The sequence below is a fragment of the Podarcis cretensis genome (genome assembly GCF_951804945.1).
Source record: "Podarcis cretensis genome assembly, chromosome: 3".
In the NCBI taxonomy this organism is placed as follows: Eukaryota; Metazoa; Chordata; class Lepidosauria; order Squamata; family Lacertidae; genus Podarcis; species Podarcis cretensis.
The window spans coordinates 24,879,619-24,951,707 of NC_137172.1; the positions used below are offsets into that span (position 1 = coordinate 24,879,619).

The 72,089-nt window shown below is 45.3% G+C and overlaps 1 protein-coding gene across 1 annotated transcript; it reads right to left on the reverse strand.

Annotated features, from left to right (window-relative positions):
* Positions 1 to 6,635: 6,635 nt before the first annotated feature.
* Positions 6,636 to 48,219, reverse strand: PKDCC (protein kinase domain containing, cytoplasmic). The gene is made up of 7 exons (XM_079968768.1): positions 47,120 to 48,219; positions 29,393 to 29,515; positions 27,746 to 28,017; positions 24,819 to 24,898; positions 23,479 to 23,586; positions 10,734 to 10,907; positions 6,636 to 9,221 (listed from the first exon to the last, which is right to left on the reverse strand). Exons 1-7 carry the CDS (start codon positions 47,867 to 47,869, stop codon positions 9,136 to 9,138), a joined length of 1,593 nt encoding a protein of 530 aa, XP_079824894.1. The 5' UTR covers positions 47,870 to 48,219; the 3' UTR covers positions 6,636 to 9,135.
* Between the last annotated feature and the right edge of the window lie 23,870 nt (positions 48,220 to 72,089).

Genomic DNA, 72,089 nt, shown 5'->3' on the forward strand with positions numbered 1-72,089 from the left:
TGTGGCTTAGAGATACATCACAGCAGTTTACAACAATATAAAGCCATACAGTAACTAGTTAAAAACAACTTAAAAGCAAAAGATTTAGAAACAAACCATCAGCAGATGATTGTAGTACCTTGAGCTCCTTGGAGTGAAAGATGGGATAGAAATGCAACAAATAAACAAATAATTAACACTGTTTTAAATTTATCTACCCATATGAAACACTTTTTATTTTATTTTATTATTTTATTTTAAGGATAAGCAAGGTGAGGAAAGGGCTTCTGCAGTTTGAGAACCCGTTTAACAAAATAAAAACTGGCTGGGAGCAGATGGAGGGTTTCTGGGTAGCCAAGTTAAAAATGATGTCTGAGCAAGGTGTTATTTGCATGCAGGGAGCATAAAGTATCCAGCGATTGGAGCCGAGAGGAGCAGCAGGATTCAGGAACCAAAAGGAGTGTAAACACAGACAGCCCTGGACTGCAAAAAGGAATGAAGGAAATTCTTAAGGAGCTGGGAACTGAAACAGCATGAGCTGTGCTGTATCCTGATTTGGCTTTGGGGAATTAAAAATTAATCCTTCCTTGAGTCTCTGAGTGGAATTTCTGGTACTGTTTCTGTCATGCAGCCACAACCAGTTTAGCACATGGAGCGAGCATCTACCATGTCTTTGTTCAGGCCTGACTGATATATTTCTTATTTTGACACTTTCTATTCCCCTTTTCCCTTTACACATCACCTGCAGGATTAGATCTGTTTGCCAGCTTGTGCCAGAAGCATGCTTTTCAAGCACTCATATCCTCCTCGGAGGTAGTGCGTGCACATGAATACAAAGATGCTAGTCTTCTGCTGTTATGGGCAAATCCTGTGTAGCTTCCAGCACCGCTAAAGCTGCCAATGGCGGTACATCGCTTGGCCTGACTCCCCGCAGCAAACTGTTCAATATCAGCAGAGGAAGGCTGCAAAAATCGCCACAGGGATGCTGTGGGCAGTGCCTCCCTGCTGAGCACACCATGCACTATGGGAAGCAAGATTTCACAACCACTTGGAAATAAGGAGGCGAGAAGGGGGGGGAAGATCAGTTCAAAAGAGCTAGTGTGACATGGTGGGTAGAGAGTCAGGCGAGGACCTTGCAGACCAGAACTCAAATCCCCACTCAGCCATTTACTCTCTCTCAGCCTCACCTACCAAATAGGATCATTGTGAGGGTAAAATGAATGGGATGTCAGGGTTGGAGTCAGAAAGAGTCTGTTGTCAGTGAAGTCTCTTTATTCAAGGAAACAGCATGCAACTCTGCAACACTTCCCCTATAGAGCAGTTGCCAGGACTGAAGGTCCCTGCCTTCCACTCTCTCTAAGGCTCCTCCTCTCCTGGGTGTTTCTCAAGCAGTCTCAAACTGCCCCTGTGCACCTCTTGTCCTTTTTCTGCCTTCCTCATTATCTTGGTGTTCTTGGAGACCAGGGGGGAGCTTGTTGCAACAAGAGAAGGAGACTCCTTGGATTCTGCAGCAGCCTCTTGACACACACAACCCTCCTCTGCTTCAGCCTCAGAGTCTGAGCGGCTCTCTGTCACAGGCTCTCCCTGCTCACTAAACCCTGTTGCCCCTTCAGCATCCATCCCTTCCTTCTAATCTTCTCCCTCAGAGCTCTCCTCCACCACCACCAATCCCATAGCTCTGAGCCTTCCTCCTCTGGGGTTTCTCTTGAGGGTTCCCCAGCTGGTGCCTCCCACCACTCCTCTGCTTCCAGCCAGTCCTTGATATAGGAGGAAAATCGTGTACTCCACCTTGAGCTCCTGGGTCCTGCTTGTGACACCCCCCTAGGGATGCTGTTGGCCAACGTGAGACCAGGAAGCTGGACTAGATGGGCCTGATCCCACAGAATTCTTCTTACATCTCTCAACTTCCATAGTGCTGAGCAAGACATATCCCTGGTCAGTTGTTCCATTACGTCACTTAGTTTATTAACGTCACTTTTTGAGAAGTAATACGCCTCTGAGCATCAGTTGCTGTGAAATGAGACCAAGGGAGGGCTAAGGCTAGAAGAAGAGGAAGAGGAAGAGGAAGAGGAAGAGGAAGAGGAGGAGGAGGAGGAGGAGGAGGAGGAAGAAGAAGAAGAAGAAGAAGAAGAAGAAGAAGAAGAAGAAGAAGAAGAAGAAGGTGGTTTTTGTATGCTGCCCATCTGACTGGGTTGCCCAAACCACTCTGGGCAGCTTCCAACATAATATACAAAACAACACCACCACAGAATATCACACATTAAAAGTGTCCTGATACAGGGCTGCCTTCAGATGTTTATAGAAGGTCATATAATTATTTATCTCTTTGACATCTGACAGGAGGGTGTTCCAGGATCCGGCCCTCTTTCAGTGCATGTATGACCCCTGTCCCACCCCCTCAACAGAGTCTTGGGGCAAACCTATGAATGCATAGGTCTAGTTCACCACCAATTGGATAGTAGAGAAACAACAAACAAGAAGCCCAAAGTCTGTGACATGCTGAATGCTCTTTGAACTTACAAGCTTATTTTCAAAAGATACTGGTTTTGAAAATAGACTTCTGTTAAACATTAACCTATAGCATGTGGTTTTGTGACCACAGAAAGAGAAGCAGGATGAATGGAGTGGCTCAGGAGTGGTGATTGCAGCTGAAACAGATACCAGAGGAGAACGTTGAAACTAATGAATGCAATCCATTTGGGCGCTGCAATTTTGAATGGCGCTCCAGCCCTCTTCAGTCTTCTGTGTTAAATCAGCCGCATGAACAGAGAAACGGGGGATGAGCACACTAGCTCCCTCCCCCTCGCAGGAGTGCCTCTATTCGTCTCCTCAAGCTGGAAGGTGACTGTCTGCAGTCTGGAATATCAGGGCTGTACATCCTGCAGGACTCTCCATGGGTGCAGCAGGGTCCCCACCTCAGATGAATGCTCTCCAGCTCATGGAAGTGTAGGGTGCAGAGCTAGCATACTCATTCTTGCTCTTTGTGTGTTGATTGAACACAGAAGATGAATCCATGAGTAGGGCTTCCCTAACTGAAGCACTACAGGCACTTCGGGGGGCAAGGAGAACTGGAACTGCTACAGGTGCCGCAATAATATCCATTCCACACCTGTAAGAAATCAATATTTTAATGTGGTGGCCCCCACACTCTGGAATTCCCGGCCTATTGACATCAGGCATGTGCCTTCACCGTACCATTTTTGGTGCTTGCTAAAAAAAATTTAAGACAAGCCTATACAGACGTTAAAAAGTTGGCATATGTTTTAATCTGATTTGTAGCTTATTTTTCCATCTTTTTGGGGAAGTTTTAGATAGCTACTAATTTTTACTTATAATTTCGTTGTTTTATTCTTTTTGTAATGTACTCCAAAGATTTGAGTGTAATACAGATTTTATGAAATAAACAAAAATTAACAAATTTATCCAAATGCCCCCTTCCACAACCATCTGAATATCCCAGTCTTCTTATAATGGAATTTGCAGTTAAACTCCTTCAAATCAGAGCACGGCTGACATTTCTGAAGAACGCTGCCTCTTAGAGACAAAACTTTACCTTCCCCTCCACTCCCCCTGTCCCATTCGATAAGTTGCCCGCCAGATTGTTCATTTCATAAGTTGACAGTTCCTTTTGCTCTCTGTAAATAATATCTCTGTGTTCCGATCTCAGGAATTTTCTCTCCCCTTTATCCCGAGGATCAATTGTTTAGAGCAGAGTTGGTGTCTTCTTTCATTTTCCTACCTTGAAGCTGCAGGAAGTTGTTTAAAAGAAGCCAAGGAAATGTATAAACCAGCTAGAACTTTAAACAGATGATTTTTTCTATATATGTAAAAAAACCCACTTTTAACCACAAATAAATCCTGTACATATAGTGCTCTGTAGTGAGAGTATGTGACGTTAACATATGAGAGTGCTGGAGGTGAAATAGTTAAACAGGTTACCCAATCAGAACCCAGCTGGGTGGAGTCAGAGGGACTATAAAACCAGCTCTGGGAGGGGTGAAGGGGAGAGTTTGTTGGGAGTTGGTTGGAGTGGGAGTGAATTGGGATAGAGTCTGTGGGGAGGTTGAGCTAGTGTAGCGAAATCAGCTGAGTCAGGAACAGTTAGGAGCTAGGAAGACAAGTCAATATCTGCGAGGTGGTTTAGCGAGTGAGAGCAGGTAGCAGAAGTTATAGGTCTGGATAGGCACCCCATGATTGTAATTGACCGATACCGTTTATGAAACCACAGACTTGTTAAACTGCAATAAATAAACAGAAGTTTTTGTTCCAATTTAACCCTGACTGGACTCAGTATTGTACCAGGTAAGGCCTGGGTGGTGGCAGCGAGAAATAAAGTGGTGGCACAGGGATCAATAGACGGTGAAACGTCTGGGGACCCTGTGTGATCGCCACAGAGGGCACCAACTGAACTGATCCTTCTCAAAACATAAGGGCTTGCTGCATCAGGCCAATGGCCTAGCTAGTCCAGCATCTCTGAGTAGCTGACCAGATGCCTGTGGGGAGCCCACAAGCAGGAAGTGAGTGTAATTACACTCTCCCCTCATTTAGTTTCCAGTTACTGGTGTTCAGGCACTGATAGCCTTATCCTCCATGTGTCTAATCCTCTTTCAAAGTCATCGAAGTTGGCATCTATCGCCGCCTCTGGTGGGAGGGAGTTCCACTGTTTAACTACCCACGGTGTGAATAATTATTTTCTGTTCTCTGCCCTGAACCATCCAGCACTCTGTTGAATAGGGTGTCCTTGAGTTCTAGTGGAGGAGGACAAAAATGACTATCCATTTATTTTAATTTAATTTGTTATAGACACCTTTTTCGCCCGAGGCAACTCAAAGCAACAGCTAAATGAACAATAACAACCCTCCACATAAGTACATTAAAACCAAAGGTGGCAGGGAATCTTTCACCATTCCATGCATTAGCTTATAGGCTTCTACATGCCTTTTCTATAAACTAAAAAGCCCCAAAGGCTGCAAATTTTCTTCATAATGGATTAGCTTCTGACAATCTGGGGTATCTACAGCACATCTCCTATGGGCATCATTGATATTTTGATGTCCCTAGGAACCACAGTAGGCCGGAATAAGAAACAGCTTGAGTCCATCAAATACGTGTTTGCACCTGATCTCTATCCACAATTCTAAGATACTGATTTTTTCCCCATAGGTTTCAAAGCTAAAACATGTTTCCATAGGTTTCTCCCCAATCCTGGCCCCAGCTCTCTAACCACTACACTGCACCACACCATACCAAAGTTTGACTACCGTTTAATCCTGCCATCTCTTACATTATGCCACAGTGGGCAAGGGGTTTGATACAGTGTTGCAGAGAGCCTATGCGTTATGTCCAATGCCAGGCCTACTCAGAGTAGACCCACTGGAATCCATTAATATGACTAATTTAGGTTCAGATCAGAAGAATCTTTACTTCCATCAGCCACTAGTCATAGCAATAAAACTTAAACTATACCATAATACATTTTGGAGGTTTACGTCAATTATCAAATAATAGATCTTATCCTAATAGCTACTATTTACTGTCACCTGATTATCTTGATCTGCTAGAAGAAAGGACACAGTAGCAATGGTTGAGCGACCAGGCATGGACAATAATAGAGGGGTAAAAAAAGAACCCTCCTCAAATCTTTATAGAGTGCAAGCCAGAAGCACATGAGCCACTGACTCAATACCACCATCTCCACATGGACATAACCGTTTTCCCTGCAGAATCTTTTGAAATTGACCCTGAAGTACAGCCGAAGGCAGAAAATTCAATCTTGCGTAAGTGAAAGCGCGTCTGTATTTTGGAATTGTTAAATTTTGCAAATAGGGTGCCAGCGTGTCAAAATGACTAGGTGGAAAATAATCATACCACGAATAACTTTTGTGGTGAAAGCATTTGGTTGGCAATTTTAGTCCAAGCGCTAAGTATGTAACTTAGGTCCATTAGTATACTTCATTGCAGAACTTCATTGACTACAAGCCCCACTATACATTTCCAGAGTTCCCTGGGCAGAGGGATCAATTCTTAAATCTTTCTGTGAATTGTAGCTCTGTGAATTGGAACGCTCTGTCACAAGAGACCAGGGCCCTGCAGGACTTGACATCTTTCCGCAGGGCCTGCAAAACAGAGCTGTTCCACCAGGCCTTTGGTCAGGGCGCAGCCTGACACCCCTCCTCTGGCAATCTGCACAGAATTTTGCTTATTGGTTGCCATAAATTTGATTTTAATTAATTTTTATAATGAAATGTTTTTAGAATCGTTGGATTATTTTGATTGTTGTTAGCCGCCCTGAGCCCAGCTTCGGCTGGGGAGGGCGGGATATAAATAAAATTTATTATTATTATTATTATTATTATTGGAATAGAAGTGTCCCATTAAAGACAGCAAAGACAATTTTATTGATTTCCTGCCTGTATTCCATCATGGAACCCCAGGCAGCATGCATGTGGTTCCAGCTGGTCACCCATCCAGGCACTGACCTGGCCCAAACCTGCTTAGCTTCAGCATGAGGCAGCCTAAGGTACCTTCAGACCAAATCTACAGCTCTGGAGCAAATCAGTTATAAGGATCAAAGATCCAAAAACAAAAGAGAGCGGGGGCGGGGGGGAGAAAGGGATTGAGATTAAATCACAGCAGTGGCGGAAAAAACAAGTCCATCCATTTCATTTCTTTTTATTACAAAAATAAACAATTTAAGAACCAAAGTACAAAAGATTCTGAATGTACAAACTAGAAAACAGTATGACATTTGTCACTTTTAAACATTTTCTCGCTTGCTTTCACTGAAAGCATATTTTTAGACACACTTTGCCTTTATAAAAAAAAAAGATTTTGCTATTTCTATTGCATTTATTAAGGCTCGGGTTCATTTGCTGTCAAAGGTTATTTGTTCTTAAAAACAGGAAAGCAGCACCTTCAGAATGCAAAAGATCCAGTAGCAGAAATGCATCTTTTGTAGCAACTACTGAAAAATTGTGCTTTTTGAATAGCGGCTCTGCTGATGTGTCAGGGATACACTTCTCTGTGGCAGTCCCAATGCGACATACAGAAATCAGATGCAACGTTTTCCTTCAGGTGTTCTTCTGAACACGTACATTTGCAGAACTTTGGTCAGCATGAGTTATCTACATGGCTTCCTAGAGGGCTAGGATAGGGAGCCTGTGGACCTCCAGCTATGATTGGACTCCAACTCCCATCCACAGACTACCTTGGAAGCTGAACTCTCGCATCTGGAGGAGTACAGGTTTTCCATCCCTATGATAGAGCGATCCTATCATATCCATTGGAGATACCAGCAATCCAGAACATCTTCCAGAGTCAGAGCTGGCCTGGGGAATTTTGCTGCCTATCACAGAGTACAAGGTGGCATTCTACATACAGAAGCAAACATGGCAGGCAGCTGACTCTTGCTTCAACTGGGTTTTGCAGTAGTGCCTTCGCCGCACCTGAGGTAGCAGGTCTGATGAGGAACAGGCTGTGTGGCGGCAAAGTGGAATGGCTGGGGAGGCTCAGGAGGAATAGCCAGGGGCTGCAGATACTGTGCCACCTGAGGCATCTGTCTCACTGGGTCAAACAGTAGAGCTGGCCCTGATTGAGTCCCCAAGAAAGCCCATTATTTCAGCCGAAGTATCCAAGCCTTTTAAATTCACCCAGCACAAACGATCTGCATTAGCCCAATGTAATGAAATATCACACGAACCTAGATGATGCTACTCATTGGTTTTGAGATAAGCAAACAAAACAAGGACAGGCTTTCAAATTAAGACAGCTGCTGATCAGCTTACCCAAAAACCAGTTCCTGGGTTTTGCCTCTTTGTACTCCACTATCCTGTTCTATTGGGATGAAGCCAAGATAAGGACAGGTTTGATTGTCAATGGCTCCCATTAAGTGATATGGGATAATGCAAGCAGGATGCTTTTGTCAAAAACTGATTGAGGCTGGGACAATATCTCCCTCCTTTTATACAGCAATAACGGTAGGGTTGGCTCCTAACCTCAATGCTGCCTTACACCCTTCTACTTTATCCAAGAGCATGGCTCCCATTCACTTGTATGGGAAAAGTAAATAGCCACAGTTAGGACTGGGGCACCATTTGGTGCACTGATAGAGACAGATGCAGTGTGTCTGTTTGATTAATTACAGGCACACACATTGGGTCTCTGTAGCAAGCGGCTCTTTTTTCCTCCCTCCATCACAATGATGGGCATCTTGTTAGTTTATTTTAAACTGGAAAATAGCTATGTTTTTGACTTTGTAGATAGTCTGGCTGCAACATTTAGTCAACTAACTAATTAGATTTCCATTCTCTCCTACATAAGAGAGGAGGATTGTTTTCCCTAAAACAATGCCTGCTGCAACATGCACATGTATCATCTTTTTAAAAAGTTGTCCTCTTTTTGAACTATTGCATTTTCCCCCTCTTAGGCAAATAATGCAGATTTATATCCGTTTAAGCTGACTTAATGCAAGCTTTTTGTATGTGGGGGGAAATGTGTGACAACTTTAACAGATGCTATAGCGTTCCATCGCACAAGGACAACCATAATTTTTGGTCCTGCATATTTGGTTCAATGAACAGAAGTACTGATTGTCTCCCAGGAGATTTCATCATAAGCTTTGAAACTCAAAGAGGCTTTTAACAACGCTGCAGTGATTGTACTTGCCTGTATAAATATCTGAACTGGAGGTTCCAAACTCCCTGTGAAAATGAACAAGAATTTCCAACCAAAGCCTATGCAAACCCTATACATAGTGAGAAAAGCACACTAAAGGTGGCTGCTCCTTTTTAGCAACCTATAGATAACCACACAGTGTATCACATTTTGGACTTCATTCTGCTTCTTCCAAGTCACATCTTAAAAATGTCATCCTATTGCACATTCGTCCTGGTCATGTTGGTCTCTTCTTTTTAAGGTTTGATTTCATGCTCTGCAGATTAGAAGGAGTGATATAGTGCAATTCCCTCCCCATCCTCAGTTTCTTTGCGTACAACAGCAGTCTCTACATTGGCGTGCTGACCGCAGTCATATTTTACTAGCTTGCAACTAGGGCTGCAATCCTATGCATGCCGCCTGGAGAGTAAACCTTGCTGAACTTCATAGGAGATACTTCTGAGTAAATTTGCACAGAATTGGACTTGTAGGTCAGGCTAGCTTTCAGTTGACCACTTTCATGTAGGTCGTCTTGTCATGATCAGATGCAATGGAAGTGGATCCCATCTTGAAGTAGACCAGCTGACGACCTAGGCAGAAAACAAAGAACGGTGATTAAAAAAAAAAAAAACACTGGAGCTTTTTCAGATTAGGAAGTGATGGGAGTCAAGGAGGCTGCAGAGAACATGTTCGTCACCCATGGCCACTTTGCAACAGTAAGATGAGCTCAAAACGCTGCACCCAGTGGAAGTGCCCTGAGAATGAGGCAGAAAAATGGAAGCACATTTTGCAGAGGGTGAAAACTTACAAAGAATTGGATGAGAGATTTCAGAACAGCATTCCAAATAATACTAAATGTTGAAATTTCAGGTTTCATGTTCAAATAGGAATAAATATCACGCTATGCAGGTTTCCAGCACTGTGCATAATTTAGGGTGCAATCTTGAAAACCTCTTACTTAGATATAAGCATCATCGAGTTCAATGATAGTTACTTCCAAGTAGCAATGCATAGGAGCTCCCTATGAACCTCAACAGTGCAAACCTGCATGTTTTTAATTGGGTTTAGTTCCTTGAAAGTTCCTTTCCTAGGCAGGAAAGAGGTTTTTTTAAATGTTAATATTAAATAAGACTACCAGAAATATGCATGACCTCTAACGTATATCCCCACAAAAATCCCAGAGTTCATTTGAGGCTTCCCTTTGAGTAAAGTAGCATTTGTTCGCATCTGCCAATGTCTAGATGGGAGGGCAGAATGCTCTGCTTGTCAAAGGAAGATCCTGCTCACATTTCATCCAGCTGGAAGCGGTCATCCAGCACACACACTAATCTCTATGGCACTCGTGACGACCGATAAAGGCAAGGTGCTGGAATGCATTTTGCAGGATTGCTTCTGCAGCTGCTCAGCTGTTTTCTACCTTCTGCCTAAACTTAATACAATTTCTACCCGCCTCTCAAGTGCTTCCATCAGTAACATAATGTTGTGCTCTGGACACTGCCAAGAGAGATTTTGTTATGCTCAACAGCTATATGGAACTCCTGGGAACCGAAATGTGATCGAAAGCCAGGAACATAGGTGGCCGTGCAAATGGGCCCCCATGAAGATGGTTAGAAACATTCCATAAACTTTTGGAATGCTGAAGAGTTCAGGGAAAATAAAAAGTTGCTCAGTGAAACTGGTGCCCTCTAGGTCATGGGTCCCCGTGCTGCACTGCGCTGGTTTAGTGCAGCGCAGGGGGGACTCGCTGAGCGGGCGGCTCGGTCCGGGGGCTTGGGGGCCAGTAAAACAGTCTTCATGGGCCAGATGCGGCCCATGGGCCGCACGTTGCCGACCCCTGCTCTAGGTGGACGAGACCCCACCCCCCCTTGCTTTCGCCATTTTTCTAGGGAAAATAAAAGAAGGAAAGGCACTCTCCATGCAGCAGTGTTAGAGGCTGCTGTGACATCAGCAGCAAACAGACCAATCACTTTCCTCTTATTTTGCATGTTTGAGTTCTGAAAGGAGAACAAGGCCCTGATGGCCATTTCAAGCCAATCTTATTGCTTAGTGGCCATCTTGCTAGGAGGGAATGATAGTAACTCCAGTCTGCCGGCATTTATTACCTGTCCACGTTGTCTGATTGGTGAGTACAAAAGCTTTGCACTGGGAATGACTCTCGCAAACCTCCATGGCCTCACTAACGTCAAACACAGACAGGAGACATTCCTTGTGATGGTAAGAGGGCCAGCACCTGTAACTCTCATTGATGATAGTGGCTTCAGGCACCTTTCTGTAATCTGTAGGGGAAAAGAAACACAAATATTCCACATGTGCTTTATTTAAGGAAAGTGGGTCCTCTCCAACACAGTCTTAGAAAATGTTACTGACCCTCTTCTCCATTTCTGAAATATATTGCTGGTGTGTGTGTGTGTGTGTGTGTGTGTGTGTGTGTGTGTGTTAAGGAATATTTTGCTATGCTCGTTTTGGTGGAGAATAAAAAATAAAAAAGTTTGCCCAGAAATTCCATCTGCCCCTAAAATTCTGTCCCTCGTCTCCTTCCTGCCTACTGCAAGCCTTTCATTTCATCGAGCTCTTTATAGAGAGAATGTTCTACTGAGCAAACAACATCCACTTGAATGAACAGGCGACTCAGCCATCATTTGCTCTGAACAGGGGGCTGAATTGTCAGGGCAAGACCTGATCAGGCGTCTCGGCCCTCCTTCTGAGTCAGGAGAGCGTGGCTGTTTTTCTCTGCTTTTGTGAAGAAAAGACAGGTTTTTAATTAAGCAAACTTTTTTATTTCTTCCTAGGAGGAATACAAAAGGTCAGTTTGATTGATGGGCCCCCTGAGATAAAGGCATGGGGCGGGTTGGGGGGAGAAGGAATGACATGGGGTTGTTCAGGGCTTGCCCAGCACTGCGGCATTGCCTGTGGATTAGCTGCCCCAATTGGCTGCCGTTCAGTCTCCCTTCTCTGAGCGCCTTTCTCTGTCTTGTTCCCTGTTCAAGGCTCTAGGCCGTTTCCCAGCTGCCTGCAGTCTCCGGTTTATGAATGCACCAGGCAAATCAAACTAATCATTTATAAACATTTCTACTTAGCCAATGGACTCGCAAATCACCCTTCCATTTTTTTAAAAAAAACAAAACCACGCGCTTCTAATTGTACCCATTAAACAAACTGTAAGCTGAATTTCTAGTTTCACAGCCTTGTGTTTTGTTGGAGTCATTTCAGTTCAAGAAGAGGGGGTTGTTTTGTTTTTTTGCCTGCAGCTATGAAATTTCAGCCTGTTGATATTTTGGAACGGGCTTTGTTAAGGATGCTTCCAACTCAACAGTCACAGAGTTAACTTTTGGCTGCGATTATATACGGGCTTACCTGAGAGGAGGCCTCACATCCTGGGAACTGCGCACAATCTAACAGACAACAGATTGGTTTATATGAAAATTGCTCCCCACGCCATTAAGCATGCATTCCACACACCATCTCCTTGGAAAGTATGTGAAATATTTAGTAAACACACGTTGGTTTCACACAGCCCTTGGCTTCTCCTCCTCTGACAACGAGGAAGCAAAATGCAAAACCACATTCAGGAAGTAGACTCCTGCATTCTCGACAGAGCTTGGGTTCTGAAACAGAATTAAAATTCTGCACAGACAGATCTTACGGCCTGTATTAGGTTGCAACCCTATACCCACGTACCTGAGAGTAAGCCTCAATGAAAATCAGAGGGACTTGCTTCTGAGTAGACCTACGCAGGATTGTGCTGCAGGCTGTCCATATTAAGGACAGTCACAAATTTTGCATGCCACTTGTGGGAGAGACATGAAGCTATGCAGGCCGCTAAAACTCTATGCCATCCCCCCCCCCCAATCCATAGAAATCTTACTCAAGCAGCATACACAGACACCAGGTACTGCCCACTAAACTTATTATCTGAATCCTAAAGGATGGGAATTTGCTTTTGAAGCCCCCCCCCAAAAAAAAAAAATGGTGGAGAAAGCCAAGAGTCTCATGCTGCCAGCAACCACTTTTAAAAGCAAAATCCAGACAAAAATGGGTACCACAGAGCTTCACCACAGAGGTTCTCAAAATAACTTGCCTTCTTAATTCTGGACCTACATCCTGATATCTGACACCTTTCCTGGGTGCTGACCAGAAGGATAAAATCCCAAACCTTGGGATCAACTCCCAAGACCCACAAAACCCAACTAATTCTCTGTATTAGTTGCATTGCAGGGGGTTGGACTAAATGACCCTGGGGTCCCTTCTATGTATGCCGGAAAGACGACAAGAGACCCTTACGGGGACTTAGCCTGAATGGCAAGAGCACTGAATCTGCAATTCAGAATGAGAACGATTGGTAACCTGAGTCTGGGGTTAAACTAGTGCACTGACATCTCACTGTTCCTTCCCCCAAGCCTCCTGGTCCTTTTTAAGCAGCTCTGGCTCAAGGCCTCAAGAGTGTAAGCTGAGCGCTGTTTTCCAGCTCATCTGACATGCAGCCCCACCTCACTCCTCACCCACTGAAACTCCAGGTTGCAGCTCAAAGCCAAAAGGAGAAAGCTGTCATGCTAAAGCAACTCCTGTTGAACCCCAAGGAGATGCTTGGGGGCCAGCCTTCATAGAATCATAGCACTGTAAGTTCGGAAGGTGCCACAAGGACATAGCTGCCAACGTTTCCCTTTTTTTAAGGGAAATTCCCTTATTCCAAATAGGATTCCTCTCAAGAAAAGGGAAAAGATGACAGCTATGCACAAGGATCATCTAGTTCAACCTGCTGCATCTTCTGGCCCGGTATTCTGGTGCGAGTCAGGCTGGTCACACCGGAGTACTGGACCAAAAACGGGTCAGAAGCCAGGATTGGCTTCTGTAATTCCTGCTTAAAATGGGGCAGTTGAATGGTATGGCATTGCTGTGGGTTGGACGAGATTACCCCTTGGGGGCTGGGACGCAGGTGGTGCTGTGGTCTAAACCACTGAGCCTAGAGCTTGCCGATCAGATCAGCGGTTCGAATCCCCGCAACGGGGTGAGCTCCCGTTGCTCGGTCCCTGCTCCTGCCAACCTAGCAGTTCAAAAGCACAAAGTGCAAGTAGATAAATAGGTACCACTCCAGTGTGAAGGTAAACAGCGTTTCCGTGCACCGCTCTGGTTTGCCAGGAGCGCCTTAGTCATGCTGGCCACATGACCCCGAAGCTGTACGCTGGCTCCCTCGGCCAATAAAGCAAGATGAGTGCCACAACCCCAGAGTTGGCCACAACTGGACCTAATGGTCAGGGGTCCCTTTACCCCTAGGGAGACGTTCTGACCCTACCATTCTCTTATTCTGTACAGTATCTGATCAATTCGTTATTATCAAATAAGCAACGTCTGCATATCTTGTTCTTTTTGCTGCCATTAATTCTGGCTTTCGCCCTACTGCTCTGCCTACTGCCCTACTGCTCTGCCTGCTCGGAAATGTCATTACCAGAGATAGACTAACGGTCACTCTTCTCCCCCCCCCCAGCCCCTGTGAGTTCCGTGGTCTAAATAAAGCTCTTGTAATATTACCTAACGTGTTCTGTTCCTGCGAAAAGGTTCAGGCAAATAAAGTAAATCTTTCCACTCCTGGCAGCTTGCAGAGGTATGCGGCACAGACCCATCTGTCAAATTCCTAGAGCCCGGAAGCCACAGAGGTCTCCAAAGGTCTCCGGGCTCTGGACTAATATAAATACTATGTCATAACATATTTAGTAAATGGCAACGCAGGCTGCACACAAATGTGAAGAGAGGAGGGGGACTAGTTGGGTCCCGAAATGAGTCGAAAAATAATTTCTGGTCTCGTTCTAATGAGAACCACCCAACTCATTCCCACTTCCCGAAAACTATACGTGGACTGATAAATGCAACTACCCCTTGAAATTCACGCTTCTCCTGAATTTTGCATTGCAGCTCCCCAAACGAAAAATGAGTCCAGAAATGTGTATATTAGGATTAATGTGCACGAAAATGCTATGATATTTTTTGCAGACTTCTTTTTTTTTAATAACAGCAATGCATGTGGAAAATTACAACTGGAAAAATGAGAAATGGGGGTGGGGGGGTGAGGACTGAATCTGACAGATTCATCTATCCCTACCGAGATGAGGAAGTTGCTGAGCAGGAGGGGAAAAGTAGAAAGCTGCCATCTGAGAAAGAGAAAGGTTTGAGAAGCACCACAGGAGGACAACTGGAAGGGGGCCCTCTATGAGGACACAGGGCCTCTGTTTGGAGCAGTTTTTGGCAGATTCTCAAGACTGGCACGGAACTTAGAATAGCCACTGATTTTCAACAGTTGTTATTTTTCTTCCGTCTGCATGCTAGTTTAAAAGCAAGGCCAGTGAGGGAACGGAATGTGGTGCTCCTCCTCCAGGAAGGAGACAGTGCCCCACACAGAGCGAGATGAGTATCAGCTGACCTTGTGAACACAGAGAACATCACCCGTAAACTGGAAGAGGCAAATGCTGTCAATGTCCAAAAACTATTTGCAGCAGGAGTGAGGAAGCCCAAATGTGGCCCTCAAGATCTTTCTATCTGGCCCTCAGGACTCTCATAGGCCATGGCCTTTCTCTGCAGGCTGCACCCTACACTCATCCTGCTCTGCACGCTCTTTGGCTGCTTTGACGTGGCTGAAGGGTGCCTTAAACTTATGAGGTCTGTCTTTCAACTCTGATAATGTCCATTGCTAGGCCTTGATGGAGGATGGCTGGGATTTAGTTCACTGCACAAAGGTAAAAAAGTCCCATCTATTGTTCTGACACCTTTTGCCTCTGGCCAGGATGCAATATGGCTCCACGGCTGGAAGAGGTTCTCCAACCCTATAGTCACACAGGAAGTTGTCTCACACCAAACCAGACCATTGGTTCCAGGGGATGATCTAAAGTCCCATGAGGCCACCACTTTGCTGAAGCTAAACAGGGCTAGGTCTGGACTGATTCAGAACCATAGGTGCATCACCTTGGGCTCCAGGATAGAACGAGAGCCCAGATAAATGAAATGAAATATGTAAAATAGATCAGTATTATCTACAAGGAGTCGTGGTAGGTCTCCAAGGTTTCAGCCTCACCAGATCCCAGGGGAAATTTTGTACACAAAGCATGTGCCATCACTGAACTGTGACCCTTCCCCTTTAAATCATTGGTATTCACCAGTGATTTTTTGGACTTTTACCTATATAGTTGTACCTTGGATCTCAAATGCCTCGGCTCCCAAACAAATCGGCTCCCAAACGTGAGTGTTCCGGTTTTTTAATGATTTTCAGAAGTTGAATGTCTTGCACGGCTTCTGGTTGACTTCAGGATGCTTCTGCAGCCAATCGGAAGCTGTGCCTTGGTTTTTGACCGGTTCCGAGAGTCGAACGGACTCACAGAACGCATTCTGTTTGAGAACCAACTGTACCTATTCGATTCAAAATCCTAAATTTGCAGTTTGAACTGAAGAGCAATTACTAATTTTTAAAATTAGCTTTGTGAATAGCAACATCCCTAGTTGCTTAAGGCAAAAAGCAGGTACATCCAAGGGAGTACGTAACACTCTAGTTTATTAATCAACAAGTTAAAAAGCACAGGTCTCAATAGCAATCCTTAGGGGACTTCACTTTCTATTTCCCTGTTGTGATATGACAGGAACTATCTGCACTTTCTGGAAAACAACTGATGACATTTTTGTTCCAGAACTTTTTCTCAATGGGATGAATGGGTCTCTCGAGCATGGGTGCCTATTTTGAATCTTGCACTGTTTTATTCTAAATATATTTGCAGTTTTTTTTTATTGTACTGTCCATCTTTCCCTGCTCTCTGTTCCTGTTTCTTAATCAGTTCCCGGTCCTAACAAGACCTCTCCTCTTATTCCACGACTGCTAAGCTGACTCGCGGGACTTTCTCAAAAGCTTTTTGAAAAGCTACTTTCAAATATTGCAGAGGTGACATAAGTCTCCATCACAGTCTCATCCAACGAAATCAAGCTCGGTAGCACTGCTCTGGAACATCCTGTCCCTCACTGAAGTGGGGAACCACAACAGCCTTAAGAATCTGTGAGGTACCTGCTCATTGTTGCTTCAGCAACTTTCTAAGGTGGGCCTGCATCATTCCCCACTAAAATGATGTGCCAAAGCCCACCCACTGAGTTCATGGCTGAACGAAGGTCTGAAGTCAGGTTAAAGTCCAGTACTCTGTCAAATGGACCACACCGGCTGACAATTGGCAGAACACCCGGTGGAGGAAAAGAACGCAACATTATTTGTCCTCTGTTTTGCTTTGCTTTGCCTTGCCAGAGAGGAACGGAAGAAGCGAGTGGAGAGCAGGCCAGCCAATGGAAGAAACACGCACACACACACACACCCAAAACGCACTATGCAGGCTGGAAGACAAGGCCCAGGGGATCCATAAACCCGTCAGCACGTGCTAGAAGCCTTGACGCACAGCACAGATGGATGCAAACTATTAGACAAAGAGAAAGAGATGCTGGCTGTAATGGCTTCTTAAGAATTAGGCCCATTTGAAACAAGAGCTTTATGACGAACTCATAAATATCACTAGAAACCTATGGCAAGTGTGCCTCTCAGGCCTTGGAGGACTATACTATAGTCGCATGGGTATTTAAAGTATACAGAAAAATTGAACGGGGATCCTTTGTGGGGGGATTGTACATGCAATTAAAGGAGATAAGTAGGTTCAGACTGGACCACCAAAGGACTAAATTGGGCCGCTCTTCACAATCCACACTTCCTGCTCCAACCTGGCTGTTGCCATAGCGACAGGTGCCATGGCACATGGACTCTGGGTGGTGGAATATGTGGTCTTCCTGTCTGTGGTTTCATCTAAATCCAGCAATGTGAGTGGGCATTTGGGGAGGGGGTGTGTATAAACTCTACTACAGGAGTTACAGACCTTCCAAGTGTCCCTATTTTCCCACATACGGTCTGGGAATCAGCGTGTTTTTACATGAGTAGAATGTGTCCTTTTATTTAAAATGCATCTCTGGGTTATTTGTGGGGCATAGGAATTCATTCTTTTTTTCTTTTTCAAGATATAGTCCAGCCCCCCACAAGGTCTGAGGAACAGTGGACGGTCCCCTGCTGAAAAAGTTTGCTGACCCCTGGTTTGCTCTCCTCCAAGGAGACCCACCTGGCTTCACCCTTGTCAGCATTCTGGCACCAGTAAAAAATTATTTTCTTTTCACAGGCCTTTGGGCAAGACCAATGATTTGGTATTGCATTGTTAAATCTGTTTTAAATATGTTTAGTGATTTCAACATTATATTTTTACTTGGTTCTAAATTGCTTCAGGACTTTATTAGTGGGAAGCAATACATAAATTTAATAAACCTAAACCATATTTTCTTCTTCTACTACTACTATTATTTCACCCCCCCCCCCAAAAAAAAAAAAACTCCTGGTAATAGGATGCCATTTGGTGACACAGGCCTTATTTCTGTTCAATGTACTCAGAACTAAATTTAGGAATTCCACCACAATCACCCCACTTAGAAAGGTTTGGTTCAAGCCAGGATTGTTTTGTCTCACCAAAACTTGAAACCTGCTTAAATGGTGTCCATGGAATTTGAAGGCTCCTTGTAGCAACTCACATCATAAAAAGGTCAAAGTTCTGCTCAATTTCCAGACTAATGGCGTTAAAAACCTATAAATAACCTGCCTAATACTATAACAGTGGCAATAAATTCACACATTCAGCTACACACAGAGAGAGAGAGAGAGTGTGTGTTTGGCATGGCATGGGTTAAAGCTACCACTGTAATGTCACATTATTGAGATTACAATGTACTCATCATCCTAATCCCAAACTCTTATTTCTGCTTAAAACTATTATTGTAAAGTTTACAAGACAGTCAATGAAGTGAGGGTACTCCCGCAGTGCCAAAATCTGCCCTCCAATTTCTCAACAGTTTCCATTTTCCTAGCTAGCAGACCCTCCAAGTGTTCCTATTTTCCAGGGTCAGTCCTGGATTTACAGAAGTTGCCCTGGATTTTGATTTGATCCCGGAATGTCCCGCTTTTCCTTAGGGTGTCCCTATTTTCATCAGAGAAATTTTGGAGGGTATGGGACCCCCGAGACAAGGAGACAAGTAACTATACAACCTTTAGAAGACATTTGAAGACAGCCCTGTATAGGGAAGTTTTTTTCAATGTTTCATGTTTTATTATGTTTTTAAATAGGCCACCCAGAGTGGCTGGGGCAACCCAGTCAGATGTATAAATAATAAAAAAATTATTGTGTTGTTAAATAGGACTCCCTATTTCCATCGGAGAAATGTTGGAGGGTGTGAGCTAGTTCTCATGACAAATTAAGAGTTTTGAACTTATTGGTGGGGGTGGGGATAGCAGCAGTGAGATACCTGAAGGTACATCTCCACCCCCACCTTTCTGCCCGGACGCTGAGGTCCAGCGCCGAGGGCCTTCTGGTGGTTCCCTCATTGCGAGAAGCAAAGCTACAGGGAACCAGGCAGAGGGCCTTCTCGGTAGTGGCACCTGCCCTGTGGAACTACCTGACATTTAGAAGACATCTGAAGGCAGTCCTGTTCAGGGAAGTTTTTAATGTCTGACATTTTAATGTATTTTTAATCTTTGTTGGAAGCCGCCCAGAGTGGCTGGGGAAACCCAGCCAGATGGGCAGGGTACAAATAAAAAATTGTTGTTGTTGTTGTTGCTGCTGCTGCTGCTGTTATATTTTTCTTCTTCCACCATTGGTTCCATCACATCCTCCACTGTCATGTGGCCTCCAACAGATTAGTCTCAAGAGACTGAGGCCCCCCCAGTAGAAAAAACAGTTCCCCCCCCCCACACACCTGGAGGCAGAGACACCTTTCTCATCATCTGCTTTTAACTGGTATTGCTGGGGACTGGACTTAGTGCCTTTTGCAAACCCTGCTGCACCACATCACGGTGCAACAGTCTCTCTCCCTTCTTACTGGTAAACCAAAAGCCACCTTGGCTCTCTGCGCTCAGACAGGCATTCCAGCCTCTCCCCAGACTCGGTCGCAAGCATACGCTCTGGGACGGCAATTTAATATAAGTTAGGGAAAACAGGTTGCGGTTTCGTCCTTTTAGCCTGCTCGAGTCACCCTCCACCTGAATTTAATCAGTCCTAATGGCCATTTATTTCAGCCGCAGCAGCCCAATTGGGTGTGTATGTGTGCGTGTATGTGTGTTTTACTACCAACTGTAGCTACCAGTTGGAAAGCTGCCAAGTCTCCTTTTCTATTTATCACCTGCCAATATGCCCTGGTCCAGGGACACAGCTGCAGCAACGGGGAGCCTTGACAAAGAAATCGCTTTACTCTCCCTGCCGCCACCCATCTGTTGTAATGGCAAATTAAATACCAAAGGCAGGGTCCAAAGAGAGAAGTGGAAGTGATTAGAACTTATTTCCAAAATGGCACATCATTATAGCTAGGGGAGCCGCTGAGGCGGTGCCAAAATGGAGGGCAAGGATTTGCATAAAAGTTACATATGCTAACCGATAGGCCTAAATAAAAATTCATAAATCATGTATCTAGAAATACAATGCATCTCAGCATACTGGAAAGGATTGTGACCAGGTGGCCTGCCCAGTTTGCTGGCGAGGCGTGGATGGGCAACTTCAAGGTCCTCCCAGCTCTCCTTTCTTACGATTTCCATCTTCAAGGTAGACTTGCACCAAACAGCCTTTCAAACAGTGGCTGCCTCAAAACAGAGGACTGCCTTCTTTCTGTGAACCAGGACATATGGCCATCCTATTTACAGCTACTAGCTTCCTCTGGAGCAGCGGTTCTCAACCTGTGGGTTCCCAGATGTTGTTGGACTACAACTCCCATCATCACTAGCTAGCAAGGCCAGAGCTCAGGGATGGTGGGAGTTGTAGTCCAACAACATCTGGGGACCCACAGGTTGAGAACCGCTGCTCTGGAGTAAAGAGTGAAAAGACTTTAAAAACAGCATCTGCAGCAGTGAGAGCGTTACAGAGGGAAGAGGTAATCGACAAAAACCTCTCTCCTCCTTTTCCGTTACAGGATGCCACTATGAGAGTCATTTTCAACCAGTGTCCTGTGGCACCCTGGGGTGCCTTGAATGCTGGTCAGGGTGCTGCTGGAAACACTGGCCTCTGTGCTTTTTCCCTTCCCTTTGTCCTCTGATGTCCTCTTGTGCTTCTGCCCGCAAAAGGCTTGCGCAGCTATTTATTGCAGCAGCCCTGGCTATAAGGAAGGCACCTCTCTTGGGGGACCCAGCTCAGAGATCAGGGATGGCAACAGCAGCTGACCAGAGGACTCCCAAGGAGAAAGAAGAGAAGAGGAGGCTGAGAGAACACTCTGCAAGGGAGGGTGTTCAAAAAGGGGCGAGGGGCTGCCAGCTCTGCAAGAAAGGGGTGACATAACTAGGCTCCTGAGCCCCACAGGGGTGCCGAAGAAAGAATGCAGTTGATCAAGGGAGCCGTGGACTCAAAAAGGTTGAAAACCACTGCTCTATGAGATCCAAAGAACATGAGCCTGCTGGATAGTCCCTCATCCTGTTCTCACAGTGACCACCCAGTTGGCTATGAGAATCCTGCAAGCAGGACCAGGATGCAACATCAGCAACAAACAGAAAAGTTTCCCCCATGCTTGGAAGCACATCTTCAAATACTGCCCATTAATATCAGGGAGATGAATTTTCCAAATGGAAGCAGTATTGGCATAGCCATTTTCTAAATAAATATACATAAAAGCTACTCAGAAGCCATTTTACTCCTGTTGATACTGTCAAGAGTAAATATGGGAATAAGCAAATTAAAGAACTGGGACCCTTGTTTCTAAAATTTGGAATATTTGTTTCTAGTTGTTGTGCCACCTATAAATATATTCAAAGGCAGGTAGTTTATATTTTGATCCACTAGCCCTCCCTGTTTACAGTCTTTTTTGTTTTGTTTGTTTCAGGGTTTATTGCAACCTGTATTTAAAAAACACCTGTAGAAGTATTCTTGAATTCAGCATCATTTTAAATAGCCCAGCATCCAGATAACAAACTTTCATAATGGGATGATTTACGATTAGGGAAAACACACATGACTATTAAAGTCTGCCCCCCCCCGCAACACACACACACACACACACACACACACACACACGCTTTGTTTCTGTGTCACTAAAGCGAAGTCCAAAGTAGAATATAATTTACGGCACTATAAAAAGTTTTACAACCAAAGCACAGTGAAAGCTTAAGACCCAAGTCCTTCTGTAACATGACCAAGATTTATCTTGTTAACATTTATTTATGGGAAAGCTCAGATTGACAAGAACTTTCATGAAGTTGCTTTTCCACTGACACTTTCCCTTACTAACTGGGCATGGGAAAAGGCTTTGGGAAACAGTTCAGGCTCAATCGCGAGGCTATTCTAAACATTTTTACCTATACATTGATGAAGAACCTTCAGTCCAGCAGCAGCAGAGGGCATTCGAGCGTTGAACAGGAAAGGCAGATTTGCTGCTGCCACTGAAATAGATGGGATAGCCTGCTTGATAACAGGTAGGATTCTGGGCCAGGGATGAAATGTGCAGATAATTAAAAACTATTGTGATTTAAAGCCCAGCCTCTTCTGGCGGTTTAGGGAGAACTATCGTAATGGTTTCTAAACAAAATGGATCTCAGCCAATGCCAAAGCAGATGTAATTGGATGCTAATAAGTTGCTGTTACATGAGTTCCCAAGGAATAAAACCTAAGTCTGACTAGATGTTACTCCAGCTGACTGTCAGTGTAGCTTAGCAGGTCAATGCACAGTTTCTGTTAGGGTGTTCTACAGAACCCTGTACTATTCTAATGATGCTGTTAAAACTGGATTCAGCAGACACTCCAGAATAATTCCCAGCATCCTGGCACTCTCCCAACAAAGGGTGGATTGTGTAGCTGAAATGCAATTGGGGTGGTTTCAACCCAACAACCAGGATTGGAACTACTCCCACAACAGTCCCCTCACTGAAATTTCTACTTTGTTCATCCCTCTGGTCCTTAGCCATACACAAAGCCTACCCATAGGGTGGTTGGGAGGTCATCTGACTACCTGGGATGCTACTGCTATACTTCTATAGTTCTGCTACCCATATGATAGCACCATACAACCAAGAGACCTCAAGCCGGGATAAAAAGACACAGACAGCTTGATGCTCGATCACCATTAGGAGTCTGAGACCCCAAATCCAATGACACCTTTACCAACCCCACCCCTGAGCTGTCAGTGAGCTACCAGAAGGTGTACTGGAAGAAGCAAAGATCACCAGTGTTGAAGCAATGATTCTTCCAACATCAACTTCGTTGGAATGGTCATGTTGTTTGGATGCCTGATTATTGTCTTCCAGAGCAACTACTCTATTCCGAACTTAAAAATGGAAAGCGTTTAAAGACTGTCTCAAGGCAAATCTAAAAAAATGTGGTATAAACACAGACAACTGGGAAACACTGGCCTGTGAGCGCTCCAGTTGGAGAACAGCCTTTATCAAAGGTGTCATGGACTTTGAAGACACTCATACTCAGGACGAAAGGGAGAAACAAGTGAGGCGGAAGGCATGTTTGGCAAACCCTCACCATGATCAACTCCTGCCCAGAAACCTATGTCCCCACTGTGAAAGGACGTGTGGATCCAGAACTGGTCTCCACAGTCACTTACGAACTCACTGTTAAGACTGTGTTCATAGAAGACAATCTTACTCGGCGACAAGTGATGGCCAAAGAAGAAGAAGCTCAAAAGGTGGCACTGCTTTGAATTCTCACCCTCCATCAAGACCCATGTGGGACCGCAACAAAACAATCAGGCCCCTACCCAGAAAGGCAGCATGCAGCCATCCTTAATCAAGACTAATTTGCTGCCCCACAGGGAGTGATACTTTACCTGACCGAGGTGTTCGTGTAGAATTCTGGAGATACATGCCACTCTTGTATAAATGCAAAACTCTTTCAAGCTGAGCAGCCGTTTCGTCTATTCCCCACTGAAGTTCTCCTATAAGAAGGGAAACAGCTTAGAGACAGAAAGAAACCTGGTGTACAGCAACAGCTAGGGAAGCTTTAGACAGGCGAGGTGTAGCTTCATCGTGGAGGCTAATAGGGGGCAAAATGACAGAAGTTGGGGCAATAGATGGGACAGCAAGGGAGAACAAATGAAACTATTATTAATGACACTTCTGTCTTTTTCCAAAGAGCAGCAAATGGGGGGCCCTAGCAGACTCTTCCTATGTTCTTAACGTTCCCCCCACTGCATTCCAGTTGCTGGGGGATGATAGACCTATCTACAGTCATACCTTGGGTTATAGCCGCTTCAGGTTGTGTTTTTTCGGGTTATGCACCTGCCAAAACCCGGAAGTACCGGAACGGGTTACTTCCGGGTTTCGGCTGTCGCGCATGCGCAGAAGCGCTGAATTGCAATCCGCGCGTGCACAGATGTGCCGCTGCGGGTTGCGAATGCTGCGGGTTGCAAATGTGCATCCCACACGGATCACGTTCACAACCCGAGCGTCCACTGTACAGTGGTACCTCTGGTTACGAACTTAATTCGTTCCGGAGGTCCGTTCTTAACCTGAAACCATTCTTAACCGGAGGTACCACTTTAGCTAATGGGGCCACTCCCCGTCACCGCCGCACGATTTCTGTTCTCATCCTGAGGTAAAGTTCTTAGCCCGAGGTACTACTTCTAGGTTAGCGGAGTCTGTTACCCGAAGTGTTTGTAACCCAAGGTGTTTGTAACCTGAGGTACCACTGTATTGCCTTCAAATCCTGCATCCGTACTTCTTGAACACAGGACCAGCCCTGATGGATCAGGCCAGTGGCCAAGCAGATGCCCAGGCCCACAAAGCAGGATCTGAGCGCCACAGTGCTCTCCCCCTTCTGTCATTTCCAGCAACTGGTATTCAGAAGCATTAATGCCTCCGACCAAGGAAAGCACAGCAATCATGGCTCATAGCCGCCCATGATAGCCTTATCCTCCACAAAGGCGTCTAATCCTCTTTTAAAGTCATCCAGGTTGGCGGCCATCACTGTGCTTCCTGTAGGAGCAAGATTCATCTTCTCTGTTTCTTCTCTGTCCTAGATCTTCTAGTGCTCAGCTTCATAGGATGCGCATGAATTCTAATGTTCTGACGGAGGAAGAGCGTCGGATTGGCCACAGTGGGATGCAGGATGCTAGAGAGAAGGGAAGCTTTCAGTTTAATCCAGTGGAGATCATGACACGTTTCTTACCTGTAGCATTGACAATCGCATCGAGCAACGGCCTCAGGGATGAAGGGGCACTGTGCGGCAGAAGATAAGTAAAGAAAAACCTACAAAGAAGTGAAAGTTGTTAGTTTTGCGAGTTTAGTAACCGCAGGACATCATAAATGAATAATAAAATTCCAGTAATTTACAAGTCTCTGAGCCATGCAGGAAATAGAATCATATTCTATAATTAAATATAGAGCTGCGGCTATATTCACACAGCTGCTGGGTGAAGCATAGACAGAGCTGCTTTGGACAAGGCCACCTTGTAACTAACTACCTGTAAATACTTTATTAATGTAGAGATTTGAAGTAAAAACACACACACGCACACCATGAAGTTGATCTATTTGTAAAGCTGTCTGCCTCTGCTTGGACAAGGCTTTTTATTTATTTACGGACTGTAAGTTCAAAACGTCTTTCACATGTCCAATCCCAAAAAGCAACCAGCCAGATTGACATCAAACCACTAATATTTTTCAGTGCTTCCCGGCAAAAGTATGGCACATGTGACACAATTTATGTAAGACGCAGAATTCAGTCGACAGAATTTGGTTTATAACTCTAATTCACATTGTTGGAATTTGAGTTACAATGCCTCATAATAGGTTTTTTTTTCCCCTTCTCTCTTTTTTAAATGAGCCTATTTTCATTAGTGGCTCTGCATAATTTGCTACACAAAGGCTCCAAAGTCAGGCAATAACCTTATTTGGACCAATCAAAATGTCACTAAGTAGCAATTAAACTTTTTTGAGTTGTCTAGAATTTTTCTGGAGGCTTGATGTTAATCAAACTTGTGGGTTGAATGGGAGAAGTTGAGCAATATTTGTAAGCTGAAAGTCTGGAGCTTATAATAGTCTCAAGATGGGGTGCAGGTAATGTTAAGCAGAATCAACTAGACTCCAAAAGAAGAATGGATCAAAAACCTTTGGAATATACAGAAATGGCAAAACTTACCGGAAAACTAAATTTTTTAAACCACAATGGCATGATTTATCAAGGGATATGAAATTTGAATTTCTTCTGCCAATCCCATACTACCATTGCAGTCTATCAAGTCTCTTTTTCAGAGTGACTTTTAACAAGATGGACAGTATAAACAGACCCATGAGACGTAAATTATTGTGTCATGGGCAGATTGGTAACATAAATAGGACATTTCAATGGATGCTGCCCTGTCCCTACGCCTGTCCTAAAAAGTAAGAAATAACATTTTCTCTGCATGCATAGATCCTGCTGTCAGTTATATAAAAAAGTCGCTCACACCTGGGGGAGAAAATAAAAACACTTGCTGCATGTGTGTTAAATGAAGTCATAGGAAAGAATTAATATAAGATTTGTTGGTTTGCAAATAGAATACGGAGCTGAGTTCAAGTTAAAAGTCCTTCTCGGCTCTGATGAGTGGTTTTGTATGAGCCACACTATAAAGTTGCTTTATTTTATAGGGTCCCCAGGCAGACTGCCACTGAAGGGACTGACCAGACCTAGACATGCTTAGCTTCAGTAGATTGCTACATCGCATGCCTTCAAACCATGCCTTGAGAACATGAAGACACATGGGGAGTAAACATAGAATCCTGATCACCAAATGAACCATAGAGAGTCAAGGCCAAACTACATTTTGCACTGCTCACACTTTAAAATAAAATGCTTTTTAAAAAAATATTTTCAAGAAAAATCAGCTGCAGGGCTCATGTCTAGAACATGGACCCAATTGCTCACTGCTGAAAATCACCCAGTTGCTACTCCCCTCCCCTGCAAAATGTACTCTTTGTGGCAAACTTCACCTTCAGAAGCAAAAAGCTATGGGGGGATTTTTTTCAGCAAGACTCTGTTGCTGTTTCCTACTTCAAGTTGGGAGTATGTTGCAGATCAGGGCCCTGCAGCTGATTTTTCTTCAAAACAAACATCTTGAGCGTGTTTTTGGAGAAAGTGTGAGTAATGTAACACTTTAAATTTAGCATTTATTTGGCCTTCAGAGCCAGACTGTGTTTGCTGCGCGTCTTTAAAGACATCCCTTCCAAATGTGGTCCTTCTGGATAATCAAGAAGAAAATAAGTTGTGAGGAAGTTACACCCCCTGTCCTAATTTCATGCAGCCCACCAGACACTGTGGGGCTCTCCAGACCCCTCTTTTTTCAGGGTCTCTTTCTCGTTTGTATTCTGTGTGAGCAGAGGCACAGAGTTTCATGTGAAATGAGGCAGAGCTTGTCACCTGTGCATGTGACATCACGTGTGTCGGGAGAAGGCCACAAGGCCCACCATCATTTCTGTGACCAGGCCCTCAAGATTCGGGGGGGGGGGGCTCAGTCTGCATACTTTGGATGGTTGAGCTGTCGTCAACCCCATAGAATTGGTGCCTATGTGTGTAAGAAAGTAGGTGAGAAAGTGGGGAGACCGAGAAGGGAATATGATTGCTCCATAGTGAGTCAGATAGTGAGCCCAGGGTGCAACATTACCCTGGAGACGGATGAAGCTGGAATGGACAGGATGGTGGAAGGTGGCACAGAGGGTGAGAGATGAGATAGCACAGAAAAAGAGGGGATGCACTAGGCCTTCCTGCCCACTTTGGGATCTGGTGTTGCTCACTGTCAGCATGCAGGCCCTAAGGCAAGAGTGGGGAACCTTGGTCCTCCAGGTGTTGCTCAGCTATAGCTCCCCATCAACCCTAACAAACACAGTCAATGGGCAGGGATGATGGGAGTTGTTGTTCAGAAACAACTGGAGGGCCACACAGGGAATGTAGCCTATGGTAGGGTTCCCCACTCCTGAAATAAAGCCATCTCTAACATTCGGAAGGGCTCTGGAGGTGGATCCCAACACTCCCAAGGAAATGTGAACCTTAACAGGGGGAAACCAAAGGTTTCCCACTCCTGACAGCCCATAGCCCTTCATTTCCAGCTGCTTCAATACCTGTAGGCATTGTAAAGATTCCTCTTCTCATTCATACTTTGGCATTTGCCCTCAGGAGAACAAGGCAGGCTGAAGTTTCTTGCCGGGAACTCCATGAAACAGTCCCTGCTGCTCGTGCAGGAGGCCTCCTCGATGCTGGCGTCATCCAGATCCGTCACCTTGAGCTCTCCGTCCACAATCACAAACTGCCGGGGTCGGAAATCCAAGAGAGTCACGGAGCCAAGGGGAGAGTGGGCCAGATAATGCAGAAGCTGAACTAAGCTGAAGCAGATCTGAAACAACAAGAGCCACGTTGTCACGCCTGGCTTCCCTAACAAGGCCGTCCTAGAAGGATCTGCTTATTGTTGCAGAGCATGAAAAAAATAAAAAAGACAACAGCCCTTTCATCATTAGAAACAGATTGGGTGGTTACAAGAGCCAAGTGCACACTCCATCAATTCCCCTGGTCTTCAGCACAAAAGTTTGTCCCCTTAGATGTCCCAGAGGGAAATGTAGGCTTATCACATAGGTGCACACATTAATCTTTGGAAAGTCAACACACCACTGCAAGACCCATTGCAAATCCCATCTCTGGCTTGGCTTACTGGAGGAGTGAAGAGCCAGTCGTGCTCCGTATATCGTTGGACTACAGCTCCCATCATCCCTGACCACTGGTCATCGTAGCTGGGGCTGATGACCACTGGTCATCGTAGCTGGGGCTGATGAGGGGCTGGGGACCCCAGCAGCATCTGTAGGGCTAGAGCAAGGTTTCCCAAACTTGAGTCACCAGCTGTATTTGGATTACAGTGCCCACCATCCCTGACCTGCTAGCTAAGGATGATGGGAGTTGTAGTCCTAAAGCAGCAGGAGACCCAAGTTTGGGAAACCCTGGGTTTGAGCTTTGGAGGCAACCAGAAGCATCATCAGGAGACAGCATCCTCAGGCAGCTAGTGGGGCTTCATGTGGCCCCCTTGCTGAGCTGACATTTGCCCTCGACCCTCTACATCAGGTGGCTAGGAGCTGCCACTAAAATTGCCCGCAACACAGCATCACCCAAGGGCAGGGGAAGCCAAAAGAGTACCCTTCAGATGTTTTCAACTACAGTGCACCAGAGACAGCATGGTCAACGGTCAGGAAACATGGGAACTGGAGTCCTCAACATCTGGAACACACCACTGCGGCAGTTCAAAGTTGCTTCATGCTGATCACAGTGCTGCCGCTTGCCTTTGTCACATAAGCCCACCACAGACCACCGATATAGGAGAGGGCCCAGCAGAGTTAGTGCTGCCACTTCACCCAACCAGCTGCTTTTGAGATGGTTTTGAGACAGCAGGTGTGATCCTCAGAGCTGGCCCTACCGTTGGTCAAAGTGAGACAACTGCCTCAGGCGGCCAATGCAAGGGGGAAGGGGGCAAGTGGCCTCCTAAGGCCAGTTTCCCTCTGTTGGAAGACACAGCTCTGTATGCTTCATGGTCTGTCCCAGCCACCCAAAACTATCATGCTGCCTCAGGTGCAGTGATGTTATCCTACCACAGGGGGCAAAGTAAGATTCAGCTGCCAGCTGTCTTGCACTGGTCCTGGGGACCCTGCTCCATTCTGCACACATATTCTGAAACCTCCACCAATGGTTAATGCCTCTTCAAATTGCAGCTTTGAAACTTTACTTACGCGAAACCTGTCCTCCCAGGAAATTTGTAAAAGCTGGATCATCTCCAGGGGTGAGCCCAGTTCTGTGATGGCAGTCAGGGTGTCTGCGATGTCATTGCTGTCTTGGTAACAATATCCGTGAAGCTGCAAATGCGGGTGGGGGAAAGGAGGCATTAGTACATTATTTGAACGTATGAATGCTTTTTAAAAAATATATATATCATCAGTGCATTGAACTCCCCCTCTAATGTGTATTAGAGACTAAGAGGCACTCACCTGACAGTATGATTCTTTTGGTATACTTCAGTTTAGTCAGAAGGAAGAGGGGTTGTTTGTTTAAATCTGCTGCTACCCAAAAGCTCCCACCCCCCGCAAGCAGAAAGCTAGTATCTCAAGGAGGATGGAGTGAAGGCTTAATTTTAAGTGCTTAGATGCAGGGAGGTTTTTTACAGGCGGAAGATAAGCACCATCAGCTTACAGACTCCATCTAGAGGGGAGACCTTTCCACATGTTAGGCGCTACCCAGCACATTAGCTCAGAGCCTTCAGCCTCCAGATGTTTTGGGCTACAACTCTCAATCAGCTGTGCTGTCTGCAACTGATGGGAGTTGTAGTCCCAAACGTCTGGAAGGTAAAGGTTGGGGAAGGCTGGACTACATCAATGAATCCCACCCCCCAAATGCAGCTTGACAGACAAGTCACAAAATTTATTGATTGATATATTTTTAGAAAATAAACTAAAGAAAATAAACACTGAACTAAAACCTGTGCTGTGTTCATGCACTGTTATAATACAGGAGGAAAAAATCTTCAACAGCAAATAATTTATAAAGGATTCCCCTTAGAACAGTAGTGTTTTGCTTATTTTTTTCTTTCCAAACAGCATGTCCAAGGGTTTGTTCGGAAGCGTATTTGAAATTCCTCAATGAAAAGATCAACATTTATTTTCTAAAAATGGTTATATCCTACCTTTTCAAAAGTTAGGTCCTTGGTACCGTTTGCCAACATAATATGAAACAAGTGGGACCCGCAACAACATTTTGCAGTGTGCAGGGCTTCCTGTTCAGTCCAGCCCACCCACCCCCCTCCTTGGTTTCCTATGCACCCCTCAACATTCAGAAAGCATTCTGGGACCACTGAACATGCTCAGGTCCCACTGAGCTGTTGTGGGGGGGGGTCCCCTCCCCCCATAAACCTCATGATTTTGCCAAGCCTGGCAATACCTCTCTCTTGTGCAGGGCATGGGGGATATTGATTCCAACATGGGACCCACGGGAGCAGCCATTTTAAAAAAATTACTGAAAGTGAGGAGTCAGAATCGGCCCATGTATAAGCCACCCCTAATTTAGATATTTCAATGCAGTCTGGCCTATTTACAATCCTGAGCAATTACACAGTACTGGAGGGCAGTAGAACCAGGGAGAAGCTGCCACAATCTTTCCTTCTGTCACAGCAAGAGAATTTTACCATGCAATGCTATACAAAGGGGTTTTTTGGTTGTGTCCCCCTCTTTTTTATTGCCCTACCTACTTTTACACTTTGGCCACACACATATTGACACACAGCCCTTTTGGGGACAGATCAAGCTTCAAGGTGGCACCCAGTCTGAAAAAATGGTTAGCCACCCCTGCTATAGAAATCTTACTCAGAATCAAATGTTTCCAGTGGAACTTATTCCCAGGTAAGTCTTGCTGCTGCTTTAAAATGTGCGAATGAACGTTCAGCTTTGACTCTTGCAACCCCATGCCAGAGATCTGTCATTGTCTGGGGAAACCAAGCCTTTCAAAAAATGTATGGTTGTATGAAGTAATTACTCCTTGTCTGAAATAAGTGCCTTTGTACATCAAAACACTGCTTTTAGGAAAGGGAGCATCAGACAAATGGGAATGTTAAAAGCGGGGGGGGGGGGGGGGAGGAAACTGAAACCAGCAATAGACACTTTGGCATCAGATCTGTACTTGTGGCAGTTTTCTTACACCTTAATTTTTGGGGCAGAGAACTGGGAAGGGAGCGTTAGGCCAAGCAAGCTGGAAAGAAGCAAAAGTCAAACAGAAGCAGGAGGCAGCTGGCCTTTCAGGTGGGGAAAAAGAAGAACATCAGCAGTGGGAAGTGTGTTGAGGAATTGCCTGGAGTCCACCAAGACAAACTAAAAGTGATGCCAATTCTGGGATGGAGGCCTACATATAACAGCATGAAGATTAGCCATTAATTCCAGTGGTTCCTACCAGTAGCAGTTTTCAATGCCAAACGCTACTTGTTACAACAATGTGAAGAAGGCAAAATCCTTTGGAACTGTGCACCATTTGCAGTGACCCCATACCCCAGATTGTCAACCTTTGTTCTGGAGGGGGCTGCATTTTGTTGGGCATACTCTGCCAAGGGCCAAATTCCAGGGGGTGAAGCTTGCAAACCTGCATCTCGCTCGCTCACTATCCCCCTTATTAATTTAATTATTATTGCATGTATATTCCCCCACCCTTTCCTTCAATGAGCTCAAGGTGGAATACGCAGTTCTTTACCCCTCCTCATTTTACCCTCACACAACAACCCTGTGAGGTAGGTTAGGCTGAGTGAGCTTCATGGCTGAGTGGGGGTTCAAACTCTGGCCTCTCAACCTCACTTTAACCACCATAGGTCTCCTTTCCACCTCTTTCTGTTGCATCCAATTCAGGGCTTCTCCCACCCATCTAATTCTTCCTTGGGCACATCCAAGCAGTGTGTATCTGCCACATTTTACCACTGCACCACTAGCCAGGCCTTTTCTGCTCCTTCAGATTTCCTTTGGAGGTGGGAGAGAACAACAAATTACGGTGACGAGAATGAACCCTTTTTCAGACGCGCCCCCTGCCCAAACAGAAGCCAAAGGTCAGACAGGACACAAAACCCGACATGTTTGAAACACAAAATAAAAGACCCCTGGTAAGCTGTCGTCAATGGGTAGAGATAGACAAACAGAAAACCCTTTCTGGCTTAAGTGAGATTTCCAAAGCTGGATTTGTTGAAAAGAACACATGCCAAGAAAAGGCCTTAGCAAAAGTGTTGCTTTTCTATGCCCAGAGAGGAGGAGGAGGAGGGAGGGACAAAATGTTCCAAAAAGAGAAACAGTTAAAAGCCAGCTTCTATGTAGCAAGGATGATGCAAGTCCAGAATAATTCACAGAAAGGCATTTTTCCTATAATCCAACCCGGCACTGCATGGAGGTGTTCTGTTCTACTTACCGCCTCTGACCACTCTCCCTCGCTGCGCCAAATGCCTGGAATTCCCCTATGCCTCTCTTCTCTCTCTCTTCCAAACCAACCTTAAAGCCTGCTACATCCAAAAATGCTTTGACTTAACCCCTCAGCTTTCTTCCCCCAAACAAAACAAACCCCGAGACTGGGACCTGGGAGACTCAGGGTTCGAATCCCCACTCTGCCATGAAGCTCACTGTGAGAGCCAGTCCCTGCCTCTCAGCCTCACCTGCCTCACATGGTTGCTGTGGGGATTAAATGAGGAGGGGGAGAGCCATCTATGCCACCTTGAGCTCCTTTCATAAAAACACAATAAATACTCAGAGTAGACATGACTTAAGCTAAATTCACTAATTTCAATATTCAGTATATCTGAAGGAGCATCTCCACCCCCATCGTTCTGCCTGGACGCTGAGGTCCAGCACTGAGGGCCTTCTGGCGGTTCCCTCACTGCTAGAAGCCAAGTTACAGGGAACCAAGCAGAGGGCCTTCTCGGTAGTGGCACCCACCCTGTGGAACGCCCTCCCACCAGATCTCAAAAAGAACAACTACTACCAGACTTTTAGAAGACATCTGAAGGCAGTCTTGTTTAGGGAAGCTTTTAATGTTTGATGTATTACGGTATTTTAATATTTTTTTGGAAGCCGCCCAGAGTGGCTGAGGAAGCCCAGCCAGATAGGTGGGGTATAAATAATAAATTATTTATCATCATCATCATCATCATCATCATCATCATCAATGGGCCTACTTAGAGAGATACCCCCACCCCAATAATTTGTTTACTTATACTAATTTTAAATGTTTCCCAGATTTTATCTGCATGTGTTTTCGTTACTATATACAGTTACATCAATGGTTTTGTGTGTATTTTAGCTGTGTTTCCTGACAGTTCAGTTGTGTACACAGCTTAGACAGTTTTGATCAAGTGGTCAAAAAAATCTTGCTAAATGAAAATAAATACACAGAGTGTAAATTTCAATGGTGAACGCCTGCCTTTTGCTTACGTTACTATGGAAGCGTCATTTATTCCAGTGGCACTTTGTAAAATAATAATGGAACTAGGGAGTATGACAAATTCCAGAGGGAGGGGAGGAACCACTATGAATCTGCCCTGCCCCATAATGCTGAGCCCCAGTTCTCCTCCGGATTGGTTCACAACCTGAGCCCCAGAAGGACACCTTGGCTGTCTGTGCCTGGGCACTGCCCGCCTGCCTGCTTAGCCTGGCTGCAATACCAGTGACAGCCCCAACGTAAGAACATAAAAATAGCCAATGGCCCATCTAGGCCAGCATCCTGTTCTCACAGTGGCCAACCAGATGCCTGTGGGAAACTCGCAAGCAGGATTCAAGCAGAAGAGCCCTCTCCCTTCCTGTGGAATACCAGCAACTGTTATTCAGAAGCATTACTGTCTCTGACCATGGAAGCAGAGAACAGCCATTCAAGTTGCTGGCTCTTGTGGGTGGGAGTTCCATAGTCTAACAATGTGCTGTGTGAAGGAAGTCTTCTCTCTTATCTGTCCTGAATCTTCCAACAATCACTACCTGGACTGGAGATGCCAGAGAATGCAAAGCAGATGCTCCAACACTGAGCCACAGCCCTTCCGAATGTTTGAATAAAGGGCTTAGCAAATGCCACTGAAAAAATCTTCTATTACTCCACTTCACATACTCCAGCACTGAGCCATGCTGGCTCACCCTGAGAGGCAGCCAAGTTATGAAAGATGCAAGGATGTTGTTAGGGAAGAATGAGAACATTTGGCCTGACTCGGCCTTTCAGATCACTTACTTTATTTGGATAATTATCTGCTACTTTTCCAAGAGGGAATCAAACTAAAAAGGTTGCTTAAAATAAAAATAAGTTGTTGGGTTGTTTAAAAAAAGATCACAAGAAAGGAAAGCTAACAAAGAGCTGTTAAACAGCATCACATTAACTGTAGTCAACAGCAGCAGATGAAAAGCCTATAAGACATGTTGCTATTTGTCAAGATTTTCTCCCTGCTGTTCCATCCTCTGGAAATCAAGAAGCATTAAAAAATAATAATAACTGCATCAAATGTTCTTAACACAATGCTTTCGGAAATTGCATCTTGAATCATACACAGGTTTGCCACAAATACATACACACAAAGGCACACTCCCCACCAAAAAAAGATAATCACAACTTCAAATGATGCCCCTGAAAAAAAAATCCCCAAATCCACAGCTGGGCAACATCTTTCTGTGTCACCTGATAGCAGTGGCTGCTGTTTGGTTGGTCTTAATAAAAGTCATCACTCAAGCTGTGGATTTTTATTTGAGTTCTTCTCTAAAAGATCAACACCTTTGCTTTTTGTGTGCCCTGGAAAATATGCTATTTTCATGACAAGCAATACCATGAGGAGGTATATTAAAATAAACTAAAAATCTATTTCATTTATGAATTGCTTCCCAAGAAGCTTTTCAAATTTATATAATTTCGTAAAATTTATGTGCTGCTTAATTGTTTTTTTAAAAAAAAAAAAGCTTCAAAGCAGTTCACAAGAAGAATAAAACACAAGGATGAAATCATCAGTAAAAAAAATAGTTGAAAATATCTATTTAAAACATAATTTAAACCAACAATAAACAATACACACACACAAAAAAAAAAAACCACCTGCTGGCATTCTACATATCTTGCCAAAATGAAAATGGTTTTTGCAGGTGCCAGAAACAGTACAGTGAAGGCGCTTGACTGATGTCAATAGGCAGGGAGTTCCAAAGTTGCCACACTAAAAGACTCAGTTCTTACAAATGTGGAATGAGTGTGATGTAGCAGTTGTAACAGCATCAGTTCTACAGACTGAAGCGGTCAAGTGGGCATCTGTGGGGTAAGGATGCAGTTAACAAATTACAACGCCCAGAAATCTTTGGGGGAAGAAACCATGTCATTTTATAGCGGTATTCTACTGCTTTAAATGTGTAGCGTAGACAAGATCAAAGCGAAAGTGCGAAGAATTCAGAGTTAGGAATCCCTGGCTCTCCTTGCATAACTTCCTACAGTGCTCCGTGTTCCCGGGCTGGCGAAATGGAATGACTCTTCAGCCAGCTCTTTAGACGCACCCTTGACATCATCGGCCTGTTCCGACATAAAACTGCCTTCTGTTGCAAACCTCAGTTGTTTCGAAAGGGTACTGAAATTAGTCACAACGGGTCCAAGAACAGGCCTTTTGTGGTGAGGATTTTGAAGAAAAAGCAGATGAGGGTTGTCACCCGCTCCTATTAAAGAAACAGCAAACTGGAACAGACCCCTTAGGGAGTGATTTACATGAGACGAATAATAGAGGGTGTCGAAAGATGCAACTTGATAAATTGGGCTGCATTTATTTTGAGAAAGGGCAGTTTGGAAAGCAAGGGAGGTGGGGCCTTTTATTCAACATTATCGAGCACATTTTTACCTGCTTCCTCTTAAAAACTGCACTACTTCGCCTTCCCCAATTTCCCCCTAAGAATTTGCAGTCCAGCCCTTTCAGAGCAGAGACCTCCGGCACTCGTCTAATAATGACACGGATAGTTATGGCTGGTTTGCAATTGTATCAGCTCTGGGCTTCCAACGGCAGCAGAGTTCTTGCTAACAGATCCTTTCCTCACTCTTAAAGGCTCAGGATAACATCTGGGCCTTTGGGGAAGCATTCTCGCAATAAAGAAGCACTTTGTGTAATTCATCTTTCCACGCCAAGCTGCATCTGTCTTCTCCGTCAACCCACCTCCTGTCTCCCGCCAACCCCCTCCAGCAACCTTCCTTGGACCGTGATGGACTCCAGCAAATTGACAGGAGGTGGCATTGCTTTGACCTCACCACCTCGCTTCACCCTCCATCAAGAACCAACCAGGATAATAATAATAATAATTTTATTATTTATACCCCGCCCATCTGGCTGGATACATGCATCACCTTGAGATGTCTTGTCCACAGCAAGAAGACAACCAACCCCCAGTGAGAAATCTTCTTCTGGGGCCATCATGAGTCAGTGCAAAACAGCGAAGAAGAAGAAGAAGAAGAAGAAGAAGAAGAAGAAGAAGAAGAAGAAGAAGAAGAAGAGGCCTGCAGATGCTTCAGTGGTTAGTTATCACAGAAAATTTAACTCCATTATTACCTACTTTTAGCATCTTTGTTTCCTGCCTTTCCCCCAAGGAGGTCCAAGCAGAACATAGGGCATCAGCCCCCCCCCACCTCATTTTGTCCTCATGTAACCATAGGAGGTAAGATTAGGGTGGAGATTTATCCTCACCCTTCTTGAATGAGCAGAGATTTGAATCAGCATCTACTGGTCTGATAACTCTCAAATTCATGACATCACAAGGGGAGAGATAGTTTGATATCTAGTCTGTGGTTGGACTGGGCCCTATCTGTGTGACTTTACTGGCAAATCAGAAAAAACATTTATCGTATTTAATCAGTAGCTATTCTACTAATACAGGCATCCCCAAACTCAGCCCTCCAGCTGTTCTGGGACTACAACTCCCATCATCCCTAGCTAACAGGACCAGCGGTCAGGGATGACGGGAACTGTAGTCCATAACAGCTAAAGGGCCGTGTTTGGGGATGCCTGTACTAATATGGACCCCAAGGAGGCTTTCAGCAAAACAAAAAACCACCACACCAAAGAAACACATACAGACCAAAATTATCACATGTTAAAATGACTTTTTCCATTTTTTCCCATGGCCAGCAACATTCCAGATGTATGCATCTAGGATTGCCAAGTTCAGCCCCTAAAAGCTGGAAACAGATGAGTAGAAGCTCGTTTTTATCAACATACACTGAAGACTCACACACACCCCTCCAATAAAGTCTTCACTGCACGGTGGGGGGAAAATAAGAGAGCTGGTTGGACAGACCCCATTCCCAGGGAGCCTCTACCGGGTGAACAGAACCCTAAGAGAAATACACCACATTTCCAAAGTCCCTTGACGGTTACAATCAGCTTTCCTGCCAGTTGGCGCTAACATCAGAAGAATAATTGTTTGAGACGAGCTGTTTATGACCGGCTGAGCCCGCATGAGGCTTATAATTATGTTTGATTACAGTAAATCAAACATCGCTATTGTCTCTTTACAATCACAGCCATTGTTTGAAATTAACAGCTAAGTTACTGCAGTTACCAAGCAAAGGATTTCTCTGTCTTCTCCAGACTGGGAGGTGGTGGCAGGTACAGAGTCAATATATGAATATGCCTGCTGTTTTCCACAGTATTATATGGTAAAAATCCAGGACTTTGGTGATTCTTCCCCCTCCCCTCCCCACTTACAGGTCAGGAGAAAAGAGATAGACAGGCCATCAGCTGAGTTTGATGGAGGAGGGCTGCAAAGCAATTAGTGGGGCTTCTAAATCTTCAGATACAATAAGTCAGTGACCCAGATCCCCCCCTTTCTCAAATGCCCCTCATTATTAAATCAACCTTAATGAGACACTCTCCTCCGCTGCTCCTCCACCACCTCCCTTCATTCCAGAACAAACGACATTCTCATTTTGATCTGCACCTGCCCATCACAATGGCTGGCGGGGGTGCAACCACACTTGGTGGGAGATGTGGAGGAATTGAAATTGACAAGCAACTTGAAATGCCTCATAAGGCGTGTGTGTGTGTGTGTGTGTGCGCGCGCGCGCGCGCGCTTGCATACATACACACACACACACACGTTTTTGTTGTTCTTATTTAGAAGCAGTTGTTACTGCTGTTATTTAGAAAAAGTAGTTGTAAGGGGCCGAACCAGCTCATGTATTTTCTTTGCAAAGATGAGTTTTTTGGTACAGACAGGCCTTCCACAGCTGAACTCTCCCCCATATCCCTTCATCTTGTTCTCTGCGTTTCTTCTGATTTTCTCAATGTCCACGGGGCTGGGAGCAGCGCCCTTATAAGAAAAGGCATGGGCTTGTTTAGTTTCTGAAAAAAATAAGGCAAGTAAGCGGGGGACGTCACAGAGGCGTGATTCAACTGAATTATGTTTTTCTCCCTCATAATACTAGAACTCTGGCCATCCAATGTTGGAAAACCCAGGACAGACAAAACCAAAGCACTTCTTCACACAGAGCAAACTTAAGCCACAGGATCTGCTATCAACAAGGTGCAGGGATGTTGACAAACTCAAATTGCTTTAAAGGGTATTTGTAGATAAAATCGTGGAGGATAAAACGGTCAATGGCTAGCCTTAATCAATCATAGTTGTGATGGTTGTGGGTGACCTCTGGTGTCGGAGACGATATGCTTCTGAATACCCGTGGCCGGGAAGTGTAAGTGGGGAGGGTGCTCTTGCCCAATGGCATCTGATTGGCCACGGTGAGGAGAGGATGCTGGGGCTGGACAGGCCATTGGCCTGATCTGTTGGGGTTCTCCTTACATTCTCATTTGGCCCATCTGGACTCCTGAAGGTGAACACTTATTTATTTTATTTTATTTTATTTATTAATATATGTGTGCGCCTGTCAAAATTTAGTACACAGAAAAGGAAAATATGGTGGAATTCTTTCTTTTTGTAACTCACTAAAAAACCACGAGTCAGTTTCCTTACATGCTAGGGTCATCAATTCAACTAAAGGCATCCATGCTGATTCAAATTGCAATCGATCACTCAATTACATTTTCTTATAAATTAAACAGCTGCTCAGAAGCATTTGTGCATTCAGTCTATTTATATCCCATTAAATGCTTTAAGGGGAAAAAGGGGGGCACTTTATTTTTAGAATATGAACTAGCTATTATTACCTTTAAGAAAAAACCCCAAGAGTCAAAAACAGACATTTAGCTGCCTGTCTGCACCCCAGCTGAAAAACAAAAGTAGTTTGTCCATGTTTGCATAATGTGACGTTCTTATTTCTAGGCGCCAGGCAAAAATTATTCCTCTTTAACCAGGCCTTTGGTTGACTGACATCCTATGCCCTTTTAAAATGGGGGGAGGGTTGCAGGGGGGGTGTAATTGGGTTGTTTTGCTTTTATTTTGATAATGTATTTTGCTGTTTTATATTCTGATTTAATCCTGTGAACCACCCTGAGACCTGCGGGTATATGGTGCTATATAAAATTTAATAATAATAATAATAATAATAATAATTAAAATTTCTGCCTCCCCTCAACTGCTGCCATTCCCAGCTGGCAAAAGAGGAGCTTGGATTTAAAATAAATCCACTCTTCTGTGAAGAATCACAGAAAAAGTATTCAGCCAAACGTCAACCTAACGAAACTGCTCTTGAAGCCAGTCTAATCTCTGTCAGTAAGAGATTAGTTTTGGAGCTGGCACTGTGAGTCCCCAGCCCCAAGACATCCTAGTTTGTTCTTCCTGCAAATATAGACAGCCCATATATATTCAATGATGTACCTTGACAGGTGAGTGAACTCATGTGGATTATGGGGAGAGAAAGAACATCCTTGAGATACAAATGTCCCAGGATATGCAAGGCCTTCAAAGTTCAAACATGCACCTTGAATTGGGCCCAGGAGCAAACTGGTAGTTGTCATAGAACAGGATGAGTATCAGAAGGCATGCAGCAGTTTTCTGCACCAGGTAAGAAGGCTTCCAAGTCGCCTTCAAGGGCAGCCCCACAGAAACTGTGTTGCAGTAATCAAGCCTTGACCTTCCAGAGGCATGGGTCACCAATGGAGCAAGAGTTGTCACGTTCAGAAACAGTAAAAGCTTTCTAATGATCCAAAAATGGGGAAAGAGTGTCAACCTGCCACTGAATTTACTATAATATTTTCACTGAGCAGAGAAGGATGCCACGTGGATTTCAAAACTCATGTATGGGATTGTCTGGAGCCAGTACTGCTTGAAGGGAATTGAAAGGGTAAATAGTTTGTGTTGAGTGATCATATATATATATATATATATATATATATATATACACACACTCTGAGATTCCAAGCCACGAGTTCTGATTTCTGATTGGAGATTACAGGCTGCTCCAGAATAAGGGGCTATTTGTGGATAAATAGGCTAATTCACTAATGCTTTGGAGGCCCGTGGCAACCCGTCACTCACCGTAGATGGATGTGCTGCTGAGCTGGAGAGAAGAGCAGGAGAATGGGTGGTCTCCAGTGTATTCCCTGCACTCAAGGAAGCAGTAAAAGGAAAATGAGCTTCTGTTCTTGAAAGCTCTCTACACTTTCTCTGGACACTAAGAGCTTTGCTTTAGGAAGTTCGCCTAAACAGGTTGGGTTTATTTACAAAGGCTGTCCCCTCCTGTCAAAATTAAATCAGAAGTCAGAAGGGCCTGGGGTAGGGGTGCCAAGGGATGGAGTTTCAAGCTTTCCCAGAAATTTATATAAAGAGATCAGTGAAGTGATGCTTTTTGCAAGAGGCTGGTTTTGCCATTATTCACTTCAGAGGACGAAGGATGAAATCAGAAACTAAGATTATAAGGCAGAAGAAATGTTGTCACACAAATGCATGCAAAATTAATCTATGGAAGTCTTGGCCAGAAACTCAGATGGGGAAGAATGAGACAAATTCATGAAGAAGAGGCTAATATTCATTATTGTTCAAATTATTATTATTTTTCTTTGTTTGTGTGTTTATATTATAATATTTGTATTGCATCTTTTTTTTGCCAGGGTGGTTTTATAAGAAATAAAAGGGAAGGGGGAAAGAACATGTAAAACCAAAATGAGATAAACTCAAGCAAAACCATTAAAAAGGTCTAGAAAATATGAACGACTCCACTGGCACTGGAAAGATGGACAGAGTAGTAGGCACCAGGTGAATGGCACCACTACCAAAAAGGCCCCGTCTCTCTCATTGCTACTATACACCTTAACTCAGATGTGGGGAGCAAACACAAGGCAGCCTCTGAAGAAGGCTTGGCAAGGACCAGGGGCAGAACATCTGCCTGGCATGCAGAAGGTCACAAGTTCAATTCCTGGCATCTCCAGGTGGGGCTGGGAGGGACCCTTGATCTGAATCACTGCCAGTCAGTGTCAGCAATGCTGAGCTTGACAGACAGTCTGTCTCAGCATAAAGCAGCTTCCTAAAAACTTAAACACAGATAGGCTTATATGAAGACAGGCAGTCCTAAATGGGATCTCCGTGTTTAGAGGACCCATGTTTAGAGGCAGAAGCGGAGAGACAGTTTGCAGGGGTTTCTGCCTTTAACATCATCATTATTATGAGCAGCAGTAGTAGTATTTAATGAAATACGGCTTGATGCCAAAAATAGGCTTCTAAACGGCTTCCAAAATATTAAGGCCAATTGCACAAACATTAAGATATAGACATTCGTAATTAAAATATACACTAAGGCAACAGTGCAGCAATTAAAACAGGAGGCTTCGGGCTGTGCTGGGTGCTTCCCAAAAATATTGGGGCTGGCCAGCATTCAAAATATGATTCTAGACTAGATGGAACTTTGCTGCAGTCCAGCAGGGCTCTCCATAGCATCCTTACAGAATCCAGCTTCCAGCATGGAGACGAGCCCAGTTGAAAAAGATAATCCACTTTAAAGCTAAAATGGAATGAGACCTGCACTTAAACCATATTCCAAAACCTCTCAAGGACAGAACAGATTCAGCCTTCTAGACTCTTAAAGGGATTTTGGCTTGTCTGGGGGTTTGTTGGAACGCGCCGTTAAATCCTGCTCAGTTTAAAAATGGGAAAGTCTAAAGCAGAGGCTCCCAAACTGTGGCCTACAATCTTCATTCAAGGTGTCCCACAGTGTGCCTGCAGATCTGTGGTTGAAGCTGGGAAATGGGCACATCCATTTCACTGAATATTTGATATTAATTTTTAATGTACTTTTTAATTGCTTCTTTTCTTTCTTATATTGCATTTGAAGTCTAAGGAATTACAATTGGTACCACAGGCAGAAAAATATTTAAGTGGTCCACCAGGACCCCCAGTAATTTTCAAGTGGTCTGTGGGCAGAAAGGGGGGCATTTGGGAACCGCTGCTTGAGAGCAATCTTCTGTAGGGTTCTAGACAGGTTGATGCTCACTATTTTGGAGCAGAAAAGAATCAGACTGGAGTATTCACAGTACATCTGTAGCTTGATACAACCTCATAGCTGACTGAAATCCTTTGTGGGGGGGGTGTTCTAAAAAGCATGAATATTGAATACACAAAACAGAAAGCCGCACTCTGGTCTTACCCCAAACATCCTCTGAAAAAGCTATTTCAAAAGCTCTCAGAGCAACAATAAATCTATCTGTGGGAGTGGGATCCAGCTAGATCTACTGGCTTCCTTTTTATTCAGATCCTTTGCCTGTAATGCCTTAGGAAGCATTTAGTGCTTGTCTGCATTTCACCAGGATTTTAAAAAATGAAATTATGCTGGCGGTTTTTCTTATTTCACATCCGCCTTCCCTCCATCCCTTATTTCACATCCGCCTTCCCTTACTGAGCCTGTGAGGAAGCCAAAGCAATCTAAACCCCATTGGCAAATATGGTTCTGATTATTTAAATGAAATTTACTCATAATTGGGGTGGCACTTAATCCATGAAGTCGTAATTGACCAAGGCGGGAGAAAGAGGCTCTGAAAGGAGGTAACTAGATGGCCCTTGATTCTCTTTCAGGGTCCTCCCCATCAGGATATTTGCTCACAAAAGGAACTGGGGAGGGGGAAGAGAAGATAGGCATTTCTGAGACGTGCTCCATGGAATTACAAATAAGAGGAACAGCTCATTGCGCCTCCTCTAATTTTCATGGGCCTAATGGAAGAGACTTGCTCAAAACAAATCTTTTCTCTGCAGAGCGGCTGGGTGTCTACAGAGAGAGAGGCTAAATGCCCGGCTTTTGATAGTAGCCGAGCTTTCATTGTGCGAGGAGGCCAGCCAAATTCTGTGTGGGTCCCCCACCCCACCGAAAAGCCCACATAAGCTCTTGTTAACAAGCACAGTCCTTAAAGAGGCCTGAAAGTGATGGCTACAGCTTGAGATGAATCCTGGCTGTCAGAGAGACCCTGCAGCCCCAATAAATTGGCCTCTGGGAATTCTCTAGGGCTGGTATTCCACGCCATGCTTCCTTGGGGTAAGCCCATGGAGCTAGTTCAAAGAAGTGGCTCTGTCCTGAGTCAGGACCTGAAAATGGATCATCTGTAGGAAATGTAACTGCCTGAATGAGAGGCTGTCGGGGTATTGCTTGGGGTGGGGGGAGAGAGAAGAGGGGTTTACAGTCAGGTTTGCGCATATTGATTTGTAAAGCAAGACCCATCAGCAGATTCACTGTGGATTATTCCCAGGCATAGGATGGCAGCCAAACAGTGGCAAGGGAAGGGAAGAAGGGGTACAAACAGGGAGTCTCAATCTCTCTCTCCTTTATCTGAGAATATGACATTGTTGACAGGCCCAAAGGGGAAGAAATTGCGCACATCCATCCCCAGCGAGAAACACAAGGTGAAACAAAGTCCTCTTTAAAAACAACAACCGAGGAGGATGGGGAGGGAAGCTTTAGCTGTCAAGCTCCATCGACCGCCTTGTCCGCGCTTTTGACAAGACCAATCTGATGTGCTCCCGAGTCAAAATTGCTAACAGAGACCTCCTTCTCCTCTCGCTGCTGTTTCTGGAGAGGGGAGATCTTCCTCCCTCCCTCCCTCTCTCTCTCTCTCTCTCTCTCTCTCTCGGGTCATCTCCCCTCCCGACTCCTCGCCGCCCTCCCCACCCCCTCTCTCTGGCAGGATCGCAGCTATGAGCCGTTTCTCGTTCTCCTTCCTAAGCGGGAAGCGATTGCCAAACCGGGTCAAAAAACCTAGATTCGAAATTGAGAAGCCTGCCTGGTTCCTCCGAAGAGACTCCGGCTACAGGCTCTGTTCTCAGGGGCACCCAAGCCGATGGGAACAGGCTCTTGCTCAACTGCTTTGCCGATCGCCGCCTCCTGTTACAGAGCAAGGGGTGTTTGCCATCGAGGCCGCCAAGATTCTTGTTTAGACAGATTGCCCCTCCACACACACGTACTCACCATTATTTTATTTTGGTGGTTGTGTATTACAAGTGTATTATAGCGGGTGGTCTTTTCTTAAAAAAGAAGAAGATGCTATAAAGCTCCTCTCGCATACGAACTCCTATCGACTTCCGGTGGGTTTACTCGCGAGTAAGCGGGAACAGGATTCCCAACTTAACCGTTTTCAGATCCCATGCCATTTCAACGGGAGAAAGTGAAGGCTTGATTTAATGCATCCGCAGCAGGGTGTGTGTTTGTGTGTGTGAAGTTTGCAAGTGATTCGGTTTGCCAGAATACGGTGTGATTTATTACCCGTACGGTGGATATTTGCACAAAACAGGAGAATGTATGAGTTCCCTGTCCCGAGGAGCACCGGGAACAGAAATTCGGGCACCATCGGGAGCCTTGACCTCCGCGAGGAAAAGGGGTTCTTTCTAATACGAGTATTTAAAATCCCCGATTCAAACCTGCTCGTTCTAAGATCGGCCACGATGCCCTCGTCGCCTAAGAACTGCGGCTGGATGTCATCGAGGCCCCTTGTCTTGCTGAACGCAGCCACCCGGTTGCCTATCCACAACTTAAAGCGAGCGCTTAGCGGTTCCGAGTCTGCAGCTCGGCTCTCTCAACTAAGCGAAAGCCAAGGTTCTCTTCCAATTAGGCATTCACGGCGCTAGTCCTCCGGATGCGCTCGTGTGCCGCCGTGCAAGCTCGGGCAGAATCCCACTGCGCGCCGCGGTATTGAGAGAACCGACGTGGCGGAGCTGTGAACCCCGCGACCCCCTCATCTCAGAGAAGATCCATACCGATTCGACGGGACGCCGAACCTCCCAAGAGCTGTTGAAAGCTTGCCCGATTTCTCCCGGGTTTCTGGGACTCCCCTGTCTGCAGCTCAGAGAGAGATTTAAACCGAGAGCTGGTTGGGGGATCTACACGTTTCTGCCTCCTTTCTGCTGCTAGAACACGTCGCCCACTCACGTCTACACGACTGTGGCACTCGCAGGTTTGAACACGCGGAACTGCCACCGTCGCGGCTTAGTTTCCCCCAATCGACGTACGAAAAGTCCTATTTGCCTACCCCAACTCCTCAAGTTTTCTTCTTGATCCAGGCTGATAACACTGCACAAATCATTGGGCAGAACAGATAAAGAACTCTGTGCGACTCCCAAACTTGGTACATTCTGCTGTCGACAGAATTTCCTCTAAGCCTCCACCTCGCTAGCTGTGTATCTCTGTGTTACGAAGCTACCTTAAAGCAAGGCAGAGCATTGATCCATTTAGTTCAATATCGTCTCCACACTGAGCTGCAACATTTCAGGCGGGGTTCCCACCCCAGCTCTACTCGAAGATGCTGAGGATTAAACTAAAGACCTTTGGAGCGCAAAACAGACTGTACCAATGAGCTACGGCCCTTCCCCTCTTTTTTTAAGCTGGGTTTTAAGCAAATTTTCAGGATGCGAGGTCTTAAATCCACTAGAATATTTCCAGTTTGAGCTTCCTCGGGATTGCGGCCCTCTCTAGCGCAATAAAAGCAGCCAAATATTTCTGATTTATCCAGCATTCTCCCCCATCGGATTAGAATTTCCGAAGTTTAGGGGAAATACCCCCAGAACAGCTGTCTCAAGCATCCCGACCCCGAAACACACGGAGGAACGGCAACATCCTATGCATGTATTCACGGAAGGAAGTCCCACTCAACTCAATGGAGCTTACTCCCAAGTCTGCGCGTTTAGGACTGCAACCTGAGGATTAACCAAAGCGATTTAATTGGCACATTAGCGTAAGGAAACAAATTTCATAGGAGTTCCTTTAAGCTTCGTGCGTCCAATATTTAGGCTGCAGTTTATGCCGGGACCTTAAGTACCGTATAAGGACACGTTTCACGAAATTCACTGGGACTTCCTTGTGAGGAGACAGCATTAGGTGTCGAGGATCGGGAAAGCAGTCTAACCCAAATCAGGAGACCTGATCCTATTCACTTTTTCCTGGAAGTACAAATTCAGAGAGTTCTCTGTCACACACACCCAAAATATCTCTCTAGGATTTATTTCCAAATGAAGTTCATCGGTGGCCAAAATGGGCTTTAGAACTATAAATCTTGGGTTGGAGAGCATGGCAGCGCATGTTTGCCTTCGGACAGATCGCAAGGGAACTTCCAGAAGCAAACGGGTCTCGGATGTGCTGCCAGACGGCTCGATCCCAAATCACACTGCAACACCTAGGTGCCATCTTCGCCTTGGGAGGAGCGAGCAGCAACACCGAGAGGTCGCACGTGGCCGGCCGCGCTGGTAAACTTCCCTAACTTGACGCGTCAGGAGGACTGTGGTGCAGATTAACTCTCCTTCCACAAACGCGCCAGTTCCAAAAGAGCCCAATTAAAACATCATTATTCCAGAAGCAAAGAATACAGCCCCGCCGGGAATTGGCGGTACAATGGCTTCCCTCCCAAAATTCCCCCTTTTTCTCCTAATGCAATACACGTCTAAACAATTTTTAATAAGGCAGGATCTCAACAACAAAAAATCCAACCCCAAGGTTAAACTAGGTTGCTCCACTCGATCGCTCACACAATTAAACAATAAAACCAGTGTGTCTGTCTGCGTCTCTCTACCTCCCCCCATCCCAATTCTGTCATTTACCTGGAGGATGTTGGGGTGTCGCAGCCTCTGCAACAAGACCATCTCCTTGGCGATCTTATAGGAAGCCAGGCGGTAGCAGCCTTCCAAGGAGGCGTACAGCTTGACGCAGTTGTCGATGTCGTGGCCGCCGAAATCGACGGACTTGAGGGCCACGGCCAGGCTCCGGTTGAGCACGGCTCTGTAGACGGCCTTGGTGTAGCCCGAGCCCAGGTAGTGCACGTTGCTCACGTTGCCGATGTCCCGGCAGCCGAGCGCCAGCGGGCCGAGCGAGAGCTCCAGCTGCGCTCGCGGGTGGTCCCAGGGCGCGCCGCCCCAAGAAGGAGCCCGGGGTCCGGGCAGCTTGGGGCGGCTGCTGCTGCTGCTGCTGCGCTCCGTGGAAGAAGAAGACAAGGAGGCAGAGAGCAGCTGCGGAGCCAGATCCATGAGCCGCCGCTCCAGGGGTCGCACTGCCAGGCGAGCGCCGGCGGCAGCTGCCTCCCGAGGCGGCTGGTAGCGCAGCACCTCCTCGTAGCGCTCTCGGATCTGCCGGGCGAGGTCCTCGGGGAGGGGGCGGCTGCTGCTGCTGCTGCTGCTGCTGCTGCCGCCCGCCTCCCCCGGCGAGCCCGCCAGCGAGTGCGTGACGCCCGCGCTGAGCTGCTGCTGTTGCTGCTGCTGGGGATCAAAGGCCGGGATGAAGAGGACGTTGAGCAAAGTGCCCAGCAGGAAGGACATGCAGAAGCCGGCGGCCACGGCCAGCTTGCGCCGCTTCATCGCCCCGGAGAGCTCGGGCAGGGCAGCGATCGCGGCTCGCCGCTGCTTGCCTCCGCTGCTGCCGCTGCTGATCAGCTCCTTTGCAACATTCCAGCTCCGCAGCAGCGACGGCCAAGGAAAGAAAACCACCAGCGGCTCTCCCAAAAATAAAAGCCCCCGCCAGCCGCCTCTTCACGCTGCCCGGCCGCCGCTCCGCTGCCCTGCCACCCTCATGACACTTGCCTCCTCCAGCGCCGCCCTTATAAAGCCTCCCCGAAGCGCTTATTATTAGCTGCACCCCTGCCAGGAGGGAGAGGGGAGTTCGCATTTGGAACGGGGGAGGGAAATGTATTTGGAATCCTCCGAGCGTTCTGCACACATGGTGACGCCGCCTGATTGGCGGCTGGGCGCCGCCCGCGGAACGCGGAGGGCGGCACGGGGGTGGATGGGAAACGTAGTCTCCCGCTCGGCGCGGAGAATGGAGAGCGCGGGGAAGGAGGACTACCGGTCCCAGAGGGCGCTTCTGCGGCGGAGAGGAAAGGGGGCTCCTGGAGGAGGAGGCGCCGCGGACTCGATAACGGTGTCGCCCGCAGAAGACAGCGGTGAATGGGACCGGGTATGGGGCCCCTTCTTGCCCGGCGGCTGGTTCGCGGCACCGCCGCCTGACCCACAGGGAAGGGAAGGGGGTCGTCGGAATGCGGAAAGTAGAGCTTGAAAGTTAGGAAAGCGTCAGGAGTCGGAGGGCGGGAGGTGAGGATGGGTGTCTTGTAAGGTTGTATCTCTGCTTCGACATTTCTGGATTTGGTGCTCCGATTGCCCCAGGGTGTCCATCTGAAGACAGGAGCCAGTCCCTCTGCTCGTGTGCACGTGTGCGCGCGTCGTAGCCGGACGAACTGACACCCTCTGTCTTTTCCAAACCTCTTATTTTGAGGATTCTGTGCGATTCTATCTATGATCAAGTGGTGATTTTGTGGGTGGGTGGGGTGTATTTTTAAATGCTTCAAGAGCTGTCCAGATACTTCCGTCGCTTTCACCCTCCCGCCGCGCCCCTTCATCTGCCGCCCTCCTGGCATTGTCCCATGAATCATACGCGTGAAGGAGCCTCTGTGGAACAGGCAGCGCCCACGTCGGAATGCCGATGTGAGCGAGGGAAGTGGGCAGCAGCAGAAGAAGGATGGGTGAGACGAGGAAAGTTGCTTTCCTCCCCCCCCCCCCCCACTGCTGACCTTTCAAAAATATGCCCTAAACCGAATATCAGCTTCAGAATTGCATGAGGTCATTTATTCTTTATGGGAGCGCTGATGAACCGCTTTCCCTATTAATTTGTACATATTTAAAGCTATGGCCAAATGCCTCTTTGTAATAAATAGGAATAAAAGTTTATTTCAGACTGTGCTTGTGCCACGCTCGCAGCTGGCCCTTGTACCGCTAGAGATCAATATCAAATATCGATGGTTGCTTGCGTGAGAAGGAAACAAGGTTCACGGAACTCAATCGAGTTTACTCCCGTGTAAACATGGATGGTTTCTTTAAAGTCATTGGGTAGGAGCCAGACTTGGTCCCGTTTAGGGTAGGCCCACTGAAATCAATGGGTCTACTCTAAACATGTCGGTGTTCAGCATCAACGCTCAATACAGGTTGGCATTTTAAGGCCACTGAATGAAGCTCAACCTTACTTTACCTCCCCTACCCCACCCCCACCCCGCCAGCTAGCCCCATAACACCTACAAATTATGGGTCGTTTGGAAAGCCATTTGTGTAAATGGGAGGCGGGGCTCAGCCATCGGCGCTGAATCGCCTTTGCCTGGAGGGACAGACATAAATCCGATTTAAAATACACAGTTGCAACAATGCCGCGATAAATCGACGCTATTAGCTTGGCCGAGGGTGTTAAATGAGGCGAACAGAAAATTTACTTTTCCGGACTTGCGAACTAGGCAGAAGAAAGAGGCTAGTCTTAAATGGACCGGGAGCCTTTCATTAAGGCGAGTGAACATTTCAGATTTCCCAGCTCAGTCCCCTGTGTGCCTATCTGCTCAAAAGTAAATCGCGTTGAGGTTAATGGGATTGCCTGAGACTGCAATCCCAGATACACTTACCTGAGAGTAAACCCCACTAGACACAAATGTTTTGCTAGTAATAGAACTGAGATGCATCCAGCGGGACTTACTTCTGCATATCCATCAACAAAGGATTGTGAGGTTTTATCTAATGGGCGGAAGAGCTACAAACTTTCTCTGAGCGACAGAGTGTTTAAACCTCCCTCTTCAAATACTGCGCCTTGATCGATTTCTCTGGTAAGTGGAGAAGTTGATTCCACACACAAAAACTTCGGTAGGAGGGAGGGGGTTGTCCTGTGTAGTGACTAGGAAAGAAGTCCCCAAAAATGGTCCTCAGAGAAAGCTGCAATGCTAAACCTACAATTCTCGGGTGGGGGCTGGCCTTGATCCCCCGGCTCAGCTCGGACGTGAATTGCAGGGTCTGGGTGTTAATGGTGCGCTTATCCATCAAGGTCTGCATGACGGCGCTGTTAGCAACTAATTAGCAAACACAAAGGGAGAGCGCATCAGAGCTGGGGAGAAGGGCGGCAGCTCCAGGCAGCCGGCTCGAATCCAGTCCTCAGAGAAAAAGGGCTGGCGGAGTGTGGTGCCGCTCATCATGTCACCCACACAAAAGAGAGTGGCGTTGAAACTGTCAGTTGCCACCAGCCCGAAGATTTGCGGGCAGCAGAATCAATTAATTTAACCTCCTGAGTTTTGGTCTTCGGTGGAAAGGCTCCTGGCAAGGGAGGAAAACAGCTCCATCAGCAATGCATTCCTCTCTTCAATTTTTATAAATTGTGGCTACTATTTTTTATGAATTCAGGTGGCTACTGAAGGGGGGGGGGCGCTTCTCAGTGCTGGCACCCCACTTAAAAAATAGTATCCACAGAGAAGCTCACCAACCTCCCCCTTACAATATTTTCCATACTAGGTTAAGACTTGATTATCCACCCAGGCTTTTTAAAACTTTCTTTTGAAACAAACCATGGGCCTTTGAAGGTGGTTTAAATAAACTTTATAGCTACCATTTATTATTATATTATATTATATTATATTATATTATATTATATTATATTATATTATATTATATTCATCAGAAGTGTGAACTGTGGATGCACAAGTCATTCACGCCTTCACTTTTGCCACTTTGATCTAACCTCCAAAGTTAAGCTTAGGTAAAGGAGACTGGACTTTTTTTTCCCCTTTGTACTCTGCTGTCTCCATCCTAAATATGTTTGTGTGCATATGTCCTGTTGATTTTGAGAAAGTGTATTTAGCGTCACCATAAAGATCCCCTAATGACTTGGGAAGAAACCCTGTTTATTTCTGCTGGACTTGCTTCCAAGTAAAAAAGTGTGTCTGGGATGAGACTACGCAGTTTGGGAGTTGATTTAATCTACATCAGCAGGGTTGAGTTCTGTGTGGTTTTACAATTAAGGCTGAATTTGACTTCTTTGAGAAAGTCATAAACCTATATTTGTTTTCAAGGACAAGGAGAAATGTATGAAAGGCACATATGTGTGGTATACCATACAGAACACAGACACTTATTTGTATGTATAGAGATAAATAAAATGAATGGAGATTTACAGTGAGGAGACAGTGACTTATCTGTCTGTACAGAAATATTTGGGAATGACTGACTCATTGACTCACTCAGGGGAATAACAAGATTTTATTATTATTACTTTTTAAGGCAGCTGCATTTGCCCATAAGCAGGGGGTGGGGCTCTAAAATCCATAGCTGGACAATGTACCTGTGCATGCTCACAGCCGAACCAAACAAAATGTAACAAAATGGTGCACAAGCTGTCAAGTGTGCCATCATTTTTTCCATTGGGCTAGAGATGTTACCCAAAGCAGGAGTTAAGGGGAATAAGGGAAAGGGGGTTACAAAAACCAGGCAGGATGTTGAAGCCTTGAGGTCTGCAATTAGACTGGATTAATCTTTACTGCATGCTTGCCCATATCTGGTTAACCCTAGGATTATTTTTGGACAGTAATGGATTGTCAGAAGCTGTAGCTGGTGCAGAATGCAGTGGCCTGACAGCTAGTAGGAGCATCTGGCTGAGAACATGGGACACCATTTTTTCAGCATCCTCACTGGCCGCCCATCGACTACCAAGCTGGGCTCAAGGTTCTCCTATTAAGTTACAAAACCCTGAGCAACGTAGGTCCAGAATAAGTCAGGGACAGCCTGAGCATTTATATCCCAGCTCAGTCACTGAGATCATCTGCAGAAGCTCATTCCCCAAGTTGGCAAGGGCCATTTGACAATAACAAGCAACTGAGCATTTAGTGTCATTGACCAAGTATTGTGGAATACTCTGCCATACTCAGAGTAGACCAATAAGCCTACTTACCCCCTCTCGCTCTCCAGGCTTCAGCGAAAGCCTGCATTTGCTCCATAGGATGCACACACATTTCCCCTTCATTTTTGGAGGGGAAAAAGTGCATCCTATAGAGTAAAAAATATGGTAGGTAGCACTTAGGTGGCTACACAGCCCAATCATTCTCTAAAATAGTATATACAGTGGTACCTCAGGTTATATACGCTTCAGGTTACAGACTCCACTAACCCAGAAATAGTGCTTCAGGTTAAGAACTTTGCTTCAGGATGAGAACAGAAATTGTGCTCCGGTGGCGCGGCGGCAGCAGGAGGCCCCATTAGCTAAAGTTGTGCTTCAGGTTAAGAGCTGTTTCAGGTTAAGAACGGACCTCCTGAATGAATTAAGTACTTAACCCGAGGTACCACTGTATATACAATGCATATTTTTATTACCATATGTATTATGTATTCCTCCAAGGAACTCAAGTGATCTGCATGGGTCTTCCCCTGCCCCCTCGATTTTATTGCCAAAACAGCCCTGTGCGGTAGGACTGACTACCAGGGTTTCCCAAATTTAGTTCTCCAGCAGTTTATGTACTACAATTCCCATCATCCCTGACAACTGATCCTGCTAGCTAGGGATAATGTAATCCAAAAACAGCCAGAGACCCAAGTTTGGGAAACCGTTGGCTAGCCTAAAAAAAGCCAGTGAGCTTCATGATTGGCTGGGGATCTGTGCCTCGGTTGATACAGTCTTTGTCCATCATGCTAACCCTCGCACCACATATTTTACCAATTTGATATAGCACATGTACCAGAAAACTCGCCGCGCCTCTTTTCTGGTAGGATCCACATCTCATCCAAGACTCCAGAGCCACAGTGAAATTCTAGTGACAAGCTGAGGATGCCAAGAGTGAATCTGAATCTGAACTCCCATCAACAATATGTTCCTGATTTAAATGTAATATTCTTTTAATTGGACGGCATGTAAACCATGAAGCGGTAATTAAAAGAGGGTGGGAATCTGGTAGATAACTTGCAGAGAGAATCTGAAAGGCAAGCAGGCAGACTCATCCAAGACCCTCAGGGTCCCCCCCCCCACCTCAGCCTTTTCTAACTTTAATAACTTCAAGTCTCCAAATAGTATTTTTTTTTTAATGAAGCACTCATGGATGATACACTCAATATGCTACGTATTAATTAGACAAACATGAAGGTTTTAGATTACACATGCAGAGCCCTCAGAAGAGGTTGCCGATCTCCCCCTTGCCGTATTTCCTTTTCATTATCCTTCGCTCTGATGCCTGAATTTAAGCACTCTTGATCAAACTCTCAGTGAACTAGGCCACTGGTTCCCAGACTTTTTTGGGCCACTGCCCCCTTGGTCCCATAAACCCATCCCCAGTGCCCCCTACCCCTGTTTAAAAAACATCGTTCAGAAAATCACTTTTCACAGCCCACTAAGGAAGAGTGCAACACAATAAAATCCAAAACAGGAACAATTAATTGCACCTTTATTCAAAATCCACTTTAAATAATTTCCTTTAATCAATTCAACAAAACTGATGAACTCAGCAGCTTTTTCAAAGTCTGATAATCATTGACACCCCCCAGAGCCCCCACCCCCGCTGCCTCCTTGCTTCTTAGTGCCCTCTAGTTAAATCAACCATGCCCCCCATGGGGCGATACCACCCATTTTGGGAGCCGCTGAACTAGATGTTTGAGAGTCGACGCCATCCCAATGTCTTTAAATTGAGTTTCAAACATAAATGGGAGGTTCAATGTGAAAATGCCGGAGAAACAGCTATACAGTTAAGTTGGGTCCTGAGACCTTGCACTAGAAATGGAAAGGAACAATCAGGTTACACAAATTAAATAGGTAAAAAAAAAAAGGTAAAGGACCCCTGGACGGTTAAGTCCAGTCAAAGGTGACTAGGGGTTTGCAGCACTCATCTCACTTTCAGGCTGAGGGAGCCGGCGTTTGTCCACAGACAGCTTTCCGGGTCATGTAGCCAGCATGACTAAACTGCTTCTGGTGCAACGGGACACCATGACAGAAACCAGAGCACATGGAAATGCTGTTTACCTTCCCGCCACGGCAGTACCTATTTATCTACTTGCACTGGCATGCTTTTGAACTGCTAGGTTGGCAGGAGCTGGGACAGAACAATGGGGGCTCAGCCCGTTGTGGGGATTCGAACCACGGACATTCTGGTCTGAGCCCAAGAGGCTCAGTGGTTTAGACCACAGCGCCACCCGCATCCCATTACAAATTAAATATCAGCAGCCCAGAGTGAGGATAATACATCAGCATTAAAGGGCTCCCATCTGAGAGACTTAACAACCCAGTCATGTTGGTGGTCCCAGTGAGTACAGTCTGCACATCTCATGGTGCTCTGATACCATCCTTGTGACAGATGGAAGGAGGGAGACGCTTGCATGATATGAGGGAGAGCATAAATGGACACAAGAGGCTCAAAAAGGACCAAGACACATTGAGATGTCAAGCCCAAGAGTCTACCAATAACACGCCACCTGCTGGTGTTTGATGGGGCCATCATTTTCCAAAGCAAAATGCCAAGCCATCCATCTTCTGTGATCCTCAAGAGTGGTCAGGCAAATTTTGGGGGTCCAGGCTCCTGCTGCAGTTTATCTGCCACACGCACAAGACAGCTTTCTGTTGCTTTGCCAATTTTAACATGGCAGCTCCTGTTCTCCAGAACTCCCAGCCTACTGAATCCTAGAATTGTAGAGTTGGAAAGGATCCTGAGGCTCATCTTGTCCAACCCAGTGCAATGCTTCATTGTACTGTTTTCAGCACTTGCTATATATATATATAACCCTGCCCAGACATGCAATATTATTATGTACTTATCCTTTTTACCATCTGCTGCACTATTTGATACTGAGTCTCCACCCCACTTGGAAGAAAGGTGTTCATTAGTTAGAAAGATCCCAAGACTGTTAATGTTGTTAACACAGGTGGACTCTGTGATGAGTCCTTGCCTGTCAGAATACCACATTCACACCATACTTTTAAAGCACTTTAAACAGTCCTGGCTTGCCCCAAAATATCCTGGGAACTGTAGTTTGCTAAGGGTGCCAAGCAGTTGTTAAGAGACTCCTATTCCCCTTCCAGAGCTACAATTCCCAGCATTCCCTGTGAAGAGGAATTGACTGTTAAACCACTTTGGGAAATGTAGCTGTGTGAGGGGAATAGGTGTCTCCTAGCAACTCTCAGCACCCTTAGCAAACTACGTCTCCCAAGATTCTCTAGGAGAAGCCAGGACTTGGCTAGTTTAGATGTATTCAAGTCTCCAGGGCCTGATGAACTGCATCCAAGAGTATTAAAAGAACTGGCAGATGTGATCTCAGAACCACTGGCAATCATCTTTGAGAATTCCTGGAGAACAGGCGAAGTCCCGGCAGACTGGAGGAGGGCAAATGTTGTCCCTATTTTCAAAAAGGGGAAAAGAGAGGACCCAAATAATTACCGCCCAGTCAGTCTGACATCAATACCAGGGAAGATTCTAGAGCAGATCATTAAGCAAACAGTCTGTGAGCACCTAGAAAGGAATGCTGTGATCACCAATAGTCAGCATGGATTTCTGAAAAATAAGTCATGTCAGACTAACCTGATCTCGTTTTTTGACAGAATTACAACCCTGGTAGATGAAGGGAACGCAGTGGATGTAGCCTACCTTGATTTCAGCAAGGCATTTGACAAGGTGCCCCATGATATTCTTGTAAAGAAGCTGGTAAAATGCGGTCTTGACTATGCTACCACTCAGTGGATTTGTAACTGGCTGACTGACCGAACCCAAAGGGTGCTCATCAATGGTTCCTCTTCATCCCGAAGAAGAGTGACTAGTGGGGTGCCACAGGGTTCTGTCTTGGGCCCGGTCTTATTCAACATCTTTATCAACGACTTGGATCATGGACTCAAGGGCATCCTGATCAAATTTGCAGATGACACCAAACTGGGAGGGGTGGCTAACACCCCAGAGGACAGGATCACACTTCAAAATGACCTTGACAGATTAGAGAACTGGGCCAAAACAAACAAGACGAATTTTAACAGGGAGAAATGTAAAGTATTGCACTTGGGCAAAAAAAATGAGAGGCACAAATACAAGATGGGTGACACCTGGCTTGAGAGCAGTACATGTGAAAAGGATCTGGGAGTCTTGGTTGACCACAAACTTGACATGAGCCAACAGTGTGACATGGCAGCTAAAAAAGCCAATGCAATTCTGGGCTGCATCAGTAGGAGTATAGCATCTAGATCAAGGGAAGTAATAGTGCCACTGTATTCTGCTCTGGTCAGACCTCACCTGGAGTACTGTGTCCAGTTTTGGGCACCACAGTTCAAGAAGGACACTGACAAACTGGAACGTGTCCAGAGGAAGGCAACCAAAATGGTCAAAGGCCTGGAAATGATGCCTTATGAGGAACGGCTAAGGGAGCTGGGCATGTTTAGCCTGGAAAAGAGGAGGTTAAGGGGTGATATGATAGCCATGTTCAAATATATAAAAGGATGTCACATAGAGGAGGGAGAAAGGTTGTTTTCTGCTGCTCCAGCGAAGCAGACACGGAGCAATGGATCCAAACTACAAGAAAGAAGATTCCACCTAAACATTAGGAAGAACTTCCTGACAGTAAGAGCTGTTTGACAGTGGAATTTGCTGCCAAGGAGTGTGGTGGAGTCTCCTTCTTTGGAGGTCTTTAAGCAGAGGCTTGACAATCATATGTCAGGAGTGCTCTGATGGTGTTTCCTGCTTGGCAGGGGGTTGGACTCGATGGCCCTTGTGGTCTCTTCCAACTCTATGATTCTGTGATTCTATGATTCTATTTAAAAGGGGCACCATAACACTTTAAATGTACAGGGCAGAGGGCTTTCTCAGTAGTAGCGGAACACCCTCCCATCAGATGTCAAGGCGATAAAGAACTACACAACTTTTAGAAGACATCTGATGGCATCCCTGTATCAGGAAGTTTTTAATTTTTGATATTTCATTATGTTTTTATATGTGCTGGAAGCTGCCCAGAGTGGCTGGGGAAACACAGCCAGATGGGCCGAGTATCATCATCATCATCATCATCATCATCATCAAAGGCAGTTTCCTGTGTTCCGGGACAGAAAGTGGAAGAGGGAAATATAAAAGAATATAAAAGAAGAATATAGTTCTTAGCAGATGTGTGTAACATCCACGTTACCAAGAGCTGGCAGATGCAAAAATAAACAAACAAAATCAGTTTTGAGTTCCACATGCAGCAACACCCTGACAATCTTGTTAAATCCCTTCCAGGAGACAAGTTGTTGCAACAGAGATGGTGTCCTGCTCCTGATTTTTTTTTTTTTGTGTATATATATATATATATATATATATATATATATATATATATATATATATTATTAAAGATTTACTTTGTTTACAAAAGTAAGTGCATTGTCTCTTTCTTCAGGTTGTGCTTTCATTTTTTCAAGCAGCCCACCATGTGGAGAAGGATCAGTCTATCAGCCTCTTTTACACAGAGCTGGCTTCTTCACGGTTATAATTTCCCTTGATGGCTGGCGTTGCTTCCAGACACCTAACAGCTATTTACCCATCCCTCCCCTCTTAATCACAGAACCCATTTAGAGAGGGATTAGCAGCTTTCACACATAAGCAAAGGGAAAACCTCCCATCGAGAACACAATGGAAGCTTCTTCCCCCTTGGTGGTTTCTTATCAGATAATGGAACAAACTCTGCCCTATTGGAAGGCTCTTGTTTAGCCAGGTATTTTGCATTACAATCTTACCTGAGGTGGTTCAGGAGCAGGAATGTCAATAGGCCAAGTTGTGGGGGAAGGGGGAGCAGCAGAAAACAGCCAGGAGGAGAGGCTGTTTTGAAGACCACATGCTGGTAGCAAAATGAGTTGCTGTTGTTTTTAATTTAGTTTTCTGCAATTAAGGAGACAAGAACACCCTCCTTGATCAGAGGAGAGATCTGCCTAATCCAGAAACTGCTCACAGTAGCCAGCCAGGCTGCTCAGGGAAACTCAAGAATGGAGTATGAGAGATTGCTGAATGGAGAGAAATCAGTAGAGCATGAGACTCTTAATCTCTTAACCTCTCAGGGGCAGGGGGTTCCAGCCCCATGCTGTGCAAAAGATTCCTGCATTAGTGGGCTGGACTAGATGACCCTTGTGGCCCCTTCAAACTCCACAAGCCAATGATTCTATGAAAGCGATAGTTATTTCTGATCATTCCCACCCACCCTAGTATCTGCCTGATGATCTGACAGGCCCCCTCCTGCATTTGATGAGGTGACTGCTTCAGACTACAGAGGTTCTGTCTTCAGCTATTCAGATATGCCATCGTTAATTTCTCCGGTTATTTAAATATTATAATATTCCATCTAACAAAACAATGCTGTCCAGGGTTGTAAAGACTGCGGAGAGAATAACTGGGTGCACCCTTCCCACCTTGGATCAAATCTATGCTTCCAGGTGCCATAAGAAAGCTGCAGAGATAGTGCAGGATAGTGTGCACCCCAGAAATGATCTATTTCAGCTTCTGCCTTCTGGAAGAAGGTACAGGGTTATAAAGATAGGACTAGCTGCCTGAGAAACAGTTTTTATCCAAATGCGATTTTGGTTTTAAACACAGTGTAAGGTAGTCTCCATGGGAGTATATTGTATTTAATTATGGGGTGTCAGAGTTTTAGGGGGCTAACCAGGCTGGGGTAGCAGGCTTGTTGGTTTTCGAATGTCTGATGTAGATTTTTTTCAATTTCGTTGTTCTGTATGGGACAATGACAATAAAGATTATCGTATCGTATCGTATCGTATCGTAAGTCATATAGTATCATGTCTTCATTTAAAGTCATATTAAACATCTAAAGGGCTGTCAGGTTGAAGATGAAACAAGCTTGTTTTCTCTGCTCCAGAGAGCAGGACTTGATTCAGTGGATTCAAGCTACAAGGAAGGAGATTCGGACTGAACATCAGGAAGAACTTTCTGACAGTAAGAGCTGTTCCACAGTGGAACGGTCTCCCTTGGGAGATTGTGGATGCCCCTTCATTGGGGGTTTTTAAGCCTAGGTCAGATAGCCACCTGTCATGGATGCTTTTGTTGAGATTCCTGCATTGCAAGGGGTTGGTCTGGGTGACCTTTGAGGTCCCTTCCAACTCTACAATTCTATGAAATGCTGGTAAGGGCTGTGGCTCAGCAATGGGGAATAAACCTTTCATGCAGAAAGCCCCAGGTTCAATCCCTGGCATCTGGGCTGGGAGGGACTCTGAGATGAAAAGCTGGAGAGTTGCAGCTGCAAGTTAGCACAGAATAATAACAACAACAACATATAATAATAATATAATAATTTATTATTTATACCCCGCCCATCTGGCTGAGTTTCCCCAGCCACTCTGGGCGGCTCCCAATCAGTGTTAAAAACAATTTATTATTTATACCCCGCCCATCTGGCTGGGCTTCCCCAGCCACTCTAGGCGGCTTCCAACAGAATATTAAAATACAGTAGTCTATTAAACATTAAAAGCTTCCCTAAACAAGGCTGCCTTCAGATGTCTTCTAAAAGTCTGGTTGTTGTTCTTCTCTTTGACATCTGATGGGAGGGCGTTCCACAGGGCGGGTGCCACTTCTGAGAAGGCCCTCTGTCTGGTTCCCTGTAACCTCACTTCTCGCAATGAGGGAACTGCCAGAAGGCCCTCGGCGCTGGACCTCAGTGTCCGGGCAGAACGATGGGGGTGGAGATACTCCTTCAGATATACTGGACCGAGGCCGTTTTGGGCTTTAAACAATGAGCCTGTTGGAGCAATGGTCTGGCTCATTTTGAGGCTGTTTCCATTCCAGCCCAGTATTGGAATGATGGGGACAGTGGTATAGAGGACGGGGAGCTCACTTTCAGGCCTCCCCCCCCCCTATGGAAGGAACAATTATGTCATCTTCTTGTGTACCAGGGTAGTTCTTGGAGCTCACTCTCCCAGGAGGCAAGTGATGACCAGCAACCTAGATGTCTTTAAAAAAGGATTAGATAAACTGATGGAGAGGACTATCACATGATGCCCATGTTCTGCCTTCACAGTTGGAGGCAGCAATGCTTCTGAATACCAGTTGCTGGAAACCACAGGAGGTGAGAGGGCTCTTGAGCTCGGGGAACAGGATGAGAACAGGATGGCAGATTAAGATGGGCCATTGGCCTGATCTAGCAAGATGTTCTTAGGTGAAACCACCTCCCCTCCTTTCCAAAACTGGACTTTTTACAGTGAGGAAACAAGGGTGGAAATGCAATGGACAGGGTGGGGTAACAATGCAGTGGCTCACAAACCACCCCACCTCCCAATGAATTGGGATACATGTTCAGTAAACAGTCAGAGTCATAAAGCCTGCCCGCAAACAAATCAGGATGACTGCTCCATGACCAGGTCACCTGGAAGCCACACAAGCAACACAAGGTGGCATTTTGTCCTCAAAACAACCCTAGGTGACAGATGATGCCATTGGTAACACAGACAAGCATAGCCCCCAGTCTTGTCCAAATCCAAAGCACTGGGCTTCCTTATATCAGATTGGCTTCCTTGCTGCATATCTCCCAGCAAACCATTTGGCAAGTTAATGATGTGTTTGGTGAAGATGAGCTTCCCTTTCTCTCCCTGTGTCTGGAGGCAGCAGGCTTCCTTGGATGATCCCCAAGCCTGAAGGAGCTGAGGAAAAGGAGGGGGAGGAAGGGAAGTGTGGAGGGGAATTTCTGTTCACTGCACAATGCTGACCGAAAAGGATTGGCAGTGCAGTAGCCAATGAGGTAGGCAGGCAGCTCCCTTATGCTGAATCAGAAGATTGGTCCACATAGCACTGTGATGCCCACACCAGAGATGGGGAAGCTGTGGTTCTCTAGATGTTGTTGGATTCCCAACTCCCATCAGCCTCAGTGCAGGCAAGGATGGTGGGAGGTGTAGTCCCACTGGATCTGGATGGAGGTTCTTCATTCCTATGGCAGCAGCTCTCCAGGTAGGTTTGCTGCCTGTCCTGAATATAATAGAGGATTATCTCATATTTCAATGTAAATATCTGAATGTAAATGTAAATATCTTGACATCTTTCCGCAGGGCCTGCAAGACAGAGCTGTTCCACCAGGCCTTTGGCCAAGGCACAGCCTGATCCCCTCCTTTGGTAATTTCTTCACAGAACTCTAGCCCAATGGTTGCCATCAATTTGATTTCAAATGATTTTATAATGAATTGATTTTAGAATGCTTTATTATTTTACTGTTGTTAGCCGCTCTGAGCCCAGCTTCGGTTGGGGAGGGCAGGATATAAATAAAATATTATTATTATTATTATTATTATTATTATTATTATTATTATTATGCTACATCCTGTAATTATATAGTTTTGTCCTGTATTTCAGGTCTTCTCTCTCTCTCTCTCTCTCTCTCTCTCTCTCTGCCAAGTTAGGGACTGCCTCCAAATGCATATGTTTGAAAGGGTGTGTGAAAGGTCAAGTATTTAAGGGCTGGGTAGCCAAGAACAGACAGATTTACAAACCTGGGTGGGTGCAGGGCTGTCTTAAGCATATCCAGTGTCGTGGTGCAAAGCTCCCTCCAGCGCCCCCTCTCCCCCATTTCCCAGAGTTTTTTTAGGCAGGATGGCACTGCCAGCGGGGCTGGAGGAGATGGGCAGTGGCTGGAGGGCAGCTCCTCCGGCGGGGAAGAGTCGGAGGCTGGACGCGGCATCTCTCGGCACAACTGGCCATGGCAGACGGAGGCTCCGGGCACAGCGCTGCTTCAGCGCGGCATGGCAGAGGTGGGCGAGGGTGGCGAGCTGATGCCGAGAGGTGCCGCGTCCAGCCTCTGCCTCTTCCCTGGTGCCCTCCAGAACTTGGCGCCCTGGTGGCCCACACCACTAGCCTCTATGGGTAAGATGCCCCTGGGTGGGAGGTCCAATTCCAGAGGGACCATGCTGTTAGGCTGCAATGGATTGTAATGGATTGCTCTAAAGTCACTTCAGCACCAGTTTTGGCGGCGGGAATCATCTCCCAACTTCCCCATCCTACCCTGTATTTTCTCGGAACAAAGATGGCAACCTTAATTCCAGCCCTACCTGAAGATGTCAGGGATTGAACCTGGGATCTTCGACATGGAAAGCAAATGCTCTACCAGTGAGCCTCTTCCTCCCCTTGGGGCTAGGTCCAATGCCACGAGTCAGCAGTGTCCACATTTCCAAGAAGGCTGTCCACTGTCCATATTCGCACCATACTTTTAAAACAATATGATAGCACTAATGGACAGGAAATGTATTGGCTGGAAGTATGACAGATTTCAAACCAGGGCACTGCCTAACAGTGTAGCAGCTGCATTCTATACCAATTGCAATTTCTGGGATGTCTTCAAGAGCAGCCCACATTGAATGTCTTATAATCCAGTCAGGAGGTTACTGGAGCATGGATTACCATGGCCAGAGATTATCTCTATCTAGGAAAGACTATAACTGGCAAGCCAAAGTGGCCCAAGGCACTTTGAGCCACTGAAGATACCTGGGGTTCTAGTGACAAAGCTGGATCTAGAAGCCTCCCCCTCCCCAAGCTATGGACCCAAGAACTGCCCATGGAGAGTACCTCCATGTTGTCAGGGATCAGTCTCAGTTTATTAGCCTTCATTCATCCAATTGCAGTGGCCAGAAACCAGGCCAGCATGTCCTCAAACAATAAAGAGGACTGGGTGTCCTCAGTATATGCTGAAACCCAACTTCAGGTTGCATGATGGCTTCTCTAGGCAGCTTCATAAATTCTTTGCCTGTACCACTCCAGTCTGCATGCTCAGAGAAGTGGGACCATTCAAACAGAGTGTGCCTAGCACATTCTTTCAGTGAAGTGAAAGGCTCCTGGGGAACTGACTCATCAAGGCATGAAATTCCACAGCAAATTTAACCCAGGTCTGCTGGACTCAGCTTGGGTTGGGGGTGACCTCAGTGATAGTTGAGGTTATTTTTCTCTAGGCTAAGGAATCTGATGTAGCCACAGATTAATATGGAATAACAGATGGGACAAGATAGCTCAAATGCAGGCACGCTCAATTTGTGACTCACTAAGCTGAACACACATCATTGGTTGTGTATTGTGGCCTGCCAGATGGCTTAACTTCTTGATTGGTTTGGTATGTGGACCTTTGTTTAGTCGTCGTTTTTCTGCAGTCATAGACAGCAGTAAGATCTTGAGGCTTAACAACCTCCTGGCTATCTAACCGTGATTGGCTTGGTGGGTAACAAGCTCTGCAGGTCTGATCTTAAGGATACCAAGGATGCCCACTACCTAAGGATCATCTCTTTTCAGTCTTGGAATGAAGGGATCTAAGAGTTCCAGACCAGCCAACGAGAAGGGGACAGGTAGTGGCAACCAGTAACATAGAGCTGAAAGCTGAACAAACCAGCCACACGTGCTTATGCATAAAGGCAACAGGTGAGCATGGTAACTGCCAAAGATTTGTTCTACTCCTTGCATCACGAGGTCCATTGCTCTCCATGAATTGTTGGACAAAGTCTGATGCGGGGAGCCTGCCTTACTCCTAGAGACTCCCTGTGTGATATAGAACTGTACAAAACTAGGATTCGGCCCCAACAGCTCTGTTCACCCATACCCTTTACATGGGAGAGGCATGCTCCAACAGGGTGACTGAATGGAAAGTGTGAGTTAAACTATGGAGACGTCAGTTCAAATGGTGACTCAAACCTGAACCAGCCGCCATCTCTTAGCCCAACCTACCTATACAGGGTTGTTGAAAAGATAAAATGGGACAACATCATACATTATCACCATTATTTTATGAATTGCCTTGTATAGATAGTGGACACCTGTTGTATCTCAACCATAAGCTCCCTAGAGAAAGAGTAAGATGTACTCAATTAATAGAACAATTGCTTTGATGATCTGGGACAATTCCTTGTGGCTGCTTTTCTAGGGGTTTATGGGGTGATGAGCCTTTGACCATTGACCATGCTGGCTTGTCAACCACAGGGGCGCTGCCAATTCCTGCAACATTGACAGCCCATCAGTTCCATAGGAGTGCAGGTTCCATGGGGGAAAAAACAATGGTCCCAACCTTGTTCTAAGACTTACACTAGCGAACAACCCTATGTATGTTTACTCAGAAGTAATTTCTACTGTGTTCAATAGGACTACGAGGAAGTATACTCAGGATTCTAGTCCCAGTTTTCTATGTGCCTGTGTTTAACTGCATAGAGGACATATGCATGATTGCATTGACAAACGCTGCAGCCGAGACAGAAATGGAACTGCCAACACATGTTTTCCAACACATGAAAATGGGCCACGGATTTTGTTCCATTTCATGTCATTCTTTGCTCTGGGCTCCATTTGAAAGTCTGTGTTCGTCCTTCAGCGTATCTGTTCCCGACACATCCCACAAAATACTGTATTCCTTTCAGTCTGGAAGCAGGCCTTTGGAAGACAACAAATCTGGAAAACTTTGATGTTCAAGACGTGCTTTTTCAAAAGACAGAAAACATTAGCAGGTCCACATTTCCTATTGTGAGCCCATTTTGGATCTGCAACTGATCAATGCCTTTGCTTACCTCTGCCTAATGGACTGGGACGGCTGCTCCAGACACCTAACTCAAAATCAGGAGTGCATTTGCACCAGCTGTCTCGAGTGTACTTAATTATACTAGTCTGGAAGGAAAATCAACAAGCATTTATAAACAAAGCTACTGGCTGGAGTTAACAGAGAGCAGCAAACACAGTTCCTAACACATCAGGAATATGTGTTTGCTACCACAAGGAAGGGTTAGATTTAGGTGAGGAAAAACAACAGCATCAATTCCAAAGTCTGCATCCAGGTCAGGCAGATGAAATATTGCTAGATTCTCCTAAGCCAGGTCTCTCTTTCTCAGTTCCAATGTAAATTAAAAGAACAGATATTATCTTGTTTCTGCTGGGGAAGGGTGGCTTTTGCAGCATATGGAAGACATAGTCAGAGTTGGGCGGCTTCTGGCTGCTCTTTGTTCATGTTAGCCTTTTATTTATTTATCGGAAGATAGCATTTATTTATCTCAGCATCCCCCTTTAGAAAAGCTGGAGAAAGTGAGCTGTTCAGGTTTTTTAAAAAACATTTTAAACATTCATTCCTTATTTGATCTCAACAATCCCTATTGTGACCAGTGTTTAACAAGCCAATGCAGAAAAATTAAAACCAGGCTCCCTTTCTAAGCATGATCAAGTCTGCAGCAATATCTCAACTTCCCTTTAGGGAAAATAATTTGTCGCTTCCCAAATGGCAGCCTTGAGAATGATAAAGAGGTACACATCCGTGATCATCAACAAAGGAAACAAATTGGAGGTGAAAGTTAGGTCACACCCACACCAAATATTTAAAGCACATTACACCCCCCAAAGAATTCTGGGAATTGTAGTTGCTGGGAAATGTAGCTCTGTGGTTCCCATGATTATTTGGAGGAAGCCATGTGCTTTAAAAATATTGAGTGGATGTGGGTACACCTTCATGCTGGGTGCTCTGGTTTGAGATCCACCAAGAACATGGGTGAACACATGGCCTTAACTCCATAATTATTTTTTAATCAGTATTTGAGGGAGTAAACCATAATATTAAATACAAGGTACAGTGGTACCTCAAGTTACGTACTGTCCCCCTTACGATTGCTGCAGGTTACGCACTCCGCTAACCCAGAAGTAGATGCCCCTTGTTGTGTCCTTTGCCCCGGGATGCTAGCGGAAGTCACGCTCCGGCAGCGCGGCAGCAGCAGGAGGCGCCATTTAGAGAAAGTGTGCCTCATGTTACAAGCGGTTTCCAGCTACGAACGGACCTCTGGAATGGTCCGTAAGTACGTAATACAAGGTACCACTGTATTGCATTATCTGTTGACTGAGGCATGGCGACAAGTATTTCAGAAGTAGAAATCCTTGGAAGTTCTAAACTTTGGACTATTGTTTGGACTATTTCACCCTGGGGGTGGGGGGAACTACACACAATATTTGACTCCTGAAAGGCAAAGAAGGTTCGAATCCCCGCAACGGAGTGAGCTCCCATTACTCTGTCCCAGCTCCTGCCAACCTAGCAGTTCAACCTAGCAGAGCTTGCATGCCATCTGCAGGAACTTCATTTCATATGCTCCTAATGACAATATGCATTGACACCTATGAACAGCTGTCTCATAAACTTGGGAAGCAAGAGGTGATTTAGACATTACATTTATTTTGAGTTTCTTGCACCAACTTATGCTAATTATTATTTTATTTCCTGCGCATAATGCTTCGGGGAACCCTGAATTGAAAACAGAAATCAAATTTATGCAATTTATATATTCTGTTAAATAAAATATACTTTCTTGAAAGCATACGTAAACCTTTGGTTAGCAGTAGGCATGGATAAATTCTCTCCTACTCTGTGGATCTATACATGCACAAACCTGAGAAAAATGATAGGTACAGTTCTGGACCAGAAAAGAAAACCTATGTGCTCCCAGTGCCACTGAAGCTCATGGTGAACCAGCCTAGCTTTTCTTAGCTGTTGAAAGAGGCTGCGGTGAAGGCGTCAGTGCCTTTAGTACCATTTGTTGGTTAACGTATTACAACAGTTACAATTAAGTATATATTGCAGATGTACCCAACATGCAAATCAGGCTCCTTCACAGTGATGCATCTTGGGTTTCTTGCAATAAGAATCCACTACCAGCCTTCACCACCAGGTGGCTTCTGTTTTTCTCTTCAGCTGTTCAAGCAAGGAAGTAAGGAAGTGGGCAGACTCCAGCTGTTTGGATATCTGAATCTGTGGAGCAAGGTTTGGGCATAATTCTTCATGTTTGGATAAGTGAATTTTCACATAGTGGGCATGCCTCTGCATTTTTGTACCCATTACTTGGCTGGAAGACTGCATGGCACAATTTGGAGAAGAACAAATCTTGAAGGACTGCGTACTGTTTCAGAAAGTGTGGATTAGGTAGGTTCATCTTTAAAGACAAACTGAATCAAATTTCTCCCATTCCTAATGGACACACAGCAAAATAGGCATGTGGGATTCTTGTGCTTGGTGACCCATGCATGATTAGCATACTTTTTTCTTTCATAAAACGGCTATCCATGTTGGAAACTTGTCACATCTGAAGCAGTTCTTTGATCCAGCTCACAAGTTTTGAGATGTAAAAACTGGACAGTTCTCGGCGAGGAGGGTTGTACAATCTGGAGAGAATTATAAAGCATCTAAGCACAAGTAAATCGTAAGGACAAAGAGGCACAGTTTATGAAAGAATAAATCTTGTCTGCGTAACCTTTTGCAGCCCTAGGAGTTAATAAAATAGTGGCTGAAGGAAAACCATGGGATGTAATTTATTTAGACATTTAGAAGGCATTTGGTAGATCTAACTTCACAAGAGGTTATTAAGGAAATTTGGTCACCCCCAGAGAGTGAGAGGTAAAGAGCTGTCATAGAATCAAATCTACTTATAATTAGCTGGGAATAAATGGTCAATTCTAGAAATTGAAAAAGATTAATAACAAGGTACCCTAGAGATCATTATTAATAAGCTGGAAGAAAGGCTGGATTGTGAAGTGGCAAAATCGCCTGTCAGTATGGAATTCCTTCAGTGTGGCAACAGACAGATTTGTGAGGGAACTGGAGAAAGTTTAATAAAAACTACAGGCCTGTGTCATCTCTCCCATAAAAATGTGCAGCAGAAGAAATGAACAGCATTGTCTCCAGGATATTATTTTAGACTTCCCCCCTGTTTCGTCTCCATCACTTTAAGCTCATCACCATCACCTGCATTTGTTAGCCGCTTTATACAAAAAAAAAGTATCAGAGTGATATAACAAGATAGATGACAACCGGGTAAATACAAGCAGATAGAAACCATTCTCTTTCTATATTTTCTGTATGTGCCATTGGCACTCCAGTGGAACCTGCAGGTCACTGGAGGTTTTTGAGCAGATGTCGGATGGCCATCTGCCTTGGATGCTTTAGTTGAGATTCCTGCATTGAGGGGGCTGGACTAGATGACCCACGGGAACCCTTCCAACTCTATGATCCTATGAAATGCTCCTCGTTCAAAATTCCAGCCACTCCACACCATTCTCTACCCTCAGTTTCCCATCCTCCCCTTCTTCTGCTATACAAACACACAAACAAAGAGAGAAAGTATTCCATGCACAATGAGCAAGCTCATTCCTCATTGGGCTGTTTCAGGACCTCTCCTTTAGGATCCCCCCCCCCCAAGATTTTTCTTTTGTACTTGTATCAGCCATGGGGTTCTTCTATATCTGGTAGGGACGTGGGTGGCATTGTGGTCTAAACCACTGAGCCTCTTGGGCTTGCTGATCAGAAGGTTGGTGGTTCGAATCCCCACGACGCTGTGAGCGCCCGTTACTCTCTCCCAGCTCCTGCTACCCTAGCAGTTCGGAAGCACATCAAAGTGCAAGTAGATAAATAGTTACAGCTGCGGCGGAAAGGTAAATGGCATTTCTGTGCGCTCTGGTTTCTGTCAGAGTTTTCTGTTGCGCCAGAAGCGGTTTAGTCATGCTGGCCACGCTGGCTCCCTCGGCCTGAGAGTGAGATGAGCACCGCAACCCCATTTGACAGGACTTAACCATCCAGGGGTCCTTTACCTTTACCTATACAGTGGTACCTCAGGTTACAAACACCTCGGGTTACAAACACTTCAGATTACAGACTCTGCTAACCCAGAAGTAGTACCTCGGGTTAAGAACTTTGCCCCAGGATTAGAAGAGAAATCGTGTGGCGGCGGCTCGACGACAGCGGGATGCTCCATTGGCTAAAGTGGTACCTCAGGTTAAAAACGGTTTCAGGTTAAAAATGGACCTCCGGAACGAATTAAGTTCGTAACCAGAGGTACCACTGTATCTGCTAATACCATATTAGCCCGAATACAGTCATACCTCATGTTACATTTGCTTCAGGTTGTGCGTTTTCAGGTTGCGTCCTGCGGCGACCCAGAAGTACCGGAAAGGGTTACCTCCAGGTTTCGTCGCTTGCGCAGAAGCGCAAAATGACACCATACGCATGCGCAAAGTGGTGAATCGCAGCACACACATGCACAGACACACAGACGTGGGTTGCGTTCTTTTCAGGTTGAGAACGGGCCTCCGGAATGGATCCCGTTCGCAACCAGAGGTACCACTCTATAAGCCGCACTTCCCCGCCCCCTCTCCAAGTGTGGCCTATATTCGTGACCTTACAGTGTGTAGCAAGGAATGCGGGGCAAACAGCGTCCGCCCTGCAGCAAAGCGGCCCCCACACCACGCATAGTCCCCCATCCTCTCCTGCCTCTTGGGTATGAGTGGTGCTGTTCTGGCTATATAAGCAATGACACGCACCACCTGACCTCTGAAAATAAAGGGAATGATGGTTTCATTTACATACTACCCTTTCTCCATATGTTATGTTGCACAGTTCTATCCTCACAATGTGGGATAAATATAAGAATTTGTCGAAAAAGAGGACACCACTCTGGCTTTTTGCCTTTAGAAGCAATAGTGGTGAAAAAGAAAAATATGACAGAAAATTGGGCAAAATTTAGGAATTTGTTAAGGGAGGAAGGTGGTGAGCTCAAATTAAAAGGACTTTGAAGATATATCAGAAATGTTAACATCTTGGTTACAATATCATCAGTTAACTGAAGTATTTAAAAAGGGGGATATGAAAATCAAAATTTTCAATTCAAGAGAGACCTGCTGGGCTGAAATGTTACAGTAATGTCTAAAATGTTTTAAGATGCTATTAGAATGGGAAACAAAAGCTGAACAAGTAAAATATTCAGTGATACTGGATAAGGGTCAAAATATTGAAATGTTGGCATGGGAGCGGTTGTGGAACACAGATTTAAAGTTTACAGCAAGTTATGCTTTGAGGGAAAACTATATGAAAATGATGTCTAAAATGGGATTTGACACTCAACAGACAAGGGAAAATGTATAAATTGGAATCAAATATTTGTAGGAAATGTAAAGATAAGGAAGGTACCTTTTTCTATATGTGGTGGACTTGTAATAAGGTTAAAGCCTACTGGGAAATGATATATAATGAATGGGGGGGGATGTTTAATATAACCTTCACTAAGAAACCAGAAGCCTTTCTTTTGAGAATTATGGGATTAGAGTTACCTAGACAATATAAAAAATTATTTATGTGTGACTATTGCCGCTCAAGTGATTTTTGCCCAAAGATAGAAAGAAGAAAATGTCCCAACTAAAGAAGAATGGCAACAGAAGTTATAAGAGTACTCAGAAATGATGAAACTTACTGGAAGAATAAGAAATCAAGATGATAAACTCTTTAATGTAGAATGGAAACCATTTATTGAATAATTACAAAACTATTGTAAACAAAGTAAAACATTAGCAGGATTAAAGTAAAAACATTCAGTGACAAAAAACATAGATTGAATATTTGGAATAAAGACTAGTTAGGGATAACTTGGAAATGCAGTAAAAAACAGTGTAAGAAATTGCAGAAAGGGGGGAGGAAAGTTGAAATATGATGTGGAATAATTCAAATTTATGTTTTGTGCTTGGTGCAAAATTAAAATTATAAATAAAAATTATTTTAAAATAACATTGGCTCTGCAAGATGACAAGGCACTGGGGCTCCGTGCACACAACTTTTTATTCTGAAATTAATAGAAAGTTATTGGGGGCTTTTTCTCCGTAGTCCGCACACAGTCTTGATCTGTGGCATATCTGCCATCCCGGAAAAGCACTTCTTGAGAAACTGGTTTGATTCTGAGAAGAAAAGCTCATTGCCGACTGATGACCCCACGGCATGTCCATTTGAAAACAGGTGAAAACAGATGCAGGTGGTCCTCGCAACAGGGTGAGTGTTATGTACTGAGTTGAAAGTTGTGCTACAAATGGGTTAGTATGTGCACAGCCCCAGAGTGGTTCAAGGTCAGCTAGCAAGTTGAAGGATAACCAAGGAATTGAACTTCTTTCCCTCTCGTCCTCTTTCTCTTCACTACACCACAAAAGCAAGCGAAACCTTTCTGTGAAGTCTGGCATATTCCACTACAGAGTGTTGTGTCTAGAACTGGAATGAACTGACAGGGAGGATGTCAGATTTGAAACCTGCATGTGGAATTTTGCACTTCAGTTGCCCATTTTTGGAATTCAAACGCCCGAACCTAATATCTCAGAGTTTCATGTTGTGAGTAACTCTTCCAGCTCCTGGGAGACTTCGAAGATTTGGGCTGTACTGATGTTTACATTTTAGCAATGTCTACAATTGGAGCAAAGATTTTTTCAATAAAAAAAGTTGGAAAACAATATTTTCCCTCTTTATCATCACATGGCTGTGTTAATGCATTGAGCATTTGAGAGAAGTGAATTTGGAGTTTCACTGATATTTGTAACGCCCTCCCAAACTCCAACTGGGGCTAAAGCAAATATGTGGGGTGGGGTGGTGGTAATCAGGTTGGAATTCAGTTGCTCCACTTTTAATTTGCATGTGGAGAGTAGGAACTTACAACAAGCAATGGAGGTTTTTAAGCAGAGGTTTTTAAGCATTGCAAGGGGTTGGAATAGATGACACTCAATCAACTCTATAGTTCTATGATTCGAAGTGTTCTTGGGCTCATGTTCTGTTCCCTAGTTTCCCACAGGCATCTGATTCATAACTGTCAACATTTCCCTTTTCTTGCGAGGAATTCTATTCAGAATAAGGGAATTTCCCTTTAAAAAGGGAAGCGTTGACAGCTATGATCTGGTTGGCCACTGTGAGAACAGGATGCTGGACAAGATGGTTCACTGGCCTGATCCAGCAGCCATTTCTTATGTTCTTATGAACTTAACTCCACAGTGTCTCCCTTGATCTCCAAACAGAAGGTTCACAG

Coding starts and splice junctions, on each gene's coding strand:
- PKDCC (XM_079968768.1), bottom strand. CDS start 47,869: ATGAAGCGGCGCAAGCTGGCCGTGGCCGCCGGCTTCTGCATGTCCTTC. Junction 29,516..47,119: donor GACACCCCAACATCCTCCAG/GTAAATGACAGA, acceptor CCGCATTTGCAG/CTTCACGGATATTGTTACCA. Junction 9,222..10,733: donor CAATCAGACAACGTGGACAG/GTAATAAATGCC, acceptor TTTTCTGCCTAG/GTCGTCAGCTGGTCTACTTC.